A 72,089-nucleotide genomic window follows, 5' to 3' on the forward strand; every position below is an offset into this window, starting at 1 on the left:
AAATAAATCAGCAAGCCGGGCAGGAATTTCGCCAAGAGGGGGCTGAAATTATGTGCTGTATGGATAGATGCAGGCATGCTAACGTGTTTGTATTGTGGCTTGCTCTCTCTGTGTGTGTGTCATTGTCTGTGGATCCCGAGAGGAAACTTCGAAAGCTCATCAGCCGGCGTCGAGATGGATACAGAGTGCATTTGGAAGACAGAAAACACCCACAAGGTGATGCGGAGGCACCTCACAGAAGCGAAGCCCCATCTCCGCCTCCCCCCCCCCCGCCAAAAAAGAGGTGGAGAGAGGGTATCTTCCTACAAGCGAAGGTATCTTCCTGCTGGGCTATATATTTGCTGGAATCAAAGGCGATTACATCCTACGATCGCTGTGGATTTCCCCCGGCCCATATGGTTTTAATCTGCTTTCTCTTCTATCCTTTTATGAGTTTTAAATGGGGCGTGTAGTAAAGATACCTGGCTTATTCTTTTAGATGTTCTGCACAAACCTCTTTCAGCAGACAGGTCTCTCCCATCATACCCCACCCCACTTTTCTCCTTATCAACCCCCCCCCGCGCGCATTTTTCTCCATCCCAAGGAGGCTGATGGCGGGAGGTAAGAAATTGCCCCTATTATCACAACAGTTTTAAAATGCCCACCTTGGATTCTTTGTGCGTATTAAATAAACATAAAAAGGTAAAGGTACCCCTGCCGGTACGGGCCAGTCTTGACAGACTCTGGGGTTGTGCGCCCATCTCACTTAAGAGGCCAGGGGCCAGCGCTGTCCGGAGACACTTCCGGGTCACGTGGCCAGCGTGACATCGCTGCTCTGGCCAGAGCCAGAGCCGCACACGGAAACGCCGTTTACCTTCCCGCTGGTAAGCGGTCCCTATTTATCTACTTGCACCCAGAGGTGCTTTCGAACTGCTAGGTTGGCAGGCGCTGGGACCGAGCAGCGGGAGCGCACCCCGCCGCAGGGATTCGAACCGCCGACCTTTCGATAAACATACACATTTAAATAAACATACACATTTACAAACATTTAAATAAACATACACATTTAAATAAACATAAACATTTAAATAAACATACACATTTACAAACGTCTCCCCAGCATCTGAGGGGGCGTTTGCCCTGTGCCCTTTGGTTCCGCATGTAACAACAGGTATGCTACAATTGCACCAAATAACAGCCCGCTAAGATGACCGGCGAGGGAATGGAGCGACGCGACGTCGATCCCCTGGTTTGGGCACCTTTGAGTTGTTCCATTGGCCTTCATCGACCTTTATGCACGAGCTCGCGGCTGTGCGTTCGCTGCCTATACTTCTCTTATTAATGTCGAGCGGAATGAATCCGTGATACTTATCCACAGTAAACCAGTTGGGACACACAGGGAGAGTGCGGTATTCCTCACAGCAACCCGGCAAGGTAGGTTGGGAGAAATGACTAGGACACGTCCTTCAGCCACCCCACTCCCCCGAAAAGAAATATTTAGTTGAGTTTTCATCCCGCCTCCCGTCCCCAGTTCAGTCCAAAAGCCTGCTTCCAAACGCGCCTTCGGGCTGCCAAAACGCAAAACTAATTGGCAAAATATGGCTCGCTCGTGTATGTTGCCGCGATCCCCAAAGCGCGTGAGCTGGCCTGCCAGTCCGCGCGCCTCCAGGCGTTTGGCGCCGCCCTGAGCCAAGCAGGCCGAACGGTGCGATCCGCGCGGCACCCACGCAGACTTCCCAACCCCCAGCCATCCCCAAAGCGTTTCAAGCCCCAGCGCGCTGCTTTAAGCAGGCTGCGGAGGACTCGTTGAGCCCCCTTGCTAAGTGTCAAGCGGCTGGCCCAATCCGTTTAACCCGCAGTTGCTGCTGTCGAAAGGGGAGGGAGTGGTGCTGAGTGAGCGGTGGGAGGAAAGGAAATCCACAGCTGGATTCCTCGTGAGTAAAGGACCATGTGGCTCACCAACATCCAGTAGTAATATGTGCTACAACAACAACAACAATAATAAGAGCGACAAGAGAAGCACGATCGCGAAGCAACTGTGTGGAACAGAAGTTATCTTCTTGCATCTCTTCTCTGCAGATAGTTTAAGAAACAAAAACAAAACCCTCACATTAACTGCTCTTTTTTCAAATGTTTACTCGGGAAGCATCGATTCATGATTTTATTTCCCCCGTGTGTGTGTGTTTTAATGGCTACTAAATCTTGTTATGAAATCTATTTCATCAACTGAGTGCCTTTTGCATTCCAGAGCAGGGAGCCAGAGAGAGAGAGCGAGAGAGAGAGCGCAAAAGCTCCTCGCTATAAATCAAAAGAGAAATTGCGCTGATGGTGTATTTAGCAAATGAAGAAAGTTGGAGGTGATCTTCGCTAAACAGCTTGGCTGTTGATTGCCAACCAGAGGCCGGCGCAGTTGAGCTTGAGAGAGAGGGAGAGGGAGAGGGAGAGGGAGAGGGAGAGGGGCTGGGAAAAAGAGAGGTTTTCTGGCTGGTTGGCTTTGGTTGTGGCAAGCCCAGCAGGAGCCAACCTCCTCCTCCTCCTCTCTCTCTCTCGTTTCCCTCCCCCTCTTCTTTTCTCTCCCCCCCCCCCACTTTTTTTTTCCTTTTTGCTTTGCCAACACCCGCGGAAGGTGGAGCTTCGGCCGCGCTGCGTCGCAGGCGTCAGAATCCTCGATTTCCAACTTCGCGTCTTGGCCGGACCTTTTGGCGGAGCGCGCAAAGGAAAGTGGGGTGGGAGAGGGAGAGAGAGAGAGAGAGAGAGAGAGAGAGAGAGAGAGAGAGAGAGAGAGAGCCCTTCTCCGTCCAAAGGAGGGAGGCAGAGAGATAAGGCGAAGGAGTAGGAGAAGAGGGGGAGGAGGAAGAGGAGGGGAGAAAAGAAGAAGGGAGCCATTCGCCGGAGTGCGTCGAAGCTCAGCTCGGCTGCACTGGAGAGGCGGCGAAGGAGGGCGCGCGCGTCGAGCCCGCTAGCCCCGGCTTGTAGAAGCACCCTCGGAGGCAGACCTCGACGACGCTCGCCGTAGAGAGAAACGCACAGGGCGCCCGGGAGAGAGGGAGGCAGGGAGGGAGGACGGACGCAGTTCCTGGCGACGGCGGTGGTGGCTGTGTGCTCGCTGCCTGGCGGGTATATGCCTGCCTCTGGCCATGTCGTATCCTCAGGGTTATTTGTACCAGCCGTCGGCTTCCTTGGCGCTCTACTCCTGCCCAGCGTACAGCACCAGCGTGATCTCCGGCCCCAGGACGGATGAGCTGGGCAGATCGTCGTCCGGCTCGGCTTTCTCTCCTTACGCCGGCTCCACCGCCTTCAGCGCGCCCTCGCCGGGTTACAACTCACACCTCCAGTACGGCGCTGATCCGGCGGCCGCGGCCGCAGCCGCTTTCTCCTCTTACGTGGTAAGGGAAGCGCTCGGGTCGCCCTCTTCCTCCTCCTCCACGCCGGCCGCTTGTGGGAAAAGGAGGAGACCGAGAGAGGGATGGAACCAGAGCTCAGGGACGAAGACTTGGCGGGGCGGGTGTTATTGGGGAGTTGAGGAGATAACCCAGGGAGCTGGAGCTTGGAGGGTTTGCAGGCTGTAACCATAGACGAAAGCGGCAGGTAAAGTGGGGAAAGATGAAGTGCAGAGGGAGGGGTGCAGGAAAGAAAAGCTGCCCGTGGATTTTGGCACCTTCCATGGCCGCAGCTCCTCAGTGGATGGTTAGCCTACCGCATTTTCTTAAAAAGAAATCGGTTGCAGTACGAAGGATTCCTGCGCGGAGATCAATGGGACATTTCTCTCGCAAGAAAGCCTGCAGCCGGCCAGCGTCTTTCTCCTCGCTGGTTTAACTCTGGACTATCAGCACCCCCTGCCCCCCCTCCAAATACAGAGTTGAACGGGAGTTGCAGCGCGATCTGGTTTTACTCCGTAGTAAGCTCCACTTTTGCTTCCAAGGAAGCTGGGCAGCGCCACGATCCTCGGCTGCTGTTTTACGCGCAAGTAAAAGCACGCCAGGTCGCCACGCAGTAGCAGAACACGGCGATCCTAAGTGTGTTTGCTCGGAAGTCAACCCCGCAAAGTGACTCCGGGTCAGTTTGTGATTAGGGACGCAGCTTTGATCTTGAAGGGGCTAAGAAGAGCGAGGCTTTCCGTTTGTGCCTTTTCATTTTAATTTAGAAAAGCGTGTGAGAGTTAGAGTCTCAGTGAAGGTGCGTGTCTATACATACATATACACTCTCCAGTACGATTTTCAGATGTTTTAATTCAAGTCAAATCCGGCAGTTTAGATGCCCAAAAGAAAAGCTGGATAAGGGGGTGACCCTTCTGTCCCTTGCCATTTCCCTGCCGTCTTAATCGGGCTCCCCAAATATTGCAGAGCTATAATTTCATCTCAGGATGCCGACTGACAGTCTGATGATGATGATGATGATGATACAAAAAGGTACAAAAAGATTTTATTTTTGAAGTTTCAGTATCTCTCTTTTTTAAAAAAAATGTACGTACCCCTTCCACAATAATCTCAGGCAGTATGGAATACATCTGGAAACATCTGTCCAGAAGTTATGTGAAAGAAACGCTTTCAGTAGCTCAATAAATCTACAAAGAGAAAGCGAATAAAGTGGTTGTTCCCTCCTGAAACTAAACAAAGCCAAAACTGAAGGGCTTCCTCTTCCATGCTTGAACTACTTCTTCTAGTTACATTTCCAATCTAAATAACGCAGCTTCTTTAAAAAGAATGCGAGTTAGGCCTCTTGGAAACACTGGGACTGGAATAGAGTTTAATCCGAAAATTTCGGTTTAAGGCTTATTGTCGGGGAAATTGCCCCTCGGGAGTGGGGGGTGGGTCATGGAGGCAGAGCTTGCTATCTGTCTAGACACTGTCATGCTTCCAAGTGAAGGGGGGGAAGGGTGTGTGTGGGTTTGTGTAAAAGGTTGCGTTCAATTAGAAGGGGAGGAGGCTGAGGTGTAATTTGTTACTGTTTATAGCTTGGTAATTTGGCAGAGATTGAAGTGGGTGGGTGAGATACACTTTCTGGTCGCATTCAGACACCGGTGGGCAACTCGTGTTTAGCTTAGGAAAGACTTATTTTGACTCCCACCCCCAGGTATGGTGACACTCCAACTTTTAGGCCGAGTCTGTTATGGAGATGGGGGTACAACCACGTATTGTGGAGAGGACCCTTTCAAACGGGAGGGAGATGGTTTGATTTCTCAGAGATAAGGATTTGAAGAATGATTTTTTAGGAGGTCTCCTTCTCACCTCAGGCGACGCTTCTGCTTCTCCTTCTCCTTCCTCCAGGGCTCGCCCTACGACCACACCCCCGGCATGGCCGGCTCTTTGGGGTACCACCCTTACGCGGCTCCCTTGGGATCCTACCCCTACGGCGACCCGGCCTACCGGAAAAACGCCACCCGGGACGCCACGGCCACCCTCAAGGCCTGGCTGAACGAGCACCGGAAAAACCCTTACCCCACCAAAGGCGAGAAGATCATGCTGGCCATCATCACCAAGATGACCCTCACGCAGGTCTCCACCTGGTTCGCCAACGCCCGGCGGCGCCTCAAAAAGGAGAATAAAATGACCTGGACTCCCCGGAACCGGAGCGAAGACGAGGAGGAAGAGGAGAACATCGACTTAGAGAAGAACGACGAGGAGGAGCCACAGAAGCTGGAGGAGAAGGGCGATCTGGAGGCGATCGAGATAGGTAAGCGGCCGATGGAGATGAGAGGAGAGGGATTTGGGGAGGTGAACTGGGTTGTACGCTTTTTGGCAAGGGGATCTGTCTGGGGCGAGGGAGGAGCGGGGGATCGCTAGACTTAATGGGGTTGAAACGGCCACGGGGGGGAAATAGGAACTGTCTGGATTCGTCCCCAGAAAACCTTGGTTTACAAGGCCCGTTTTGGGAAGGTGTTTTTTCTTCTTCCTGGGACTCGACGGGGTGGGTGGGAAGGCCGAGGATCGGGCTCCAGAGAGGCCTCAAGGACTGTGTGTCGCCCTCCCTCTGCCCTTGTCCTCAGGTGCTGGAGACCCGAAGGGAGGCGCGGCAGGCAAAGAAGCCGACGGCGCGTTGAGCGACTCGGATTGTAAAGAAGCCCCCGACGAGGCGCTGTCTAAAGGAGGCCCCGGGGCCTCGCCGCCTTTGGCCCATTGTCTGCCGGCGGCAGCGGCTGCTGCTGCAGCGGGCCGCCTCCTTCTCCAAGCGCACCAGCAGCTGCACCCGGCCGGAGGAGAGGACCCGCAGCCGGCCCACCCGCTGCCCGCCCAGTACAGACCCCCTTCGACGGACCTGCACCCCCTCCTGCCTTCCAGCAACGGGACGTCGGTGATCCACTCGCCCCAGGCGGCTCCGCAGGCGGCAGCGGCGGCGGGAGCCGGGGCCCTTTCCAAGCCTAAACTGTGGTCTTTGGCGGAGATCGCCACCTCAGCGGACAAATCGAAGGAGGGCAGCGGCGAGGCGGCCCCGCAGGCTCCGAGTTTAGCTGGAGCCGGCTCGGCGCAATCCCCGACGGCGCGGTCGCCTTCCTCCACGCACTGCCCTTTCCCCAATGGCGCCTCGGTCCTCTCGCGGCCCCTCTATTACACCACCAGCCCCTTTTACCCGGGTTACACGAACTACAGCTCTTTCGGACACCTCTCCGGCAACGCGGCGACGGCGGGGAACCCCAGCCCCCATTTTAACGGATTAAACCAGACTATTTTGAACAGAGCGGAAGCCTTGGCTAAAGAAACTAAAATCCTCAGAAGCCAGTCCCAGTTTGATCTTAGTAAAGACTCGCCTTACGAACTGAAGAAAGGTATGTCGCATATTTAATCTTGAGTTTCTTCCCAGATTAAAAACCCTCTTCGTCATCCACGACCGGACTATCCCCTCTCCCATGATTTTTCTTTTCTTTTTAATTTTTTTTGTTGTCTATTTCTTTCTGCTTTTTTATTGTTGTTGGTTTTAATTTATTTACAACCAATTCAGACTTGATTTTGGCAGAGGTTTCTTTTTTAATTAAAAAAGGAGAGAACTAAGTGCGGAAGGAGGAAAGCAAGAAAACGAGGGGGGGGGGGAGAGAAACCCAGACCACTCCAATTTCCAAAATCAGTGGTATAATTTATTTGAGAAAGCAGAAAGTAAGCAGCTCTTGGGAGGAGAAATAATAATAATAATAATAATGTCTTAAGGTAAAAAGTGCAGGAAGTGCGGGAAGAGGGAACAAATACCCACATGGGGAGGGCGGGGGAAGGCAGAAACAATTTGTATGAAATGTTATTCTGTATATTTAATGTAGCTTTTTTGTATTTAAATCGGTAACACTATCTTTGAAGTAAATTATGAAATCCAACCGCCTGTACAGCCATCAATGTTGGTTTTTTTGGTAATATAAAATATAAATATATATATATAAATATATATATATATACATTTCTGTGTCTTTTCCCAAATTGTTTCATAGTTTTAAAATCTATCTATATATATATATACAAGTTTAAATTAAATTTTTATGCCTATTGAATTACGATTAGTAGTATTATATTATTACTCAATGCGAAGAACTTTTTTTTTTAATTAGGGGAAGCGGGAGAAGCCGGTGAACCCACGGGATTAAGTATAAAAATGCAGATGCCCCTTTGTCAAATATCGGTATTTAATCAAAGCATAGAGGGTTTTTTTTAAAAAAAAATACAAATTATTTTATTTATTTATTTTGATGGCAAAGTGGAGCCGACAGAAGGAAATGTGGGTTGGGGCGGAGACCCATAACAAAAGACATATTTAGAGTACATTCCTTCCACCACCACTCTTAAAAGGGGAAAGGGGGATGGGGAAGCGGAAATCTGCACTCTAAGAATTTAACTGAAAGTAACTTTTCCAAGTGAGGGACGGATGTTTCCTGAACGCAGGCGATTTGGGCAAAGCCTCTACATTTGGCATAACTTCCACCTGATGGATTTGGTGACAGGTGGGACCGGGAAGAAAGGCGAAAGTATACAGGGGTGAGCGGGGGAGGGAGGATGCAGTGAAATATGTACAGGTGATTGACTTGTGAAAAGAAGCGCCGGTGACGTTCCGGATCTAATGAGGGCCTGTCAGGGGAGTTAATTCAGTCTGAAAATCTGTGGGTTTGATCGCCGCGTAGGATGAGTGGCCTTCTAATTCTGCCTCGTTAAGCGCGCAGAAGGTCCCAGGGTCCGGTATCTTTGCATCTCCCCCCCCCCTTTTTTTTAAGGGTTTCGGGCAGAAAAGCTGGGAAAGATCTCTGCCAGAGAGACCTTGGACTCACCCTGAGCTAGCTGGGACCCATGAACTGATTCAGCAAAAGCAGCAACCCCCCCCCTCAAAAAAACACACCCCGCAGCCGAATATGTCAGCTTGCTGTCTTAAGGCTCCCCCCGGTTTCCCTTGCCCCACCGCCCCCCTAAGGACCCTGTCCCGTGGATGCTAGCGGGCGCCTCTGAACGTCTATCGCTTATAGCTTGCTGCTAGTCGAGCGGGGTGGATGGATGGATGGATACAGGGATACAGGAGGAGAGGATGGAGATTTCCTGTGGAAGTGCTCTCAAAAGCGCAGGATGGCAACAGCGGACCGTCTCTTAACCTAATTACTTTTAATCAGTGTCGGGCTTTATGCAAAGCAGTCAGCTCGTGAACTTTGCTAATGAGTTCGATTTTATGCCAGATTTATCCCTTATTACTATTTCAAAGGTCTGCAGAGTTTTTACGGAGAGGGATAGGGGGAATACATATTAAAAAAGAATACACTGGGGAAACAGATGGATAAATAGCTCTGTTTGTGCATATACTGTGTGCATCTCTCTCTCTGTGTGTGTATACGGACAGACATTTCAGTTGTGCGTGTATAATAAACACGCACACACACACACGCACACACACAGAGAGAGATAGAGAGGAGGAGGAGAGAGAGAGAGAGGAAATATCTCCCTGCATTGCTAGCCTCAAGTTTAGCATTAAAATTATTCCCCCTATTGGCGGCTCCATTCTGCAATAGCACTTGATGGTTTGGCGGGGTGTGCGTGCTGCCTGTACGGAGATTAGCACATACAAATGGAAGGTTGAGGAGGGTCGCCTTTGGATTGCTTCCCAAATTCACAGGTAGGTGTCACACTTGTACCGAATTTCAAACATAGCGCTCATCTTTTGAAAGTTGGGCGAGTTTAACGAGGGAGCGACAAGAAGCGCTTTAAAAAAAAATCTAGCACATCCACGGGAAACTTGAGTGGGGTGAAAGGAAGGCTCCGAAGAAAGATGGATTTCCGATTTGCTAAATCATTTTGAGCTCAGGAAACTTAACCACCTAGGGTCCTGATTTGATGTGAGGGTCTCACTCCTACACATACTGCCGGTTCTTTGGGGGACTAAGATTTATTTCCAGGTCTCAGGGTTACGGGCTTTTAAATAGAGGAGAAAGGAAAATTGAAAGTATCCCCCCCCCCTCAAGATCTCTTCCATTAATGGGAAAGGGGCATTGAGTATTTAGAAAAACTCTGCCCTTAAAATATAAAAAGAATTAAAGACAAAAGAAAACTCACAACTCAGAAGTAAAATAAGATAGGTTTCTTTTTCTATTTTTCACCCCTGCTTGGAAATTGATTGGCATCCCAGCCTTGAACCCACGTTATCGAAAGGAAATTAAGTTGGTTCTTACCCGCTTGACTTGATTGTTTCCTTAACACAGGGAGCCTTACATTTTTTTCTCGGGAATAAACGCCATTGATTTGAAAGGGATGGCAATGAATTTTCGTCGATTTTAGAAAAGCGACAACTTGTATTCGTTTGCTTAATCTTTCAACTCGGAGTCCACTTACAGCATTTAAAAATTATTAAATACCTTCCTGCAAAAAGAGAGAGAATACCCCCCCCCTCCACATTACTTTGGATTTTCTACGGATGTCAGTTCCTAGCCACTTATCCGTGACTTTCGTCACTGCCTCGGAAAATAGGAAAAATTGCCTCCCTATATTTGTATAAATCTTTTGCGAGCTTTTCGGAACTTCGACTGGACCCGCATAATTAATTAGCTGCTAATTGGTTTAGCTACATACAGTTAAACGATTTGCGGGTGGGGGTAATCTTTTTTCCTTTCACCCTCACAGCGACCGAGATGTGATTTGATTTCCCCCAAGAAACCACGGGGTATATACAAATACTCTTTTAGCCTGGCCGATAAATCTAAATAAAGAAGTCAAAGCTGTTTAAACGTGTAAACAATCACATATTAGGGCCATAAGAATACTGTAAATAATGATTTCAAAGAAAGCACCGATTCAATACCCAGGTCAAATCGTTCATCTGAGCTGTGATGTGGGGAGGGGGAGTGATGGCGGGGAGGGGGGAATACTCCACATATCAACCTGTTGAACTTACTTCCATCATTTAAGGAAAAAGGAAGTTGCGAATGATTCGTTGACCTCAGTTGAGTTCAGGGGAAACTGTTGGCCTGTTAGAAATGGCCATCCGATCTTTCAATTCTGAAAGGCGCCTTTTAAATATAAATATAATGTTTAGCTTCCCGGCATTCTAAAATAAAATAAAGAAAGTCGTGTTATACTTGGTATGGTTTTTTAAAAAAAATAATTTCGACCATTTTCAGCACGCACTATATGACAACCTCGAGACTGTTGCTGATGTTATTTATAATTTTAATAACCACGATTCTTTCAGTCTTTGAATGGGGGACACACACCACACAAACTCAGAATATAAGGTTAGTAACTTAAACATAAATATTGTCAACCTTGGTTCCTTCTATATAATAATGATCATATTGAATAGGCGCGCCAGCAGTCTCCATAAGGTTTTCTTTTGATGTATTAAATCCCTAAGGGAATTAATCAATTTCCTTTAAGATACAACTAACCGGCCTGCTGTCCTTCTTGATTCTAGTTAAGGCTGAACTAGGATTATGAATAGATAATAAATCCAATAAAAATTAAGTGTACTCTCCTCTCCAGGTGAAATTTTAAATACATGTGTAACTAACATGCATTTGTCTGGTATACCCTTAGCAAAACATGTCTTCGGGTTGTTGGTTTTATAGCAGCAAAAATAATGTTATGGTAATTAGCGTTTACAATTACATCCGAAACAAATTTACATTTTTATTTTAAACGGGGTGGTTTTTGTTTTTGTTTTTATGTCTAAAGATCTAAAAAAATCTGGAGCTTAGAGCTGTGTCCAATGTTTGTCTGCTCAGAGTAAACGCACTGAAATTCTTGGACAAGAGAAACTTAAGTCCATTAATATGAACGTGTCTCCTCTAAGTAAAACTTGGCTGGGTGCAACCGTTGAATAGATTTCCCACCAACTGGATTTTCGGAAGGAAGTTACATACAAAACAGTCATTTCATCCCAAGTAGTGTTTATGTATGCTGTTTTTTTGGGGGGGAGCAAAACAAATTTCCTGAGCATCCAAAATAGGACACCACGTGAATCTGGTAGGAGGCTGATATGCCGCACCAATACTTTAAACTAATACACACCAATACTTTAAAAGAAGGTCTATGCGTTCCAGTGGAATTTCCTTCGTATTAGGAGTAATCAGGCGTATTAGATATCGAAAGGAAAGTCATTCCCATTGATTCCAGTTAAATTTACTTCGGAATCGCAACGTACAAAGTACCTGGAGTCAAACCACTTTCGATCCACTTGCGTTAGTGAAAGGAACCGCTTTTCGTCGTGTAAATATAACAAGTGGTCTCTGCATGGCGTTAGAAGCAAAACATAAGGCGGTTCATAATGGGTAGGTGTGCGCTAGCCAACTTACCCCCCGTGAAGTTTATGGATGTGGGGTGGTGGGAGAACAAGGCTTGTCTGTTTCAGTCCAGAGTTCCAGCTTTCTGAGACGTTTCGAACGTTCGGTGGGGAAGAGAGAGAAAACTCGTGTAAAGGTGTAACGTGTGGATCTCTGACTAATTTATTAAACCTGCAGCGAGTGTGAATCCATCCTGGGTTGTGTGTGGGGGGGGGGCTTGGGGGGGGCAGCCGGGCAGCTATCTTCCTCATTCACACAAAGGGAGAAAACAGCTGGACTTGAAAACAAAGTTTGGGGTAATAGAAGTATTCTCGCAAATGGGGAGGGGGGACAAATCCGAATTAATGGCTGGGACTTGGGATCCAGTATTTTGAAAGCGGGGTGGTACTGGAAGTGTGTGTGGAGGGAGATGGAAAAAGTACTGGCCAGGGAGACAAGTCGCGTCGAAATCCGTGAATTTAGATAGGGCAACAGGCTGGGGGCGCCCAAATGCGTCAATGCCACAAAGTAGACTGGCTTCCAGGTCATAACATTTCTGAAGCCCTCGGTGTGGCGTTAGGCTACGTTCCCCATCCGAAGGGAATCCTACTGAGGACCATGGGGCTTTCAAGCAAACCTGCTTCGGATTAAGTAAGCATGCAGACGTGTTCCTGGAAAAAAAGCGTTCACTGCTTTCGGAGTCCCTTCGCGTAGGATCACAACCCTGATGCCCCGCTTAAGAGTGCAAGACTTCTCCCTCTGCAAGCACACATGCCCTGGATAACGTTTGAAAGGCGCCGAGTTGACGCTCGTTTGGAGATCGAGGTTTCCTTCTAAAGCTCAGGGCTGTGCATGTTGCAGGTTTAGATAGGGGCTGCGAGGACTGATTGGTCTCGTGTTCCAGCCAGATCTCTGTTCTGCAAATCGAAAACCGCGACGCTCAGATCAAACCGCAGCGAGGTGAGATCAACCTTCCCCTCCGTTCACACACACAAACGCCTGCAAACCGTTTGCCAGCGCCCCGGAATGGTCTGGCGGAAAGTAGTTTCTCTGATTTTTTTTTTTTTTAATGAAAACATAATGAAGCAGTAATTTCAAACCCAGAATCCTTCTGTCTCTGATCCCTCTCCAAATATTGCTTCATTCCTCAACGCTCCAGACTTATAACTTGTAGATCTCACTTTCAGGGGGTGGGGAGAAAACGAGGCAACCCCGCTCCCGCGGCCTTAACCTCCAAAAAACAGAAAAAGAAAATCCCTCTTAGGTTACGGTTGGAGTAAACAGCACTTCAGAGAGCAGTCATCAGAGGCTGTTACAAACTCGGTGGTAATTAACCAATGATCGGCTCGTTTGGGTTTCAGAAGCATGCCGATTAAAAGCCGATTATTCACCCCTCCTTTCCCTTTCAGGGGCGCAGCTTTATCTGCAAATCAAAGTGATGGGAGCCGGGAAGTCGTCCTGAGGTACAAGTCCCAGAAAGTTCACACTCCACTTTTGCTTGAGTTTGGAAGCGCTTCCCAGCAAGTGGGTTGCATATACTGTAAATCGAAGTCAAAGGCACTCTGTTTACAAGTCGGGTTTCCTGCTTGGAGCGCAGGGCTTCCAGGGACCTGTAAAATGAGTGCAGGCGTTTTGTCTAGCGCGAAGGTCCGGTTGATCCTCAAACCGGTTGATCTGCGAAGAGCAGTCACTGAAAGGAGCTAAACAGGCGCAGGGGATTCTCTAGGCAGGTCGGCGTCGCACAACCGCGTTAAGTGGGATTTTCTCCCGAGTAAGCGCCCAAAGGATCTGTCTCAACTGGAAAAACAACAGCATGGGAAAACAATCGTTTCGAAATGTGAACGTCTCTTAGGGCGGCTGAAATACCGAAATCACCTCCTTGGGGGTAACAAAGATCCATTAGGGCGTTTAGCATGTTTACTGGGATATAAGTTTTGTTCAGTGGGTCTCACACTTCTGTTGAGAGGGTAATAGTTGCGGGGGAGATACGTGGGTTTGGGAGTGCAATCCTCTAAATGTTTACACGGGAGTAAATCCTATTCTCTTCCACAGGGCTTATTCCTTAGTCTGCGTGTTTAGGATCCTAGTGAACGCCGAGCTGTAAGCTTCATAGGCGAAGTGTGCGTGTGTGGAGGAAAGTCCCATAAAAAGCATGGAAATGACTAGATTCAATTCAAGTTGAGAGAGGAAGAGAAATCACCAGTGTTGCAAAAACCATTTTCCTTTTCACCTCTACTCACTTGGTATTCTGGTCAAAAGACTCTTGGCTTCTATTTGACCGAGGCCTTTAAAAACAGGGCTTGGTCATTTCCAAAGAGAGAGCGATGAAACTCACCATCAAAAGCCTGTTTCCAAACCCCCTCTCCATCTCAGATGCGGGCTTCCCCCCCCCCAGCAGAAGGAAAGAACCCTTTGCACATGCTCAGAGACATCATGCCTCCCAGGACCGAGTCAGTACTGAAAGGAAGGTTCCCACCAGGACTTGATTTCAATGTCTGCATAAACTTCCACAAAGATGAGCTTGGAACAAGGGGTGGTAGACCCATGTGCCCCTTCCTCATACCCCCCCCCCCCTCCAATTCCCATCAGCCTCAGCCAACCGGTCCAAAGGTCAGGGATGACCGGAACTGTAGTCTAACAATATCTAGAGGGTCATACTCCCAGCAAACCAGTTTAACCGAAATATTTCTACGTGTGTCTGACCCCGTGTATGTTTGCATGGACGTGAATCGCAGATTAACTAGTGCTTCCTTCCTGAATGGGAGAAGCGGGAGGCCGGTTGGGCCTAAGAACGTATTCCGAAGCGGTTTCCAAACTGTTAAAAAGAAAAAAGAAAACAACTATTTCAAGGAAACGCGCTGAAGGCAGAGGAGCAAAGTACCATGTAAACACAACTGCTCTGGTTTAGGCGACCTTGTCTGGGACTCCTGAGGGGCTCGTTTAAAGAGGTGCTGCCCAAGAAGAACAGATTTACTCTATAAAGACTAACCTAACCCTCCGGATTCAAAGGGAGTGGAGGCTTAATTGGTGATGAAAAGGTAAAAATAGGAAAGTGGTTCTCTCCCCCACCTGCCGCGCCCCATCTTTTAAAGGGAGGAAGAAACTTCCCCACCAAGAATAGGGCTCTATTGTCTGACATTTCCTCGGAGTTTATGATCATTTAAACCACCTGCAACGAACAGATCCGTAACAAGGAAAACTAATCCAAAGGGATTTTTAAACTCCTCTTGATGTCAGATTCAGTTTGCGCTTTGCAAAACGCCCTTAACAATGCAATCCTATGCGTGTCTGCACAGAAGTAAGTCCCACCAAGTTCAAATGGACCCGTGCCTAGGGAAGTGTGCCCGGGATTGCAGTCCAGACCTTCAGTCCTTTGTGTACTTTACCCTGGAGTAAACCCTATTGGACTCAGTGGGATATATTTCCGAGTAAAATGCAGATATGATTGGGCCGATTTTTTTTAGGGCCCTCGAATACTTATTATTATATATAAAAAATAAGTACCGTAAATAACGCGAATGTTACTATTTTTTAAAGGCTGCGATCCTGTGTACACTTATTCAGGAAGATACCTCCTTTAAAGCGGTTGGAAAACCTGGACAGGATAGAGTTGCTTAAAGATGCAATTCTAGGCAGTATTTATTATTTAATAATAATAATAATAATAATAATAATAATAATAATAATAGAATCCCGCAGAGTCCGTCTCCCTCCCACTCCGCATTTTATCTTCACTACAGCCTTGCAAGGTAAGTTAGAGAAGGAGACTCGAAGCAGGGTCAAGTGAGCTTCACAGGTATGAGCCGAGAATTGACCCTTAGCTAAGTCCCCTTCCACATCCCAAACTTTCTTTGTCCACTTCTCCACACCCTAGTTAGGCACAAGTCCAATTGCTCTCAGTAAGACTTTTTTACGAGTAAACACCCACAGGAACCATCTCCACAGATCTGCGGTGACAGAGTGAGAGCTCTCTACTTCAAGCCCTTAAGCTTTCAAACCTTGCCTAAACCCATTGATTTGCTTCGAATGGTCTGCGAATATGGGGAATTGGATGTTCTGACTGAAGTGGTATTATAAAAGAGATTTGGGGAAAGGGAAAGGGAGCTTGGGCATACACACATGCGCACACGTGTCAGGTGATGAGGGTCCCCCTTTACCCCTTAAATCTTCTCCACTCAGATGCTGACTCCGGCTTGAGTTCCGAAAGGTTAACATCCGAGTTCCCACGCACACCCGGTTCCAGAGCTAGACCCGAATTTAAAATGATCACCAGAGAGTGTTCCCCGCTTTTAGTGATTGCGTATTACTGTCATTCCCGATGTTTTATTGTGACTACATTAATTCGAATTCTACTTCGCTTTATTGTGGAGTGTGTGTGGTGATGAATGTGGGATCTAGTTTTCCTTTGCGTGCAGTCCTTGAAACGCTATGGTGAAAACGAAGGGTCATTCGGGTTCGGAGGATTCGTATTGAAACCGATTTCACGCCAGTTTCTAGGCACACTTTCGTAATGAGGATAAAGGATGCTGCTGGCTTCGAAGATCATCCGCTCTCTGGCTCCAGTGGCCTGACTGCCGGTGGGAATATATTTTCCACTCTTGTTTAAAGGCAGTATGAATAAAAGATGGTTCCGTAGCCTCCAAATTGTTTTATTCACACGCTGCTTTCAGGGTTGAGGGGGAAACAGGGAGAGTTTGTCATGCTCTAGCAAGAAAGGGGGAAAGAGGAGAGAAATCCCTGCTCCAAAAAAGAGAGTATATATTAGCTTTTGTGCAACCAGTTCCCAAAACAGCTGTTTCCCCAATGCCAAAGATATCCACAAAGACTGAGTTGGGGGGGGGGGGAGGATGGAGGGAGATATTCTAGGGGGCTTGGATAACTAAACTCAAATCGGTTTCGTTTGCATTTAAATCACACGGATTGCAACGGGATTTCTTCTGAGTGAAGCTCAGGAGACTTTCTGATTCCCTCCCACGGACTGACACCGGTTTTCATCCAGCAAGGAGCCAGGCACCATACAGGAGTTAGTGGATTTACTTCGGTTTAGCTCCCCCGAAGTTCGATTAACTAATCCGAACTGGTTTCGGGGGAAGACGGCTGCGGTAGGGAAAAAAACTGGGCATCTCCAAAGCAAAAAACCCAAGAGATTTCTCGCTAATAAACTGCAAGGCTTAAGCGTCAAAGGCAAAAAGGAAACTTTACACCTAAGTTGGGCTGTGGTGACCTTGGTCTTGCCTGTTTCTTCCAAACAGGCAACAGGAGTGAGGGTTTCTGGACTTAGCTCTGGGAGCGACATCCTGTGGCCTTGGCCAGTGTGTTGTGCTCTCACATTCATAATCTTCATGAGTGGCCTACCTCACAGGGCTGTTGTGAGGACAAGCACAATAAAGACAGCAAAGTCCTTTGCGAGGTGAACATCTTTTGAGAGTGGCAGATGCCTAGCAAATAAAGTAGGCCTATAGGCTTCAAGTGAGCTGCGGTGTAACTACTGTTCCGTTAGTAGAAGAAACTGCCTCAAGGATTGGGTAGTCTATGCAGGAGTGAAGAAGGGCTGCATAGATTCGTGTATCTTCTCCATCCTGCAACGGTTGTCTACATTTAGCAAAGTAGAAAATTTTGGTCTCTTGCGGTCATGAGGACTAGAAACGCTGGTTTGGGGCGCGGGGAGCAGGAAGGCAGGAATAAAACGCAACGCAGCACTGCATGGATTTTATGGAAAGCCAGGATGCCCATTGGGCAGGGAAATTATTTCAACTGTTTGGTTCTAATGGCGTTTATTGATTTCTCCCAATTTAAAGAAACCAGTGCGCACTCGCTTCTCGCGCAGCAGCAGACAGACGTCCGTCCTGCTAGTTCCGGTCCTGTGCTGTTGGTAGCTTTTTTTGGTAACTAAAAAGGTAACGGGACCCAGTGGCGTAGCGTGGGGGGTGCAGGGGGGGCCGGCCGCACCCGGGCGCAACATCTGGGGGTTAGGGTTGGGGGCGCAAATCCACGGGTTAGGGGGCGCAAATCCACGGGTTAGGAGGCGCAAATTACTTGCCTTGCCCCGGGTGCTGACAACCCACGCTACGCCACTGACGGGACCCCTGACCGTTAGGTCCAGTCGCAGACGGCTCTGGGGTTGTGGCGCTCATCTCACTTTACTGGCCGAGGTAGCGATGTACAGCTTCCACGTCATGTGGCTAGCATGATAAGCCACTTCTGGCGAACCAGAGCAGCGCACAGAAACGCCTTTTACCTTCACCCGGAGCGGTACCTAATTATCTACTTGCATTGGTGTGCTTTCGAACTGCTAGGTGGGCAGGAGCAGTGCCCGAACAACTGGAGTTCACCCCTTCGCAGGGATTCGAACCGCTGACCTTCTGATGAGCAAGCCCTTGCCACCAATTATCTCTTGCCCTCTTTGGCACATCTTATGCTCAAACACTCGTCCGACTTGGTCCTCTCCTGGGGAGAAAAGGAAGAAGCGGGGAGGTGGAATACCACATGTACTAAGGATATATAATACTCATATAATAAATTAAACTAATCAAGTTTACGGGGAAAACTTCTCTCTTCCAGCCTCCAAAAAGGAGGACGATTTTTGTTCACTTATTATTATTAATAATAATAATCATCTTGGTCACAAGAAAACAGCAAACTCGAATAAACTCACACGCACCCCGCCCAGGAATCAACAATGTAAAAGAGCACGATCGAGCCAGCCTGGAACCCTTTTTGTAGCCTAGATCCGATGTGTGTTTACTCAGAACTAACCTAAGGATTGTAAACTAACACTTTGGAGTTTACCACTCCTACCAGGTAAGTGGGTTGAACAACCCTTTCAGTGGGAGCCAGCAGAGATCTGAGAAAAGGGGGGCGGTGGGGAACGTGCCAGGTAATCTTATGCAGGTTTATTCAGAATTAAGTCAGTCTGGGTTCAACGGGCTTGCTCCCAAGGAAGGGTGCCAGTCCAACCTCGACTCCAGTTGGAACAGTTTTCAGATCCATTACTTGGCCTGAGAGATCCTAAAAGAGGAACCGATAGATAGATTAGATAGATAGATAGATAGATAGATAGATGATAGATAGATAGATAGATAGATAGATAGATAGGTAGGTAGATAGAGATAGATAGACAGACCTGGTGCAGAGAGAATTAAGGAGAGTATTAGCTGCTTGGAGTTGAGCGGACCCCGAAATCTGTTTCATCCGCTGAACCGGCCTGGGCTCATTGATTGGAAGGTGCTGAAATTAAAAGCGTCCACTTTGAACCCGATCCACAGACAACTCGACTAATCCAAAGCCCAGGTATTTGGACTCAAACCGGATTCCCCACTCGCCACTTCCCAGACAATCCCGGGAACATTGTAGTTTCTCAGAGAGTAGATAGACGACTCTTAGCAGACCACAGTTCCCAAGATTCTTTGTGGGGGCAGCATATCTCTTAAAGTGGTATATAATTATTCTTTGAGTGTATGGTGTGGATGTGACATGATCTTCTAGATCAGGCTTCCTCAACCTTGGCCCTCCAGATGTTTTGAGACTACAATTCCCATCATCCCTGACCACTGGTCCTGCTAGCTACGGATCTTGGGAGCTGCAGGCCAAAAACATCTGGAGGGCCGAGGTTGAGGAAGCATGTTCTAGATGATTGAAAGAGATATTAAATATCCAATTGCTTCAAAAGAGGGAGATGAGTTTAAGAACTTGTGGTAAGACAGCCATGGGCGTAGCCAGGTTTTTTTTGGTAGGGGGCAGAACCTCAGTTTGCTATGTATTTTTATTGATGGGGGGGGCAGCTGTCTCTCCCTGCCCCTCTTGGCTACACCCATGAAGACAGCCACCCAGAAACGCCACACCCCCTTCAACAGGCAACCCAAAGACTTGAGTCGATGCATATGAAATATGGCTCAGGCGATTTCCGCTGGACAAATGAACCGCACCTATTTTTAAAGGCGTTTTCTTTCTTCAGATCCCCGTGTTTGGCAAAAGGATCCGTTTCCCCATTGCATGACTCGGTGAAAGTACTGTCCTAATGCCTCTCTTGTTAGTAGTGGTCATTCCAGGTGAACATATCCGGAATAAAATGCTCTGGTCTTTATTAGTGGATTATCCTTGCAATCAGCGAGTTAACATGTTAAGATATCTGTAGCGTGAACGCGCGTTAAATACTCTTGCTTCTAGACTGAGCTGAGGTAGGTTCGGATTCACTGAAAGGGGTTCTGACGCTGTCTTTATTTGCACTGAAGTCAAACGTTCCTGGGGGTGAGGAAGGAGAAATTAAATAATCTGGCGCGCAGCTTTCCATTCTCGGAAGTCACTGGGCAACTAAAGCGAGTCCCCTGCCCCCCTTAAAAAAAGTCCTCCTTGGGTTAACGAGGTAGAGTTTCTATTCCATCCTGAGCCTTCTAGGCTGTGAGACGCTTCAAAAACTCGGGAAAGTCCTCTTCTCGCTTGAGACGGGGGCTGCAAACTGAAATCGCTGGGGAGGGAGCAAAGTTTTGTTTGCTTTTAAAGAAATTAACAAAACAAGTGGGCGTTGTTGTTAATTGTGGTTTTTGTTGCACAGGCTGCCGCCAGACATTCTTTTGCTTCGAATTAACTAACCGCGAGAGAAACTCCCCCACCCCCCGCGCAGCCTCACTCTCGCCCGTCAAAACCTGAGGTCCCTAGAGCCGAATCGAATTCGGCTCACGACGTGTAAAGTGATATCCATGACCTCCCTTAACCAACCACTTCTCTCCCCGCTCCTTTTTTTTTACGTGACCTGCTTAGAGTATTAGGCCATCTGGACTTGGCAAGGCGCTAGACCGTCTCACACACAGACCCCTCCGCCTCCCCCCCCAAACCCCCAAACCAGCTGCTTTTCCAAACGACCAATACGTTAATTCTTGACAGCACTGGCAATCCCCCCACCGCCACTTTCTAGTTCCTCATCACGATCATTTTGAAAAGGGAGAGGGAGCGCCCCTCCCTCCCCGAACCTTGCAAACAAGTGGCAATTTTGAATTAGTGTGAGCATTAGAGACAATCTGGAAACACCCTCCCCTCTTCGCTCGTGGGGAGGGGAAGAGGCCGGTCCGTCCTATCTAGGGACATATATCTCCCCCCAGTTAAATAAAAAAAAAAAGAGAGAGAGAGAGAGAGAGAGAGAGAGAGAGAAAGTGAAGTGGATCATTGCAGCCGCAGAGGAGAATATGAGAGTCTGGGTTTTTATTGAATCATCAAATCCCCACGAACGGAGCTCTTAATTAATTTTGGGTGCGAGCAATGCAGCCCAGCTGTTTCCTTTGGAGTGGAGTTGTTCGGAGACAGACCCGCAGGAAGAAGGGAAAGTCTGCGGGCAGGTTGCTGCTTCCCCCTCCTCCATTCTCTCCCCCCAACCCGCCCCCCAGCGCCACGAAAGCGTATCCTAGCGTTGGGCCCTCTCCTCACGACCAAAAAAAGAAAAAGCCACTTGTAACTGACAGATGGCTGATTGTAGACTCGCATTCCTGCAGCCTCCTTACCTCTACAAGATGCGGGGAGGGGGAGATTGGTGAAAACCAAAGAACGATCGGTTTGGAAAGAAAGAAAGAAAGAAAGAAAGAAAGAAAGAAAGAAAGAAAGAAAGAAAGAAAGCTTGTAGCAGTGTAGGGAGACCTCGTATGTTAACCACACATACATTTTCATACAGAGACATATATATGATTAATATGATTTATTTTAGCATGCCTCCCCCCGCGCGTCCGTCTCTCTCTCTCTCTCTCTCTCTCTCTCTCTCTCTGTGTGTGTGTGTGTGTGTGTGTGTGCGCGCGCGCGCGCGCGCGCATATATGGGATGTTAAAATAAGTCACATTAACCAGATAGAATTTCCACTCCTCTCCTGGCCTTAATAATTCTGGGCACCGTGAATATCAAGTAAGTGAAGTGCTATCACAGGTTGATAAAACACAGGTATTTCAGTTGCAGAGTGGTACTTAATCATCTCCCCACGCCCCTCGGGAAAATGAAAGAGATTGAACTGGATCGGGTCCCTGACAAGAAAGCCAGTCTTTCTGATGGGAAAGAAACGGACTTTTAGTGCATAGCTGCTCTTACTTTCTTTCTAAGCTAAGGCATGGACACAAAAGAAGTCGCAAGTTCCCGCCATCTGCAGGAGGTTACTCTTTTGAGACATTTTGTGTAACATCTTGCCTAGCGAAGATACTTGGAGAACGCGGAAGCTTGCCACAATTTTGTGACTTTTTATTGGTCTTAATAAGGTTTTGGCCAACCGTGGATTTGGGAGATTTCTTTTGCTACGGATCTATAAGGTATCTTTGAGTTCTATATGCTTGCTCTAGTAGGCGCTCTGGGTTGGTGGACATAGTTGAAAGAGAGCTGCTATCCACAAAGCAGTTACAGCGATTTACTGAGCCTTAGCGTGCATTTTGATGAGAAAAATAATATTTAGGACACGATCCAGCCAAAGTTTGTAAAGCAGTTTTAAGTCCCATTGTAATCAGCGCATGCTGATTTAAATGTCTTCCTTCTGCGATCAGCGCAGGGAGAACTTTCCTTTAGCTCTCTCTATTTATAGCGACTTGCAAATGAATCCTGTATAGGTCTCGAGAGTAAATGCCGCTGTATTCAATGGGCCCCCCTCCCAAGTAGATGTGTGTTATGTATATAGAGGATTGTAGCTATGGGGTGCTTCAAAACATTCTGCATAGGTGTTCTCCGCAGCCCTTGCGACAACCCTGCAAGGAAGTCCAATCACTGTAAAGCAGAGGCGAGACTGAGAAAATTATAAACTTGCCTAGATGGCACTTCTGTTTTCCAATATAAGCCTGATGTGTCTCTGGCAATATACTGATAGCTAAAAGAGAAAAGGAACCCTAGAAAGGCGTTAGCCACCAGGATGCCAAATTAGGGCTCCTTCTCCTTCTGTCGAGCAACTCCTCTCCCTGGTGCATATCAGTGCACGGGATGCTACGCGACAAATAAGCAGTAGGTCCTTGTCCGCACGGAGCTTACAGTCTATAAGCAGCTGTCGTGAAAAGTGCAGCGAGGGCAGTTTGAGAAATCCAAGTTTGGTTCATTGGGAAGTGAGCCGAGGCCATTCCTCTGGAAACCAGAGGCCACGTTTCCCTATTAAATAAGACCCTCTTGGAGAACAAACTTAAGGCTGAGATCCTGTGCAAACTTTCCTGGAATTAAGTCCCGTTAAACACACTGGGGCGTACGTCTGAGTAAATAAGACTAGGGTCCCCCCCCCCATAGTTCAGATCATAGGGTTGCACTCCTAAGACAAACTTACCCACGTGTCCAAGGGCACGGCATCAAAATGCCCCCTCCTCTCTTTTGACAGCGCCACAGATAGTGAGCGGAGTAAAATAGGTGGTCAATTATAGCCTTTCCTTAAATAACTCCAGTAGCTAAGCTTTTAAATAAACCAAGAAACCCACATGCCCCTCAGGGCAAACTCTTGGGACAGAAGAATCGGCATATGATTCCTGCAGCTGTTGGGCAACTGGAGGCGGGACAGAGAGGTTTGAGGGGGGAGACACACACCGCACCGTGGTGATACAATCGTCACCTCCAGCCAGACACCGTCTATTAATAAGTTTTGCATTTGACCGTCTAACAGGGTTCTGAAAGAGGCGACACACGGTTCTCCCTCCACCCCAACTCCGTGATTTAAAAGTATTTGCAATCAACAAGGTTTCCTTTAAGACTCCTTTAAAATAACAAGCAGCATTTGACTCATCCTTGTGCTTTCGAGCGCCCCAAGATTGTCTCTTTGTTGTTCATGCAGAGAAGCAACAGGAACGCGCGCCTTGAGGGCAGATCCTCCCCATGCTTCTCTGCAACCAGGGACACTGAACACCCCGACCCCAGGCCCTGCAGAGAGACCACAGAAATACCCACCCACTCCGCCCGCTAAAGCGCATTGAAAAGAGGAGAGCGCAGAACAAGGCATCATGAAGTGAAACGGCGGAGAGCCCACTTTCTCAATGGTCTTTTTTCCCCTTTCTATTTATTTCTTTCCCCTGAATGCATTCCCTTGCCTCGGCACAGAACTGGCAAATTAGACAAGCTAACTAATTCAAGATCAGACAAACAATGTTGGTGACCCCCCCCCCCCGTGTGTGTGTCTAAGAAGTCAAGAGCTAGACCTAAGCAGAGGATCCCCAATTTACTTCAATTTCTGAGAGGTTTACCTTCAGTGTAAAGTCTACATTGTGGCAATAAGGAGGGCTGTACACTTTGATTAAATACTTTAAAGATCCTCTATTATTTTGGCTTTTTAAAACAATTTAATTCGACGAATTAACTCATTCCATGTCTAACATGTCCAACATTGCATCACTGCAACACAATTATCATTGAAGCATGCGCGAGGCCAAGGGAGGGGGGCAGGGGGCCGCTGCCCCCCCCATACCAGGTAAATCAATAAAAATGCTTAACCTACTGAGGATCTGCCCCTCAACAGAAAGCCTTTCCCCCTAACATGAAGCCTGCCCCCCACGACATAAATCCTGGCCACGCCCATGCACTGAGGATTGGCGAAAAGTCCTCTCCCCCAGCATAAACCCACAGTTTAGACAACCAGACGCCTCTGTCTGATTTAAAAGCCCTTGTTAAAAATCCAAGTACTGCCATTTCCCCTGGTTTATATAGGACGGATTGTGAAAGCAGCCCTCCTCACAGTGACATCACACCTCCCTACGAATGTTAATTCGGAAGTAGGTCTCACCTAGCTCAATAGGACGGGCTCCCGGGTGCCACTCACGCACGCCATAGCAACAGAAAACATACAGTATTCCATACGATTAAATCACTTTATCGTAAGCCACCCCACGAACTTGTTTAATAGTGAAGGGCGTCGTACGCATCCCTAAAATAAAATCACAAAAGCGAGGATGCCATAATATCCTCTCGGTTTCTGTGAAGACAAGCCCCACCCAACTAGAAACCGCAGGCTTCTTACATACACCCAGGCACCAGCTCCGACGACATCAGTCGACTTCGCTTCAAAGCAAGTGCATTTTGAGGAGGTTAAGTATCAGTCTCGGCGCTCCTGGCAGCCCTCCATAAATACTGAGGAAGGGGAAATGGGTGGAAGAATATGGTGGCTTCCTGATTGTACACCTGTTGCTTATTTCAGATTCTGCTTTTTATTATGACAAAAAACCACACTTTTATTTATTTATATCAAAACTACAATATTTCAGTTCCAGCTCTAATATTAGGCAGAGTGAGGCATCTGCCTCCGGCAGCTGATATTGAGTGTCATGAAAGGGCAAGCAGTTAGTTAATTATTTAATTTAATATTGTTGTTTCATTATATATATATATATATATATATATATACTCCCAAGGAAACGTCGAAAGCCCTGTATGGTTTTCTGCAAGCCTTATTTAAGTTAGTATTGCTTCATTTTCATTGCCAATGAAACGTAGGATCCCCACCCCACCCCTCGCTGGTATTAAGCAGGGTGAATTGTATACAAGCTACGCTCACTGAAATGAATGGACCTAAGTTGGTCGCGACCATTATTTTCAATGGGTATGCGCTGAGTATCATTTTGTTGGATATAATGCTCAGTACCTTGGTGCGTGGTGCATGTGCATGTGTGTGTGCGCGCGCGCGCATGCTTGGAGAGGGGTCATTCGTTGTTCCGCGTCAGCCCGGCCCTGAATCCAATACCCACTTTCGTGAAAGTAAGCCTCTCTCACCTCCATGGAACTTGAAGCCGAGTCTGAAGTGCCTGGCCGCCCTAGCTATGCGGGTTTATCACGCCAACTATTACAGTATTTAAGAATAGGATCGCGCTGCTGCGCTCTTCTTCTTTACTGCTGAGATCCCGCCTGAATCCACGGAAGAACGCCTCCCCCCAACCCCGCCCCCCACATGCCACTCAATATACTCAAACCCTAAATTTATTCAATGTGGGTTGAATAAAGGCCCACAGTTGTTGTTCCTACATTATGGAATGTGGCGACTTTCTGGTTCTGGGACGATGGTTGAAACCTCTTTTTACAGTCTATGGGACCGCAATGATTCTGAGCAAGGGATCTGAAGAACCTGAACAATGATTAAACTCAAGTTAAGGAAGGGGAAGCCGAGCAGTGCCCTCCAAGAACACCCCAAAAGAACGATGCGTGTATTTTTCTGCTGTTTGCAAAGCTGTTCTTGAACTGTGACTAACCCCGATGCTAAAGCGCAACCCTCCTCTAATAAAAGTGGTACTTGTAACAGAAACGCCTCCCCATTCCAGCCACCCACTTACTCAACTGTTACAATTAGTTTCGTGTTCCAGCTTGTATTCAGAAGCTGGGATCCGGGACTCAGACTGCTAAGGAAGGCATTCTCGGCTGTTGATTTATTCGCTTGCAAAGAGTTTTGATGTTTTGTGCCCCATAACATCTCTCCCCCCACCCCCAAAGAAAAACACACACACACACACACACACGGCAAACAAAAAACTTTTTGGATAGCTCTTTTGTCCCCCAACCGCCCTGACTTTCTTGGTGGATTCACCGAGTAAAAGAGAAGCAGAACCAAGCAGGTTATTAGAAGTTATGGGGCTTTTTTTTTCTTCTTTTTTTGGCAAGGGACATTTGTTTGTACAAACACCCTAGCGCCGCCGCCGCCGCCTTTCCCCCTCTTCGCTCTTATCTTGGTGGATACAAATTTAAATGTGCACTTATTTAATTGGATCAGGTCCCGTGATAAAATAAACGGCTCTCCGTTTGCCAAGTTATTTCCAGAAGCACGCCGTCATGCGAGGAAGGAAAATTAATCGAGAGAAGAGGAGGCGCACCGTACTTAAGTTACACCTCGGGTCTAGACTGCTGCAGAGAAAGCAGTCCCCTAGCCTATTTTAATCTCTCTGTCTCTCGTCCCTGTTTATTAGAACAAGCGGATTTCAGAGATAGAGAACTGGAGAACCCCATTTCTAAAGCTGCCATCCTAAACAGAGTAAGGGAGTCCGTCTGGCTGAGCACAGCGGGCCTTTCTTTCCAGTAAACCTGCACGTAAAGCGATTTTACTTTCTCTCCCCGAACGTTCCACTTAGACGTTCCGCCGAGCGTTCCATCCGACGCTTCCGTGTTCCTATCCAAATTCTTGGGTTAATCTTCCTTGAATGCCCCATTGGAGGCGGGGGGGGGGGGAGAGAAATCGCAGAAGCTCTTGAAGCATGCATTGGCTAGCTCCCTACCTAAATACATTTTCTCATAAATCCCCTTTGACATCAGCCGGTGGGACTGTCTAAGAAGCGAAAATGAGCACACTGCAGCTTTATTTCGTAGAGAATTCAAGCTCTGGGCACTTAATGTATACCTTTTTAGAGGTTTCCACCCCCCTAAAACAGGTAATTAATACACTCTCTCTCTTCTCTCCCCCTTCCCAGTTCTCTCCCTTTCCGTCTTTTTGCCTTGTTCCTTTCTGTGTTGTACATACTTATGCAGGAAAAGCTAACAGATGGTTATTGATACAAACATGGTTTCTGTTGCTAAAGGCCTCTCCAAAACAAATTTTGCCGGCTGAATGCCAATGTATGCATGTTGGCTGGTGACAGCTGATTAGTACAGTGATTTACGGCCAAGTTTCTTCTATTCCACCCCCCCACCCCCCCAAAAGGGATGATACTGTCAAAGGCAGCAATTTAGGGGGGAAAAGATAAGACAGCACACCCCAGAGGCTTTCTGTAAAACCACCCAACAAATCTAAACCTACACTACAAATACCTGAAACACTGGAGCAATCAATTGGTCACAGATTAAATACAGTCTCTATTACGACTTTCCCTGGCAATCCGTTACTTCTGACAATAGCAGCCTCTAGATTTATGTAACTGCCCCTCACCTGTCCACCCGGCTAACAGTGTGTATATTTCAAAGTGCTGCGGCAAAGAGAGATTGGTTGCATTGCCATCCCTTCCTCCTTCGCTGCTGAGCCCCTGGAATGAGATGAAGGCTGCAATTCAGAAAGCACAGATCACTGATGAGTAGTTCCCAGTGATTTCAAGTGGTGGGGGTGGGGGGTGGGGGGAGGCAAGGAAGTGGCACAAGCCTAAGTGTGTAGGCCTAGCAAAGAGCCAGAGTGGAAGGGCAGAACATCAGCAGTGCCATCCTGGGACAGAGCACTGGCCTATGGATTCCTGGCATTGACCAGCTGGTAGAGACAAGGTGCTTTTTTCACAGACAGAGCATCTTTTTAAAGAGGACATAGGAAAAGCTCATCCTCCTGTATTTCTGGTTACATGTGACCCATCCCTCCCAACAGTCATTATGCAGCATGTAAAATTAATTGCAATGAACGTTCTTAAAAGACACAGCTTTGGGGCAATTTAATACTAGGCTAATACAGATCAACCTTATGCAACCTAGAAACAAACTGTGGTTAGGTACACATTGGCAGCTTGAAACATTGTGAGGCCTCTCTTTCTCTCCCCACCCCCTGCCCGCCTGTTTTCAAGTCACATTTTTACATGGCTGTTCTCCCATCCCTGCAACATTCCCTCCAAACTCCTCTTCAATGCAGCTCTCATCTGCACATGCTCAATGGATGTTTCAGACATGCACACCTCAACTTGCATTTTCAAACTGAATGGTAACTGCTTTGAGGGGACGCACATCCAAAAGTAAGCTTTCTCAAGAAACTGCAGGATACTTACGGATTGTGGTTAGTGTTGGCAGCTTCAGATATCAGCAGAGGAGTGCACTGGAGCAGCCCTGCAAACACATAGGATAAAACGAAGGTGTGCCATGTCCACTGCAAATGAACCCGGTCGCAGACTACATGCTAAGGTACATGCACACAGGCTTTACATGTAGCAGGTCCAAGCTTTTTATAACCTGCAATCTCCAGTTAGGAGAATCAGATGGGAGGCAGTAAGAAAGATCTCTGTCTGAGTTTGTGTACACACAGCACATTTGAAACACATTTAAAGCATATTGCCTACTAAAGAATCCTGGGAACTGTAGTTTGTTAAGGGTGCTGATAATTGTAGCTCTGTGAAGGGGAAACTTCAGTTCCCATGATTATTATTTTTTTGGGTGGGGGTGTGCTTTAAATGTATAGTGCTTACCTAGACTCAGAAAAAGATCTGAGACTCTGAACTGTTCTTTACTAAGCTGGATGGACTAATGGCAGTCTGACCTGGAATAAGGTAGCTCTCTGTGTTTCTGTTCCTGGAACTGGTCCTTATTATATATGGTCCAGTGTCATCATTACCACTTGAAATGTCTCTCTCTTCCATCAGTGACGCTCAATAAAAAAATAAAAATGAATTCTCCTGTTCCTCCTTAACCCTCAGCCCCCCTTTTCATTTTTACCCCTTTTCTTCACAAATAAAGCTTTTGCTTGGCAATAAAGCCCAATGTCTCTGGTCTTCAGATCATCCTCTTTGGCTCTTTCCAGCCAAAAACCAGCGGCAAAAACTATGTGAAGTCATTGTTTGCAGGAAGGTTCCAAAAGGCCTGATTTATTAGCTTGTCAAGGGGAGCATTGTTGAGGAAGGCAATCAGAAAGCACTTACCTAGCAAAACTAAAATTACTGCCTTTTCACCCGCTAATTTGTATAACTCCCATGGAGGAACTTGGGAAGTGTTTGATGAGGCATAAAATGATGATTAATGAATTTATTGGCCCGTTGCTCATCAAATAGGGGTAGTATATCTTCCCTCTATTGGGCAGTTGGTTCCAGCAGCGATGTGGCTGCAGAGAGCTAGGCCGAAGTGGATCTCCTTTCCTGGAGTCTCTCCCCCCCCCCTTTTTAACCTGCCTGACCTGAAGAATACCTTGCATGTAACAGAGGCAACGACAGGGAATGGCAATCCACAAAAGGCCCGTTTGATTGGGTGGTAAATGAGAAATGTGAAGACAAGTGGCTGCGGGGAAGGGTGGTCTGCTCAGTTTTCAGTCACTCTGACTACTGAAGAAGCGAAGAATGCAGAAACCAGATAAGGTGTGAGAAGCAAGAGGGGAAGGGGGGTGGAGAAAAAGAGAGAGGAATGGACAAACCAATTTTAAACTTTCATAAAGGAACTGGCCAAAGCGCTCGATTGTTGCTATAATGAAAGAGGCAAAGGCAGAAATGGAATTCTTTTGGCAAGACCGCCATTTTCACAAAGCGGTCTTCTTAGATGTCACAAAATCCTGGGACCTCTGCCCTAAATATTGGGTTGATGAGGGCTGGGCCCTAGACGGGAAGGCGCCCTTGGATGAGGCCCTGGCTGCATGCCTCCCCTCTGGGTTCACCCCCCTGGCATGGATCAGTGCCCCTCCCTCCCTCTTCCTCCTCCACTCTTTGATGCAGGCCTGAAGGCAGATGTAACAAAGCACCAAGGGATAGGAGTATGTGACCAAAGTCCTGTTTTCCCAATGAGTATTTCATATCAGCCAACAAGGCTACACTAGGTTGCAGCCCCAACTCTTGCTTTTCGTGTGCTACCTATTCACTTAGCCACACCACACCGCACCCTGTCACTTACCCAATTCACACCATTGCCTGGAAGTAGAGGGAGCAGTGCTGTGGTGCCTGATGTCTGTTGGAATTGGAAGGGCATAAGGCAGGAGGCCAACAGTAGGTGGAGCCAGAGTCAAGACCAGCAGAGCCAACTAATTCTAATTTTGTCCTTGTTCTCCTCTCTGTGGAGTTCTGCAAGGACAACACAGAGACTCAGGAGCAGGAAGCTGACAACCAGAGCCACCCTCTGGACTGGTTGTATATAAGAAGAGAGACAGGTGAGGGCTGGATGAGGGCAGACTGAGATTACTGCAGAGCAGTGTCCCATCCCTTCTAGGGAACCAGCCTTCCCTGGGATGGTGAGCAGAAATCGCTGCTCCATTCTTCTTTTTCCTGAAACTGTTTATTCTTTTGTTGAGGAAGAAGGAATCAGGGATGACAGCAAGGAAGAAGAGTTGCAACTCAGGGTGGGGTGAGGTTGGGCACGGTGCTCCCTTTAGGGTTTGGCAGCTACCTGGCAACATTGACCCCTGATGTTGACCCTGGCATATACGAGTACAATGGGTTTGGAAGCCTGCTGCCCAGGGGCAGGAAGCCTCTAAGGACATGGGAGAATGGCTGGAGATGATTGGTAGATCCAATCTTTCTGAGGTCCATTGTCATAATGCCTCAGGCGATACTGTCATGGGATGCCCTTTCCATTATCTCCAGGAAACTTTGCTTCATTAATTTGTCAAAGAATGTCCCTTTTTTAGGTGGACACCCAGCTGCACAAGGCACTGAGCACTGAACCAGCAAGTGGTTGGCCGGAATCCCTCACTCCCAAGTCATCTTTTTAAAGGTAGTGTGACCAACCGGAGACAGAGTCAGTCTCCTCTCTTCTCATACACTCCTCTCATACACTGATCTGGAGAAGAAGAAGAAGTGAGCCCTTCTGTGGTTGTAAGTATTTTAATCCTGGCATTGAACCATTGCAAAACTTGGAGGAAGAGCTTGGTCTGTCAAGTTGGCATGTCTGAAAGTTTTGAAAGGTCTTCATTCCAGTACAGCAAAAAATGCTGACAATAAACTCCAAGGTGATGCTTGCAAAACAAAAACAAGAAAACACACACACACACCACCCTCCTCCTTTGACTAGATGAATCAGCTGCCCACCTTATGCTGAAGACTAGAAAACCTCCAGAAACCTCTGGCAAGAATTGGTGGTGAATTCAGGAGTGTATAGCCGAACAGAGACGCTCACCATAAACCATATGCTTTAAAAGTACAATAAAATATATAACCTATTGAGTTGGTCTGTGCTTTCTCTTTGGTTTTGGAATATTACATACTATTAAAATTAAACTGCCTGCATCAGTAAACAAGAGACTGTTTTGAATTTGCAGTACTGGCTGAAGCAATGATGAGGAACCTGTGGCCCTCCAGATGTTGTTGGACTCCAGCTCCCATCAGCCTCAGCCAGCATGGCCAGTGTTCATGGATGATGGGTGATAGTCCAGCAAGATCTGGAGGACCACAGACTCCCCATCTTGGGGCTAAAACAACCTAATGTGTTTTACCGACACATTGATATGAGTGCTTATCCATTTGCAGTAATCATAAATCACTCTTGTTTTGGGCTGCCTTAACCAACACATTTCCTTCAGTGGCCAAATCCTTGAGTTAGTTACATATGTTCCTTAAGAATTTGCCCTGCTTCTCATGAGGTTGTCAATCCATGGGGCCTACCACTTCAGACTGCAACAATATTATCCACATAGAAAACCAGAGAATGTTTTAGATCAAGTGTGGCAAAACGTTTGGCCCTCCAGATGTTGCTGAACTACAACTCCCATCACCTGTGGTTATTGGTGATGCTTGTTGAGGCTGATGGGTGTTGTAGTGCACCAACACCTGGAGGGCCGAAGGTCCCTCACATCTGTTTCAGACCACCCTTTATTTGGTTCCAGGTGATTTCCTCCATTTCACCAGGACATTGTTCCACATCACGTCTACATGTGTTATGCTCAGAACAAACAGGCAAAGATTGTTTATAGGCTGTATATTCATCTGTATTGTGTACATGCCTCAAACATTTTCCAGCCACAAACATTACATACAACCTGAATAAGATCTGCAGACTAACTGAAGCAACTGATGAAATAAAAGAAGAACTTAGACTACAAGCTACTTACCTCTCTCCCCCACCAAAATTACGGTAGCTTCCGCTAATGAAGAAAAGCCCAAACTACACAGTTATTCTGAATATGTTGGGAGTGGCAATATTTTAGACCTGATCTGAACTACCAAATGAGGTATTTGTTTCAGGATGTATTTACATCCCCAATGTATCTATGTCCCTACCTGCTCTTTCATGCCTCCTCCCTTCCCGTGATCAGTGTTTTTAAATGCTCACTTTCCATGTGAAAGAAGTCACGGTCCAATTTGCATAGTCCCAGCAATATTTTAGGCATTTAGTGCTACAACCTTGGTGGGCTGACTTACGATTCTATCTGCATTGCTAAGAAGTTAGCAAGATGTATTAAAGTGTGTGGTGTGCACAGCATTAGACAATGACAGTTTTGGGGTATAATTGCTTTAATGTGGGCAATTAAGACTAAGTGCATGCGGTTTTACTGTCTGCCCTACATTCCTCTGAATGATTGCAATGATCGATACACATGATTTGTAAGTCGCTTCCTATTGATCGAATGGTAAAATGTTTGACCTTCCTCTGAGGAAGTAATTTGCTAAATTATGACGCTGCGTAAAGTCTTTCTCCGTTCAGAGGTGAGGGGTAATGGCTCATAGGACCAGGACAGGGAGAGCAGCATGTATGCATGCGAGAAACTTTTTTGCCTTTTGCCTGAAAGTAGATCTATGGCTGTAGAGACATTAGTGGCTTAAAACACAGTGAGGTCATTCCCCGCCCCATCATGTTTTAAGTTGCATTTGCACTTGTTGTGTACACCTAATGACAGGGTGTCTTCACTTCATTTGTCCTCCTGTGCCTGAAATCCCCAGCAAAAAAACTTGTTCAACGAAGCTGCAATCTGCAAATGTGCTGTCTACTGTGCATGCGCTATGGCCGTCTCAAATGTACACACCTCAGCTTACATTTTCAAATCGGATGGAAGCTGGTTTGAGGGGAAACACATCAAGCAGCAGCATTTCTCAAGAAACTACAGGATACATGTCAATTACGGCTAACTTCATGTGTAGCGGGCTTCAAACAGCAGTGGTGGAAGCGGCCTGGAGTCAGAGCGAATGGTAATGCGCATACAGCTTATGTGTGGTGGTTCTGCTGCCAGTCTATTAACCTTTTCAATGTTGGTGGCTGGCCATTTGATGCAGCAACACACAGTTTGAACTTGTACGCCTCATTTTTCTTCTTTGCATTCAATAAAAAGAGGTTTGCTCATCTCATTTATGCTCAATTCTGCATCTGATGAACGCATCGGAAGGGCAATACTTCATGGAAATTTCTTGCTGTCAACACCTATCCCCTGTACAGCAACCTCCCCACAGCTTGTTTTGGACTACATGTCCCATCAGCCCTTGTCAGCACAGCTGTGATGGCTGGGGCTGCTGAGGTTCATAGTCCAAAACATCTAGAGAACACTATCTTGCAGAAGGATTATTCCTTATACATAAAGCTTCTCAAAGCCAAGCTCATGACTGGGCTTGGAAAACCAAACTATTTACCTCCCACCACCCTAAAAAATAGGAAAATAGCTTGGTTTATAGTGAACTCAGTTCTGAGTCAAGTCTCCCCTTTAGTGCTCCTGGTGATATCATCAGGGGGGAAAACCCATGGAAGTTAAGAAAATATGGCTGCTGCCATGGTTCCATAAGAAAAACCAATTTTTTCATACAATGTCCTTGAAAGGGACAGGACGTCATCACATATTGCCATTTCCAGGGACATTTGCAGTCCTGTTTACACCCCAAGTGGCAACGACCATGCTTCTTAGCCACTCCAAGGAGCTAGTCCCTGTTAAGGAAAGGGGAAGAAAGGTTTTAAATCCTCAGGCCACCTCTTAAGTGCCTATTTTTCATTATATCTGTGGCTTGTTGGAGAAACCATCAGTACATTAACTGTTGAAATGGGACAGGATGGATCCCTTTGCATCCAAAATAGGAAATGGACACAGACCAGGCTTCGAGTTGTCCATCCATCTCTAATAATTACCAGCTGCTGAGATTTGCATTTCCAAAACAGGAAATATGAAATTAGGTGACATCATGGATTTCTTATCCTCTAATACAGGCATGTCCAACTCCCAAGAGACTGTGATCTTCTCCCATTATTAAAAAACTGGCAATGATCTACCCATTGTCATTGGAGGGAAGAGGAGCGTGCATGGGGTGGGGGGGGTGTGGATTGCCCAGGGTGGTTGAGCTTTTTTTTTGGGGGGGGAGGATTGCACAGAGTTTTTTACTTCCTCCCGCCCTGTAACTTTTTGTACATGATAAGGATCCTGCAATCTACCTGGATCAGCCAGGGATCTACCGGTAGATCACAGTCTACTGGTTGGACATCCCTGCTCTAATATTTAATGCTTGAGCAATTCAGCCGATTATTTGAGTATTCTCTGTGTCATCACTTATGACACTTTTCTTAGAGGGGGAATAATTTAAGATTCCAAAATGGCAGGATGCTGATGACAGCGAGTAAAGAGAGAGATGGAAAGAAAAGAGTGTTCTCTTTGGGCAAAAAGAGACTACAAAATTAACAATCAAGTTGTTCTGCATTAGCTTTTACATAGTTAAAAACTTATAATCCACCAGTTTCTTTGTTGCTATTCACTTTGTCTTTTACCAGCTTGTTAACTGCATCACTTTGATGAATATACACATGCATGACTACATATATAAATGGCTATCACTCATTTGCAAGGCTTTGAAACATTGCTGAAAGTTTAAATGACGGGTAGCATTTATTCATGCTGCAGTATGCTGCTCAAAGTTTTGATACGGGATTAAAAATAATAATAAGAATGACATTTGGAGTTAAAAGAAGACATCTTGATTAAAGCCAGAACAAATTGCTTGGCATAGGTTCAAGACTCTTTTTTTGCATGCCCTTCAAGTCTTTGATGCTCCCCTGTTGTCTCCCAGGCTTGCAGTGGGAGGAGTCAAATCCTGTGGCAATGATGTAATTTCATGGAATCATAGAATCGGAAGGTGCCCCAAGGGTCATCTAGTCCAACCCTCTGCAACATACTTCTGCAAGTCAAGTGGGATTGGGGAGAAATTCAGTTTGCATCCAAAGGGAAACCTGGCTAATTTGCACCAACTGAAACACTTCTTTGAAGTTTGGACAACTCCGAATTTTGAAGTGCAGTTTTACAGTAATGTAAAGTGTACAAAAATGCCTGTACTAGGGTAAAGTATGCAGAAAAATGCATATACTAGTGAACATAAGATACAAAATGCATTATTTTAGGAAAAACAGCTTGTAAAAATGTGCATATTGTGAGAAATCTGCCCTAAAATGCTGATGAATTTTCACGAAGACTTTGAAATAGCCACCCCAAATTGATGTTGTGATGTAGAGAACTGAATTTAAGATAGGGAAAAAAATAGAAACTGAGCAAAACCAAAGTCAACAGGTTCACCTATTCCTATCCCTCTGCCATGCAGTTGTGTTTTCAGGATCCACATGACTCAGTCATCAAAACACTAATCCATATTCAACCTCGCCCAATTTAATTCAGGTTGACTCTTTCTTTCTGCCAATAACCCAGCCTCCATTCCAGCACTGATGAGACCCCTATCTGCCTAGCAAGACTGACACATTCTGTACCTTCAGACTATGCCCTGAGAATGATGCAGTCCTTTTAAAACCGACATTGAACTACACTAGCGCTTGGCACCAACTGCACTATACATTTGAAACACGCCCCTTGAAACTGTCAGGGCTTCCCAAAAGATTCCTGAGAAATGAAGTCAGTTGAGAGAGGTGAGAGTTGTTTGGAGACCTGCATTCCCATTCACAGAGCTACAATTCTCAGAGTTCCATGGGAAGTGATTGCTAAACCATTCTGAGAATTGTAGCTCTGCAAGGGGAATGGAAGTCTCCTAACAACTCTTAGCACTCTTAACAAACTACAGCTCTCAGGATTCTTTGGGGGAAGCCAAGAGTGCTTAAAGTAGCATGATACTTCTTTAAATGTATAGTGTGGATGAGGCCTATGTGTATGTGGGGGTGATCACTGCTCATGCATCTGAATGAGACTCATGCCTATAACAAGTCTTGCCACAATAAATCTGTTGGGTTTTCACACATGCCTATTTTGTGTTTGCTGTTGCCTCTCGTGCTGCTGCAGCAACACTTGTGAAGGATACACAGCTGCCACCCAAAATGGCAGCCCTACGCTGTCTCCTCTTCTCCTGTTCCCTGCAGTGTGTGCTATCCATGCAGTGACATCACTGCTTGGCAACACTCTTTGCCAGTGCAAAGGGCAGCTAATAAATTGACTGAGGGCAGGGAAACTTGGGATGTAACAACATTGTGACTCTGGGGAAGTGAGGAGGAGAAAGGGATGTGGGTCTGCTGCTTCCAGCAGTAGCCATGAGACCCCCATAATGTCAAGCTCTGGTCTGACACAACTGCTTTTTTAAAAGCTTGCTTCTCCTGCTAACAGTCAACTCAATAATGACCGACACATATCACCCGAAGATATGTCATTTCATCTCTGCAGGTGACATCTCAGTTGATCAAACAGTTGTCAAGTTGTTCGCCGTTTTGATGGCTATTAAACATCCCTTCCACAGCTAAATGAGTACACTTGCTAGCAACCCTCCAGCTATTCATAAAGAGATATTATGTTGGTGAAACAAGACCTGGCTGAACATTGCCTGTTCCTGAGGGCTAAAAGGGACTTAAAAGAAAACCCTTCTATAATATTTTGCAAGGGATTCCCCCACTCTCTTTCTCCCCCTGCTCACTCCCCACATACAGACTTTGAGCCCAAAGGCAAAATAACTTTGCCATTATCTCCCTTGGAACATGCACTAACTCACCACTATTTCTGCAGGGCTGAGCTGTTCGTGTCAGTGGAGTTGTCTGGGCGAGCTGGAGAATATCAGAGAGGGTAGCCACTCCTGTTTGCCTGCAACAGAGCCATGTCAAAAGCTTCTCAGTAATCAACAGAGCTTAAAGAAAGTCTCCGATTAGGCTTCCCTTTCATCTTTCTCTCTCCCCTTCCCCTCCCCACTGGTGTTAGCAATCAGCCCTCCAACTCTTCCGCTCTCTTAACAAATTTTGATTTATCTTTTAATCAGGGGATAGGCTGTGCCATTTTTTATTTTTTTTTTACTGCAGCAGAAGTTATTCTTGGATGCAAGAGTTTCAGTATTGCCATAGTGGTCGATTAGCCCAGGAGTGAGTGCTACAGAAGGGATTGCTTCTGAACACGTGTAAAATAATGCCACACCAAAACTTGTCCTCCTATTTCTCAGCAGTTTCCTTCCCCCGCAAAAGAGCTTTATATAATTTGCCTCATTTGCAGGGCATTGAAAATTGATTCAGAATGAGGTTAAGCATCCCTTCTCATTGCAAGGTGGTCAAGATTGGTGCCTGTGTTTCTCTTTCCATTAAACATTTCTCCAGCACTAGGCCCTCTCCCCATCTGTCCTTGCTTCCTGATCAGAAGAAGCCCCTTGGGAGACACCACCTCCCCTGCGATTTAATCAAAGTTCAGAAAACTGGAAAGTTATCTACCCAATGCCTGAGACTGGTAAGCCCACTTATTTTGTTTTTAAGGAAAGTCCTCCCTTTTACCTTAAAAACAAAATCTTTCCACTCTTGCTTCTGGAAGAGAAATAAAGAGTTCACATGCATGCACAAACCCATGCAGAGGCCAAGGAACAGCTATCAACATCATGGTGGGCAGCCTCCTTGCCTTTCTGTGCACACAGGAACACCCAGTCAAGGATGTCATGGTTACTGTTTTGAAGGAAGCTAGGACACCTGGAAAAGCTGCATATTGCTGATCACCAGATGATGATGTGTGGAATGAAAGGAAGGGAAGGACACTCACAAACATCCCTCAGCTTTCTCAAAGGTAAGACAAGTGGAAGAACACTCCCACATCCCACACATGAGAATTTCACTTAATTTTTCTCTTTTCTTGGATATTTTGCATATCCCCCCAAAAATATTTCTTGGATATATTGAATAATTGATACCAGTCACCACAAAGCTAGGATTAGGAGGAAGGGCTTCCAGGCCTAAGTGCCAAAGCACTTCCCCCCACATTATCAAGCAAAGAAATCTGTGCTCATCCAGCTCAGCCCTAAAATCCATGATCACTGAAATATGAAACTTCTGTCCAATGCCATTCTAGTTCAGACTCAGGTCTCTTGGCAAAGCTGTGTTTGGAAACCTACAAGACCCACTCCAGAAGAATGCTCAGGGCATCTCCGCACATTCAAAAGAGCCAGTAGTGACTACAGTGTTGGACTGAGTCTATTGGACTAAGTCTATACTTAGAGTAATCCAGGTTCAAATTCCTTCTCAGCCATGATGCTCACTAAGCAACGTTGGGCCAGTCCACAGAAAAATTCACAGTTCTCATTATAAAAGGGCTCAATAACAAGAAGTTATGGAACAGTTATTTATCTGCCTACCACCTTCCACAGACATGTATCAAGGTGATGTACAAAATCCATTAAAAAGTGACTAACCGCCCCCCCCCCCAGTTAAAAACAACACATCCATCCACCCACCCTTCCACATCATCAGATAAAAATTTTAAAAATACAAAAGAGACACCCATGTTAGAGATTTATCCATCCAGCTTGGAAAACAAAACAAAATGCTTTCAGTTGTTTCCGGAAGGTAAAGATAGTAGACAACTGTTATATCTCAAGAGAAATGAAGTTCCACAGAACAGGGGCAGTCACACAAAAAGCCCTGCTCTGAGTTCCTGTGGAGTCTGTTTCTGATGTATTTGGAACTTGATGGAGAAGTGCTCCCACAGACCACAATGGCCTACCGGGTATTTATGTAACCTGGGCCTGAGCTGCATAAGGTCTTTTATGTTAGTACCAGTCACCATACCCTCCAATATTTCTCCAGTGAAAATGGGAACATCCCAAGGAAAACTGGGACATTCCAGGATCAAATCAGAAACCGGGACGGCTTCTCTAAATTGGGGGGATGTCCTTGGAAAATAGGGGCACTTGGAGGGTCTGCAGTTACATGCATGATTGTGTAGCCATCCCCACTGACACAATGAATAATAATAATAATAATTTATTATTTGTACCCCGCCCATCTGGCTGGGTTTTCCCAACCACTCTGGGCGGCTTCCATAGAAACCAAAAATACACTAAAATATCACACATTAAAAACTTCCCTGAACAGGGCTGCCTTAAGATGTCTTCTGAATGTCAGGTAGTTGTTTATCGCTTTGACATCTGGTGGGAGGGTGTTCCACAGGGCAGGCGCCACTACCGAGAAGGCCCTCTCCCTGGTTCCCTGTAGCTTTGCTTCTCACAATGAGGGAACCGCCAGAAGGCCCTCGGCGCTGGACCTCGGCTTTATTAGTAAAAATATATGCAATGAATTGGGCTGAAAAGACAACAGGGAATCAGCACAGGCTCAGATACATTGGTATAATGCGCTCCTGGAGATTCACACCTGTAAGGAGAAGAATTGTGTCCTTAGAAGATTCCAAATGGTCTTGAAAGGTGGCCATGTGTAGCACACATTGCAACAAGTCAGCATGAGGCAGAGAAAGCATAAATTAGTGCTGTGTGTCCCTTGGTCACTGCAAAAGTAAGGTAAGCTCAACAGAAACGCTGCACCCCACCCAAGTGAATCTTCATCAACATTTTCTCTCTTATTTCCCAATGTTTAAATCAGTTTCTTTTCTCATTAACTGATGGAGAATGGTTAAAAAATAAAATAAAATGCAGGATGATTTTTTTTTTTTGGTAGAGCACTAGCATGAATGGCAGTTGCAAGGTCATCATGACAGCTAATAATTTTCCAATCTCTGACACTAGCTTCCTGTTTGGCTTTGAGACATCTCCTTAATCCTTCTTTATCACAGTTGTCCTGATAACAACTTTCTTGCCTCTTGAGAGTGCTTTGAAGATTTATTGGGTACTGGTCTGATAGTGCTTTGAAGGCAAGAGCTCTATACACAAACTCTGGGGCTGGATCTGTAATCTGAAGGAACGCTTCTAAAAGGAAAACCTATTTTCCCCAGCAATGCAACTGGTAAAAAAAATAATCAATAAATATATTAACATTCAAATGCTGCTTTGTTCTATTTCCATTAAACTTAAAGCTCAGCTCAATAACTGAATTCACACCATATAATTAAAAGGTGGTGCAGTGGTCTAAACCACTGAGCCTGGGGCTTGGTGATCAGAAGGTCGGCGGTTCGAATCCCCGCGATGGGGTGAACTCCCATTGCTCGGTCCCAGCTCCTGCCAATCTAGCAGTTTGAAAGCACACCAGTGCAAGTAGATAAATAGGTAACACTGTGGCAGGAAGGTAAACGGCATTTCCGTGTGCTGCTCTGGTTTCATGCTGGCCACATGACCCGGAAAAACTGTCTGCAGACAAACATCAGCTCCCTCGGCCAGTAAAGCGAGATGAGCGCCACAACCCCAGAGTTGTTCGTGACTGGACTCAACTGTCCCTTTACCTTTTATTAAAGCACTATGATATCACTTCAAACCATCATGGCTTTCCCCAAAGAATTCTGGGAGCTGTAGTTTGTTAAGGGTGTTGACAGCTGTTAGGGGACCCCTATTTCCCTCCCAGAGCTATAGTTCACTGGGAAGTGGGATTGAATGTCAAACTACTCCTAGGAACTGTAACTCTAGAAGGGAAATATGGGGTCTCCTAAGAATCTTCAGCAACTATAGCTCCCAGAATTCCTTGGTGTATAGGAATGCAGCCTTAATAACTGAGAACCTTAGGACCAGTTTTAGAATGTATGCAAGTAATGACTGCAGCGTGGGGGGAACTTGAAGGTGATTCATCATAGATCAAAACATCATAGGGAGCACTCTTGTATCTTCTCATATCACCTCAAGTACCAGTCATCAAGGATTGTGAAATCAAGTGATCCAGTTGTACTTGTTAACTGATCCTTGATAAGTCTTCAGTACATGTTTGAAAAGTAGTGTGCTTGGGTTGGCATAAAATCAGTGATTACTTTAGTAGGGCTCTCCCACCTCCAGCAATGAAACTGTTTGACAGGAGATTCAGGACAGACAAGCACTTCCTCTCACATCATTTAACTGATTTGTGGAACATATTTCCACAACAGGTGATAGCCTTTAGTTCAGACAAGGGCTGGGGAACCTGTACTTCTCCAGAGGTAACTGGACTATCAGCCACAGCTACCATGCGGGTGATGGGAGTTGTAGTTCAACAACCCTGGCTTAAATGACTTTAAGGAAGACAGTTAAATTCATGAAAGCCAACTGAGGACTACAAGTCATGATGGTACTATGCAACCACCACAGTCATCATCCCACTGCAACATTTGTGTGAGCAAGGCCTGGTGTCCAGGCTGATTGCACATTCAGCCTCAATTATGAAGTAGTGATGAGAGGATTTCCTTCATTTTATTATTCTGTTCTTCCTATGGTTCATTATGAGCTATGTTCTACACTTCCTGAATTCCTGAATATGTAAAACCAGTTTAAGAGTTGGAGCATATGTATGGTGCTGCAGCGTCTAGTTGCTTCTCTGCATCTCTGTCGGGTACCTTGTCAGCTCTGTATGCTTATATTTGGACATCGTTGAACTCTAACTACTGTTTTGAGAACAGAAGAAGATCCAAAGAAAGGTGGTTTTAAAACCTGTATACATAGACATCAGCACTGACGTTGAAATTACATGCTATATTCTTAGGTGTTATTTACTTCCCTTTTGGGAAAACTACATGCAAAACTTCTTTCATGTTCCTGAAATAAAAGCTTGTTAAATCTATACTTAACCTGTCCAAAATGGAATGGTGACTTCTACAAAGGCTGGGGAAGGTTCTAATCTATAATTTGCAGGAAATAAGGCTGGTTCCGTGTTGTGCTTTGCAAGAAACTTCATTACTCCACTGCATTCTGAAGCTGCCCTTTATGTCAGAAATACTTCTGTTGGAACATAAATAAATTGGATCTACATTTTAAAAACATTTTTTTAAAAAGGTCTTCCATGGTATATGAAAAAGATATTTCCCACCTTCCTCTTCTACAGTGCCTTAAATATTGAAGAGTAATTGGTAACCAAGACTGCAGTCCTAATGCCTACTTAGTTGAGAGTAAGTGTCATTAAACTCAAAGGGGCTTACTTCTGAGTAAACACTTGTAGGACTACCTGATTAAGCTGGTTCCCAAATGTGATGTTCACTTGCAGTGGTGGCTAGTGTCCATTGGGACTGGTGGAAAGGAAGGCAAAGAAGTCCACAATATATGCAGCCTGAGCCATTCATGGGCAGAGCCAACTAATTTTAGCTTTGTCCCTATCCTTCTCCTTGCTGAGGACTACAAGAGCAACATTCAAATTAGGAGGAAGCTAACAGCCAGGGCCATTGCCTGAACTGGATGTAAGTAAGAAGGAAGTCAGGTGGGGGCTGGCTGGGAGCAGACTGTGGTTGTTGGGGATGCAGAGCTCCATTTGCCTTTATGGACCAAGCTCCAGCTTATATTTACCTATTGTACTATATATGATGGCTGCCTACTGAATACTTTATCTTGGAAAGCATTGCCTTTGTGGTGACATCATATGACAGAAAAGCCCTAGCTGCAGTGGTAGATCTGTAATGGCTCAGTCATGCAGATGCAATTAATAAGAGCATAAGAAAGGCCCTGCTGGACTAGACCAGTAGGTCTGTCTAGTCCACCATGTTGTTCCCAGATGCCTCTTGGAAGCCCATGAGCAGAACACATCATGACGCTATTGTGACCAGATGTTAAGAGCTACTGGGGATAGAGCAGGTGTTGGGAACCTTTGGACCTCCAGATGTTGCTGAACTACAGCTCCCATCATCCCTGGGGATGCTTATTGGAGATGATGCAGCAACATCTAGTTCTGCAATATCTAGAGGACCAAAGGCTCCCAACACCTGCTCTATCCCCAGCTCAAGGGACCCTTAGTACATGACTGCTTCATGCAAACTGAACTGAGCCACCCGAACTTCCATTTGGAATGTCTTCCGGCATGGTAAATTGTCCTCAGATCCATACTAGCCCAGATCCATACTTACTCTATACAATGGGTCCTCCTAGATAGGAGACACTATCAAAAGACCTCATGTTTAGACTGAGACTTGGCTTATGTAGCAGTGATCTTTTGGGCTCTGATGCCTTTCTGTATTCTTCTGGATCCTGGTATGACCACTGGACTCTTAGAAGCTCTATGGTGATTCACAAAGGCATACATGATTCTAATGAAAGCTTGCTTAGGGAACCCCAGGTTTCATTTTAAAAGAGATGATACTTCTAAGTTTCAAGGGACAATGTTTGCTTATATGAAAGGACATCCTGATGAACCCATTTCACAAACAATACATTCTTAATACTTTACAGCGGAATGGTTTCCAACCTGCTCAACAGAGTTTCCTCGGCTAGAGGGCTGCACACAGCTGAAGGACATTACTGACCTTCCAAAGTGCATTTTAAGGGCATAGTTTAATTGCACAGAGTGATGGCTTGGACCAGGCACACCATATGGACTGGAAAAATGCTCTTTTAGAACATGTCCCAGAAACTACTGCTGCACATTGTAGAGATAACTCAAAATTGCACTCTCCAGATACTCTTGAATTCCAGCTCTCACTAACCCTGACCACGGACCATGCAGACTGACGGAAGTTGAATTCTAATACATGGAGGGCACCATTACGGTTACCCCTGTTGTAGAGTATTCTGGAGCACACACTTAATTTGTATGCGGTATTTATATTATAGAGGGACGCAGGTGGCGCTGTGGATAAAAGCCTCAGCGCCTAGGACTTGCCGATCATATGGTCGGCGGTTCGAATCCCCGCGGCGGGGTGTGCTCCCGTCGTTCGGTCCCAGCGCCTGCCAACCTAGCAGTTCGAAAGCACCTCTGGGTGCAAGTAGATAAATAGGGATCGCTTACCAGCGGGAAGGTAAACGGCGTTCCGTGTGCTGCGCTGGCTCGCCAGATGCAGCTTGTCACGCTGGCCACGTGACCCGGAAGTGTCTGCGGACAGCGCTGGCTCCCGGCCTATAGAGTGAGATGAGCGCACAACCCTAGAGTCTGGCAAGACTGGCCCGTACGGGCAGGGGTACCTTTACCTTTACTTTTTTATTTATATTATAACTATTTGGTCACCACCTAGAGTTGGGATGGGTAACTTGTAACCTTGTAGGGTTTGTTGGACTACAACTTCCATCATTCTAGTTGGCCATTCTGGCTGAGGCTGATGGAAGCTGGAGTTCAAAAAGATTGGGAAGCTACAGTTTCCGCAGCCCTGATCTAGATTATGCAACACACAGGGCAATGCACAGTCGACAGCAGTTTTGCAGACAACAAAGCAATGCATAAAGGGTTCCTCCAGAGTGAAGCAGTTGAAAACTATTGCTTCATGTTCAGGGCATTTCTTTCTTTTGTTTTGGGATCTGCAATAGGGAGCCAAACAGTTTAATTAGGGGAGAAAAGCACATTTTTTGTCAAGCAACCAGAGCCATTTTCAGATAGTTTTGCACTTGAACATGGCGACCTTTTGCTCCATAAGGCTGTTGTGTAAATGCAACATTTGTTGCCTATTATAAACAGGGATGCTCAAGTGGTGAAGTAGGCACTCTGGAACATTTCACAGATAACACTCTTTTTTCTGAAGAAAAAAAAAATCTCTCTCTGATCTGTTAATCATGCATCACAAATTGGTCTGGAAATTGTCTACCTAGATATTGGCTGAAGGCATCCAGTACTCTTTTTCCCCCTCTTTTTAATGGCAAACACATTTCAGGAGAGCTTTGGCAGGGGCTTTAAAAAGCAAACACTATTTTACTTGGAAAATATTAATAACCTTTATGACACCTGCCTTTTGATCTTAAGAGAATCATTAGACAGCTTCCACGGCTGAAGCCTTTGCGGTGCCTTCTGAGCAACAAAAGAGATTAATAGATGATCAGAGAGTTTCTTCAGCTCAGCTAGCTGAGCAGTGGATAAGGATGGAAAGAGGCTACAGGTGTTTCTCAGGGCTTTTGAATGCACCAATGGAAAAGCTTCCTCCGGCCTTCCACACACTTGCTTTCGGCACATGTCAAGACTTGCACCTGCAGCACCTCTTGAATTTTGACCTAAAAGGCAGCAGATTCAGCTCATGTACTGTAAGAACCCTGCTGGTTCAGATAAAAGGCCTAGCTAATGTACTTGCTTAGTTCTTTTCTTGTATTTGTATTCTATCTTTCTTCCATCATAAAACCCAAGACTGCATACAAGTGGTTCCTAGAGATGCACCCACCCTGGCACTGATCAGATCCAGACTTGATCAGCATTAGGAAGGTAGTGGCCTCATGTGCCTTGAAACCATGTCCTGGGACCTATTCTGTTTTCCACAATAGGCAATCAGATGCCTATCAAAAGCCCTAAGCAAAACATGAATATGAACGTATGAACATAAGAGGAGCCCTGCTGGATCAGCTCAAAGACCCATCTAGTCCAGCATCCTGTTCTCACAGTAGCAAAGCCTGCAACCAGGACCTTATAGCCACAGCATGCCACCCTCCTGCAAATGCAGGAGCTTCAGCTTTTTGCCCCCAGCACCTGACATTCAGTGGTATACCACCTCTGATCCATGACTAATAGCCACCATTGACCTTGTCCTCCAAAGCAACTGACCAACCAATGGAATGAGCTGTAGGAAAGACTCTGGCCAAAGGAAGGAAGGGAGACAACTCAATGTAGCCTCTGTCTTTTCCCCAGTAGGTTAAAACAGGTAAGATGATACACTTTGGCCTCTGCAAAAGCTTCCATGACAGACTTGCTTCCTGGTCTTGACTTGTAAGGAAACTTGGGTCACATCTACACCATACATTAAAATATGTCTTCTCAAATCTCCCATGAACTTTAGCTTAATCCGCACAGAGCTACAGTTGCCAGCACCCTTATTAAACCAAAGTTCCCAGAATTATTTGGGGGAAGCCATGTGCTTTATTGTATGGCGTAGATGTGGCCTTGGTCCCACTTGCATTCCTTCTTGGCTTGGGCAGGGGCTGGGTCAGCCAGAACCCAATTTCCAAGTCTTTTGCACTCCCCTCCAAAGTCCAATGGTGGATGCATCATTCTATCATTCTGTTCCTCTTCTTTCTCAACCTGTGGGTCCCCAGATGTTGTTGAACTATAACTCCCATCACCCCTAGCTAGCAAGGCCAGAGCTCAGGGATGATGGGAGTTGTAGTCCAACAACATCTGGGGACCCACAGGTTGAGAACCTCTGATGTAGACAACCCTGAGCTAGATGGACCAATGGTCTGATTCAATGTAAAACACCTTCCTATGTTTCTATACTCACCTAGATCGGGATTGACTACAACATGAATGTGGGTACTGATTCTGGTTATTGAGTCAGATCCTTATCTCCCTTACCCACCTGTGGATAAATTTGACTGGTGGGTGGGGCAAAATAACCTCAGCCAATGAGACATTTTGAAGTCACTGCAACCAGTTGATTGCTGGGACTTCAAAGAAGGGCTCCCCTCATAGAGAGCTCTGCACTGTGCTTTGAAGTGCTACCAATTGTTGGTGCTTCAAGAAGTCTCTTTTTTTCGCCCAGTCATCTTTTTACCTGCCCACATCTGATGTCATTAGCAGTCTACACTGACTAGTAGTGGTTCCCCAGGGTTTCAGACGGGGGCATTCCAAGCCCTGCTTAGAGATGCTGGGGATTGAACCTGGACCCTTCAGAATGCAAAGCTGATGTGCTGCCACTGAGATATGTCCCTTCCCATTGCTTAAGGATAACACAGATTCCCTTTAATACTCTCCATGTTCTTAAAACTTGGCAGAACGCCATTTAACACCCCTCTCTAGCCAAACGGAAACACCAAGCAATAAATACAGAATTCTTAAATGGGGGGGGGGGGGATGGTGGGATTAGATTTGGTTCTGCAGACTCCAAGCCCAATGATCTGCTACTAAGCTACAGACGAGTTGTTCCAGCTGCTCAGACCGGTGCGTCTCCTTATTCCCTCCTGCGATTCTACACATGCAACACTTTGTCTTGTTGTCACACACAAAGAGGGGGAATCGCTCAGGGAATTGGATTGAAGCCACATGTTAAATTGCTTGTGCAGCTTCTGTTATTGGGGCATCAGGCCTTGCCTGCTTCCCGTGATGGGGACATCTCAATCCAATCAGACATGTTCTTCATGATAGCGGTTTCAATCCAATTCAAAGGAAGAAGAAGGTGGTGGGGTGGGGAGTGGGGGAAGAGAAGAGAATGAATGAGAAGACAGATTTCATATATTTTCTCCATTTGCCTTTGTCACAGGTTCAACTGTTTCCCTTAAACACTCCCATCCCCTTCAAGACATTTCCTGCAGAAGAACATTGTGTTATTCAGACACAGGAGCATGGGAAGTTGTCTTCTACTTAGTCAGACCACTGGCCTATCTGTTCAGTATTGTCTACACCAGGCATGTCCAAAGTCCATTTCAGGGGCCTAATCTGGCCCATTGGTCAGTTTAATTCGGCCCCTGTGGCAGTTCATTTCCTTGGGCAAAATCCTGAAAAACCCTCAACAACTTCAATCCTAAAAAAAGGCTAACAACTTTGGTTAGTCCTTTGGTCGGCCCTCACAGCCCTTTACTTCATCAAATCTGGCACTCTTTGAAAAAAGTTTGGACATCACTGGTCTACACAATGAGTAGAGTGTCTGTTTCAGACAAAGGGACACATTTCTTCATAGGCAACCTTCCAGGGGCCACATGCCAGTGGAAGGTGGAGAAAGAAGCAATATCAAAAGTGGGTGGAACAATTATTATTATTCATTTCATTTCTATACCACTTTAAGTTTTAAAGGGAAAAAAATCTCAGATCAGTTTACAATATATTAAAAGATAAAATGAAACAAAGAAGAATGAGGAAAAACAAAGAATGAAGAAATTCAACTATAAAGTATATATTCAAAGCAAAATAATTAACATAAAAGAAAAACATTACCTTCAAGATCTCAAAACAGAACATTACAAAGGAGGTCAACTACAGAATGCACATTTAATGCAGCAAAGTTGACTAAAGCAATACCTTAAACATTTCAAAAGAAAACATGACTAAAGGAAGTCAAATATAAAGTGCACTTTTATAACAGCATAATCAACAAGAGAATAAACATTATCTTAAGCATAGAGCATATCTGCTACTGTTGCTGCCAATCCTGCCAATGGTGGTTCATGGTGATTGGCAGCTGTGGCAGCTCAGGCTCGATGACCTGGGTCTGCACTAAAAGACAGCCAGGATGGTCTGTGGCCTCAGCTGTGGCTTCAGCAGCCTCAGCTTTGGGTAACTAGAGTCAGACAGGGCCCTCTCCTCCCAGGGAAGGTGGAAAAAGCCCTCCAAGGCAGGGAGCAGGTCTTCTAGGACTTTTCTTAATGGATGCATTTATTCATTTAGCACATTATTATCTTTCCTCAAAGGAGCTCTAGGTGATAAATATGTCTCCTTCTCATTTTTGTCCTCACAACAATCCTGTGAGGTAGGTTAGGCTGTGAGGAAGTGTCTGGTCCAAGGGGATTTGAACCCTGGTCTCAGAAGTTCTAGTCAGCAACTCTAACCACTTTATCACTATACTGGCTCTCTTGTTGATGTTGGTTCTTCACCCTCACTAAAATATAAGACGGAACCCTTAATTTTAGGTTTCCCCCCATGACTTTGGTTTCAGGGCACATTCGGCTGTATCCAGTGGGGGTTTCTACTCTGAGAAGACCCATTGAAATTTATGGATATGAACTAACTTGTATCTCTTCATTTCAATGGGTTTACTCCAAGCAGAACTTAGTTGGTTGCAACTCCTTGCCCTTCCTCTTTTAAGACACATCACACAACTTCTTACATTAATATAGGTTTTTATATGGTGATGATCAGAACTTTGTTAAAGAAAAGAAAGTGTGAGGAAGGTATGCAACAAACACCTGCCCCTGTAGATTTTTTTTTAAAAATGATTATTTTTACCTTGGAATGAGGTCCGTTTGGTGGATTTCAATTCAGGAAGAACAAGAGCCTCAGCTGGATCTATGGACTGTTTCATGTAAGAGTCCATCAATATTTCATACTATTATTGTCTCTGCCTCCTCTTAGTTTCCTTGTTATCTTGCACAATGAGGAGGGCAGGGAGCTGCAATAAGATACATCAGTGGGAGAGTGTGAAGCGATGCTTCAGTAGCAGGGCGTTAGGCTTCTGATGCCAACAAGCCTCTCGACCTTGACCTCCTTTAAGTGTGTCCTCCCTTGGAGCCGTATAATTAGAATATAGATCTTTCTTCTTGCTGTACTGTGAATGAGGAAGGGGGACAGCTTGAAAATGAAACTGGCATAAGAATGAACAGGGAGGGGTGAAATTGCAATTTCAGTTTCTCTCTGCTTCTCAGTTTTTCCAGTCTTGAGTTCAGCCAGCATAATTCTGCACAAATTTGCATATATTTTTTTAAAAAAGGAACTGTACACTCACAAGAATCTAGTAACAATTTAGTGTACATTTATTTTAATATACACCTCTAATAAACATATTTTTGCAAGCAGTTTTCCTTATATTTCACACATTTTGTATGTTATTTGCACTTTTAGCCACTTTCCCACGTGCTCCTTTCATTTTTCTCTCCATTGCTAAATTAGACCAGTGACCCATCCAATCCAGTATCCTGTATGTATGTGTCCAAAAAGATGCCCACAAAAAAGAACATCAGTGCAACAGCAATATTTCCACTTGCGATCCTCAGGAAATGGTCTTCAAAGGCAAATACTCTCAAACACTGGAGGCAGTATATACAGCCATCATGGTTAGTAGTTGCTTATTTGAATAAAGAGGATATCATTCTTAAATAAGATTCAGGAGAATCTCAAGTTCATCCTCACAGATTCCAGGGAGGTGTGCAACAACAACAAAACACAATGTAATAAAACATCACATCAACACCACACATTCTTCATAGTAAGATAACTGAGAAGCAACATAGCTACAAAGTTGTAAAGCAGGCAGAGACAGTAAAGTAAGTCTATTTTAGATTCCTGGACAGAGAGATATGTTTTGAGCTGGTGCTGAAAAATAGTAAAGTTGGTGCCTGTCAAACTGCCTTAGGGAGGATGTTCCAAAATTGGGGTGCCACCACAGAAGAGGCCCAACAAAAAAAAAATCAGATCTTTTATTACCAAAATATCAGAATATTTTCCAATCCCGACAATCTCACACTGACCTATTTAAGGTTCACCCTAGTTAAAATTTACCACTTTAGCATTAAAAACACATTAAAAGCTTCTAATAACACTCACTATATCAGTAGAGTAATAAGCCTTCCCAAACTGGCCACAGCCATGAGATGATTGACCCAGCCAGTAAATCGGTGCCCTTGGCTTTACCTCTGCACGTCAATCAATTACAGTCGTCAATCATGCCCAAGTACTGCCTGCCTCAGCAGGTCTTACTGCTTAATCATATAACTGTTGAGCTAATACCATTCATATTTCTGGCCTTAAAAAACTCCTCTAGGAATTCTCATCCATTATGGCATCAAAATTAACGAGATCTTAAAGTGTGCACTATATCACTTGCAACTTAATACTCTGCTAAATGGAAAACATCAAAATTGAGCATAATTTATCACTATTTACATTTGCTTGTTAATTAGCAGTTCTCATGAATGATCAAGTAATTGAGAATAAAGAATTTTCTTCTTTTCCCAGAGAAGTTTATGGATGGGAGTGGATGTTCCCTCCTAAGTGTTTACCTGAGAGCAAGTTTACGTGTCAAACTTAAGGGAGCACTGAGCCCCAATCATTTGCAAAAATGTGTATATTAATCAGAACTACATATGAAACCACATGATGGGAGAAATTTGCACTAAATTGCTGCAGGAATGTGGAGAACTGAATTTGTGACTGGGAAAAAAAGGAGAAACACAGAGAAGCTAAGATTGACAGATTCATCCATCCCTAAATCCTATATTTACTTCTCAGTAGACACAGATTGGATTGCCCCATAAAAGACATAAATGATCCCCTCCCCAGTAAAGTGTGATGTATCTATGCACCTCAACAAAAGCAGAAGATAGGAAACAAACTGCATTAGCTCTAGAGACGACTTTATGAAAATACCAGAGAAGTGTGGTTTTGGAAGCAAATCTATATTGTTAGTCACTCAGTGAGAACGATGTAGACAAAACATTATTAATGCTAACTATGTCTGGATTGCACATTCAACCAAGATAGGAGTCAACATGTTTGGTAACATCAAAGGGAACCTGATACCTGAAAGTATAAGAAGATTAATGTTTACAGTGATCTGTAGGTTTGGCTGTTCCAGGGAGACTAACAGACACAGCCAGGAGGGACACTTAGTTATAAATTGGCATGGGAATCCTCTCATGTGCTTAACAAAATCTGGCACTGTATATAAACTCATATTTGAGGCCTTTTCTTTTAAAACCCCCTACTACAAACCGCGGAGAAACGTGGTCTATAATGCTAACAGACAAAACAGTGAAACGTGAGCTGTTAAGGCTTGCCTAAGTTAGACGGGTACACCCCACGGCATGAAAATGTGTCAGGGTTTCTGAAAGAGGGAAGGGGTGAGTGAGTGAAGGAAGCATATAGCCAGTGTTTGCCATTCCTTCAAAAAATAAAGTTTTTTGTGGGGGACTTTGAATAAGGAAACCACTTCAAGACTTCAGCTCCTGCAATGTGGCTTTCAAGGATTTTCCCGGAGATTCTGCTATTGAGTGATTTAGGGCCCTTTTACGATGCATTCAGGAACATTTTGCACTCCTGATGGTATTGGGGTGGTTATGCACAATCCTGCTTTCAAAACCATTTGTGGCTGCAAAAGTTTTGTAGTGGACATACCACTTCGGGGCATATCCTATACCATCCTACTGTAATTCTGTCACTTTTTATACCAACAAATGTTCCAGGTTTTTCAATGTGTCCTGCTTTCACTGTGCCATAGTTGCCCTCCAAATGGCAATAAGGCAGTAACACCAGAGAAGCATCTCAGAACAGCTAATAATGTGTGGACAGTCCAGTATAAATCCATCACTCATGCACTATCATTGCATCAATGATATGTTGCAGAAAATATATGCAAAAATCCCCCAGTCTGTAGCAGCCCTTACACAGCAATTCTGTAGACACTTTACACTGGAGTAAGCCCCACTGAATGGAATGGGGCTTTCTTCACAGTAAGATAGTGCCGTTATGACCTACCTAGCTGCAGCCCACAGCTAGTTACTTGATCAGTAGATTTCAGAATGCTTTGCCATAGATTAGCAAGTATTTCTGATGCTAAATGGTCAAACAGTAGCAGCAACTATGGCTGTGCAAACACTATACCTTTAAAGCATATTTGAAGCACAATCTTTCCCCTTAATGAATTCTGTAGTTTGTTAAGAGTTGCTGGGCAAACTACAGCGCCCACAACACTTTGAGATAAAGGCTATGTTTTAACTGCATTTTAAAGGTACAGCACATCCAGAGCTTAAATTATACTGCTGAAATTAAAAGCACTTGAGGCAAGGAGTGTGGGAGGAGGACCATGAACTTCATTCCAATCTGTTACTCTTGAACAGTGTTTGGCTTCAGGGCCTGGCTGCTGGATCCTATGATTCTAGTAAAAAACACCAAAACAACACACCAAAACATGAAATCTGCCCACCCCTTTGATCAGACTTATCTCTAAGTAAACATAAATAGAATCAGGCATTAACATCTAAGGTGATTCAATAAAACCAAAATGCCTTTGGGATGTGCCCTGCACTCAGTAACTCCAAATAAATGGAAAAACACAGTGCCAAGTTTCCTCTCCCATCCCCCACTCACCTCCTTCTTGAGGAATGATATATAGATCTTTTTAAAAAAACTATAAAGATAGAGCCAATCTGCTCCCACATGTTGCTACCTACCCAATTTGGCAACACCAAAGTATAAATTGACTATAACCTTGCTTTATGAACAGCTGCTGGAAATTACCACTCTGCTCAAAGATAATTGGCAATTAGTTAAACAACACTCATTAAACTCTTTTCTCCTGGCTCCGGCTGGTGCGAGTCAATCTTCCAAAATTTAAATTAAATAAAATGTTGTGCAAACTTGTTCCCGTATCTCTCTTGCTACCTGAAGCAACTCACTAGGAAAAGTATAATTTGCATTATCCTTTGAGGCAACAATGATGGAAGACTGCTAATATCTGGGTTCTTGGCCAAAGCTGGAAGACTTGCTAGTCACAAATGCAGCCATGTTAATGAGAGATAAGAAACAGTTTCACATGTTGAATAAGATGTCAAAGTTAATTGATCCTCTAAGAATCCCGTTGAGATAAGCTAGTATTGTATCTATTTAACACAGTGTTTTGCAAGGTTCCTATCCTCAAGGAACATTCCATATAAATTTATATGTCATATCTGAAAGGCCTGGTTATCAGCCCACTTGAACTAAGAGCATAGAGCAGGGATAGCAAAAACATGGCCCTCCAGGTGTGGCTGGACTACAACTCCCATCATCCCTGTCCATTGACAATACTGGCTGGGACTGATGAGAGTTGTAGTCCAACAGCAGATGGCAGACCACATTTTTCTCATCCCAATCTTACAGCTCATCCAACACTTTTAGCCCTTTCCCCACAGGTGTAGGGAACCTTTGGCTTGCCATATGTCACTGAATTACAGTTCCCCATCAGCCCTGGCAAGCATGGCCAATGTCCAGGGATGATGGGAGTTGTAGTTCAGCAACTTCTGAAGGGCCAAAGGTTCCCTATACCTGGTTTATCGCAATGTTATACAACCATTCTGCAAACAAATCGGAAGGGAATCACTCATAAAAATAGCTGACATTGTCTATCCTCCTCACAAACTTTGTGTGAAGAAATCAGGGATGAATGCTTAATACAGCTTGTCTAGAAATCCTGTAACATCAGTGAATTTGTGTGTATGTGAAAATACCTGGAAGATTTCCACTGAACAGAGTGAAACCTTTTTGACCATTGCATTGAGATCTGCCTTGTAAGGAGACTGTAGCCTTCTTCATATGTCGTGCCTGAAAAGGAAGCATCAAGCCATATATATGGTGCCTTCCTAACTTCCTTCATTGAATGGGGTAATTTCTACGATTTCATGAATGCAAGTAGAAGCCTCTGCATGGTTAGGAACCTTGCTTTATGAAGCAAACACAGGTAAATAGCTCCCCCACCCAAACCTCCGTAACTTAATGTGGGATGATCAGGAACAGGAAAACTGGAGTAGGTATGTATGTATTTTCAACAAGGGATGAAATTTCCTGATCTGATCTGATCTGATCTGATCTTCCCTTGAACTTTAACCAAAGCACGGGAAGTCCGGAAGACTACTTATCCATTGCCTAAGATTAAGATGGGTTTGCTAATTTTGTATGAAGGAAAGTCCTTCCTATTGCACTTCTTAAAAAAATAAAATAAAAAATTCCCACATTGATTTCTTTTAAAAGTTTTTTTTTAAGTTTTCAAAATTTCTTTATTTCTTTATTTTGGCAATGTATATAACACTTAATCACATTGATCTCTATCTGCTGTTTGTGAAGGTCAGTAAAATGCAATTACAGGTCAACTATAAAATCAGAATTAATTTAATATTCCTTCTGGAATAATGAAAAAAATGTTTTTTAGTAGCTTCTGGAAGTTCAACAGGGAGGGGCTGCTGATCAGACATCAGCTGAAATTGGGCCCACAATACTCAATGCACAGCTCCTGATGGATATGAGCTTTGCTTCTGAGGCATGGGAGACCATCAAGGAAAATGACAAACAGCTGTCAGGTACACAGTAGACAGTCTCCCCAGCTTCCTGTGCTTAGAGAAAAGCCCAGCCAAGGATAGCATTGTGTTTTCTGAAAAGGGAGATACCCTGCAAGGCACTAGAGTTCAGATCACCAGAGAGATGCTTTGCAGAGTGAAAGAAAAGACCCTTCACAAACATTCTGTGACCACCTCGGTCAGAAGGTAAGCACAACAAAACTCTGCATCCCACCTGTGAGAACATCCCCACTTTTTTCTCCCCTTTGATAACTTTTGGATGCATTCCTTTTCTCATTAGTTGATGGGTGGTAAAAAAGAACAGTAAGACAAGTTTTCACCACCACATTATCTCTCACACTTGTACCAACATACATTTGAGGCTGCATGGTTGTATGGGGAAGGTGTGTCTCTCCAGATGTGGCTGGGATACAACTCCCACCCTCCCTGACTGTTTCACATACTGGAGGGGTCTGATGTGACTTGTAAGTGCAACAACATCTGGAGGGCCACACAGTCTCCATCCCTGCTGTATCACCTGATTAGGGTTTCAAGTCATATCCCACAACTAGCAACTGAACTCTTTCCTAGCCCTAGAAAGCTTTCATAGCCCTTCCTCCCTTTTTATCAGTCCTGCCTGCCAAAGGCCTCATGCAACATGATGCTTCTGTAAGTCCCTTGCATTTTTATAGGTCAGCTGACCACAACCCATACTGCAAAGAGGGGCATAATAGCCCATCATTGGAATGACTGTTGAGGAATGCTGTGGAGCTGCAGCAAGAACAGTGAATGCAGAGTAATGAGCTACCACACCACAACATTGTTTAAGAATACCTTTCAACTTTTAACAACTAGCTAATAATGTAAGCAGTGTTTTATTTGAAACAGGATAAATCCATTTGATGTAACTTCAGCTTAAGCATCCTGAACTGTCTGAAGTCTCCCCCTACTGGTTAACCAACACCATTTCCAGCATGGTTAACTATCTAGTTTACCTTGGAACATAGGGAGCTGCCTTATACTGAGCCATTGGTCTTTCTAGCAAAGTATTGTCAGCAATGACTAGAAGCAGTTCTCCAGGGTTTCCAAGCAGTGTTCTTCCACAACCCTACTTGGAGATTCTGGTGATTGAACCTGAGTCTTTCTGCATGCAAGCAGATGGCCTGTTGCGGAGCGGTGACCCTAACTACAGCCATGACAACAACAACAACAACAACAACAACAACAACAATTAATATGTTGTCCATCTTACTGGGCTGCCCCAGCCACTCTGGGCAGCTTCCAACAATTTATAAAACCACAGGAAAACATCAAACATCCCTAGACAGGGCTGCCTTCAGGTGTCTTCTAAAAGTAAAATAGTTGTTTATTTTCTTGACCTCTGATGGAATGACATTCCACAGGGCGGGTGCGGCTACTGAGAAGGCCCTCTCCCTGGTTCCCTGTAACCTCACTTCTCACCATGAGGGAACTGCCAGAAGACCCTCAGAATTAGATCTCACTGTCTGGGCTGAACAACAGTAGTGAAGACACTAATTTAGGTATACAGGACTGAAGCAGTTTAGGACTTTAAAGGCCAGCACTTTGAATTCCCCTTGAAAATAAAAATAAAAATAGAGGGTTTAGTCTCTGTAGGGACTAGAGGAGATGCCATGTAAATATATATGAAAAAGTCAAATATCTAGCACCAAACTATTTGTAAGAATTGCAGATAAAAAGGCAGTGCTAGGACTCCAGAATTCCATGCTTCCATGACTGGCTGTAGCAAAAAAGGACAAAGTTCTGCATGCAGGACATTTGATGCAAATCAGAGATCAATTACAGTTAAGGGGTATTCTGTAGGTGGTCCTGCGGTGTGGGGGATTGTGCTCAACTCCACAAATTCAGTTACTCAACCAGTTCTCTGAACAGGACTCATGTCATTATGAAGGATCAGCCACAGATACTTCGAGAGTTTGCTATTCAGTGCACCAGCCAAATCAGTTGTAAACTGTTGGGCTTTTGGAGGATGTTGATGAGACGTGTTGATAAGTTAGAATGGTAGGAATGCAAACAATGTGACTCCGGTGTGTGTCACCAAATGCCAAGCCACCAAGGCTAGTTTTTGGAATGGTGCCTAGTTGTTACATACCCCTTGGTTGGCCTTAATGGACTTTCATTTTAAGCCATCTGTCTGCCCATTTTCATGAGTTAGAAAACAAGCACAGTGACAATCTTACAGGATGCCTCAGTTGACACATTTGCAGCATCAATATTCCAGATCTAACTATCAGTCATGGTTCACAAGGCCAGATTTCTGATACAGCCCTTTCTCTTGTGAGGATGAGGATGATTTGCACCCTGCCTTTCCCCCCCAAACAAGATGGCTCATAAATATTAAATACTGATAAAACAAATATAGCTAAAAACCTATCAAAGGTTGTTGTTAAAAAGTAGACTATATATGGAATTAAAATAATGTAAAAAAGAACTACTGAACTACAGATACTGCTACTACCACCAGTGCTAATAATAATAATAATAATAATAATAATAATAATAATAATAACAACAATACAGCACAGCATTAAGAGCCCTTTCCTTACAAGAAATCGGTTCCCCAAACTCTGCTGGAATAAAAATGTCTCCACCTGCTGGTAGAAGGGCAACGAGGAGGGAGCCAATCGACCTTCTCTAAGAAGCGAGTTCCAAACCCAGGGAGCAGCCACCGAGAAGGCCCTCTCCCTTGTCACCACCAGGCATGCCTGTGAATGTGGACTGAGAAAAGGATCTCCCCTGATGATCTCAGAACCTGTGTAGGTTCATATGGGAGAAGCAGACTCCTTTTATGCTTTTTTATTCTCCTTGCTTTTACTTGTTAAATTGCATTTGTATGTGTCTGATTCTGTTTTTGTTACACATTAATTATTCCACAGGAAGCTGCATTTTACCAAGTCAGACCACTGGTCCATCTAGTTCAGAACTGTGTACGTTGGATGGCAGTTCTATGGGGTTTCAGACAGGGAGTCTTTCCTAGTCTACCTGGAGATGCTGGGGACTAAACCCAGGACCTTCTGCATGCAAAGCAGATGCTCTACCACTAAGCTAAAGGTAGCTCTCTGGATGTTTTTTGGACTACAACTCTCATCATGCCTTGCTATTGGTCATCCTAGCTGAGAATCATGGGAGCTGGAGTCCAACAATACCCAGTTTCCCACCCCAGCACTAAGCTGTAGTCTTTCCCTCCTGCTTTTAGCATTTTTATTTCAAGATCCCTTGTAAGAGCTTGTCTAAAGGGAGGGGTAGCAATAAAAAACCATAAAATAATATAATACAATAATGCAACATCGAAGGACCTAATTCACGATTTAATTTGTGCTGAGGCTTATTAGAATCTGGCCCTGTGACCTTTCCTCAAACTGCAGAGATTGGAGAAGAGAGAGAAGAAGATTGCAATACCGAACTATGTGAGAAGCAAGGATTCAGCACTATTACCGCCCTGCATTGTGCATGAGAGCTATCCCTTGGGATATGATATTCTGCAGCCTCACACCAGTGGAGAGGGGGCACAGCTCTTCTCACACATCTCTTAACATGCACACAATTGCTCCAGTCACTGAATGGGGCAGCTCATTCCTGCAGGAGCTCTTCATGCACAGGGGAGTATACATAGGGCTCTGGATCCAGGTGCAAATATTTAGACATTCCTTCCTCTGTGGCCTGAAGTAAGCTGTTTGACTTATGACCTCAGGTCCTCAAGGAAAAGGAAGATATATTAATCCTATTATTATTATCATCATCATCATCATCATTATTACTAGTAGACGACAAAATCTTTAGAGCATCACAGTGCTGAGGTATGGGGACAAAAGCATTCAGCTCCAACTCACCCACGACTGTTCTCTTTTCAAGGCAAGCAGAGCAAGACAGTCTCTCTGGAAACACAGTCAAAGCCCTGTTAACAGAAACTTGAATTGTCCTTTGGAAGTGTCAAAACAGTTGACATCTATTGAGACATGACTTTCCGGCTCTGCTCTTGAACAACTCTTACAAACACACACTTGTAGTGATGGCAAAGCCTTTACACGCCCTGCACATTGCTTTTTAACTTCCTTGATTTGGAAGCAAACAATGCCATTCCCCACTTGATAGCTCAAGATGTTGACGCAGACCGATTCCCTGACACCTTGCAACAGGGAAGAGATAAACACCCTGCTGTGGAGTTGCATGACTTTACAAGTGTCTGTGATTTTGCTAAGGGATATATTTTGCCCATCTCCCATAGCAGAACAGTACCCCTCACTCACTTCTTTTAAGGGCTTTTGTGTTTTGACTCATGACATGTGCTCTGGGCCACTCTGTCTCTTCCAGAAGTTCTTTCACCTGACATGGGAGATGAGAAGGGGAGGGGGAAGAAGAAGAAGAAGAAGAGAAGGTCAGATTGAGAGAGAGAAAAGAAATACAACCCCCACACCAAACAGCTATATGTGAAAACATTTCACTTACTTCTACTCTCTTCGGCCCAGCCATGTGTAAGGAAGGAGAGAACAATGGTGAAGTTCCAACTCAATTCTCCTGGCAAATCAGAGCCCCCTCTAGAGGAAGGCAAAGCAGTCAAGGAGGCATGTAAATGATCTCTAACCAATAACTCCAGTCTACTTGTGGTCTCCAAGTAGGGTCTGTGCAATCCCTTGTTCTGAACAGTAATGAATGTATGTAGTGCTATGTGCTCCACAAGCAGAGCACTGAAAGATTAGAGAGGGGAGGTTGGCCTGGGACATGTCAATATGGATCTGAGATGATCAAAGGAAGTTGTCCCTCGTGGGTTGGAGATTGGGATGAGTTGGAGGCGGGGGGAAGGGGAGGAAGAATGTGAAGTGCTTCTTAATGTGGTTTCCCTGTATTCTCTCTTTTAAAAGGAACAGCTTCATCCTCCCTCATAATCTGTTTCCTCCATATGGCTACCCCAATAAATATTTCAAGATTTTGTTTGAAGGATACAATTTTTAAAAAATGGAGGGGTCAGGAGGGAACTGCCATTATTTGTGCAAAGTTGTAATATTTATATCATAATGCACTGTAGGCAAAATATGTAAATACATCTTAAGGAATACAAGTAGGGTTTTTTAATTATTTGTATGTATGCCTGTATTTGTTATTCCGTTTTCTCATTTATCAAATCCTGAGAATTATATTTTAAAACATCTTGCTTTGTCTCTCTCACTCTCACACATGTGCAAATGTGTGTACACAAATGCACAATCCGGCTCACTGAAGAACACAGAGCAATGCTACAGACCTAACACACCTTAACACTCCTTACCTGGACAAATCTGTCAATTTCAGAATAATATAGACCAAGGCTACAATCCTAACCGTGCTTATCTGGAAGCAGGAATGGATTCATCTCTCAATTTCATTTCTCTTCATTTCTCATTTCTTTCCAGTCTTAAATTCAGTTCATGATAAAATCCTCATGAAAATTCATGAACATTTTATTGCAAATTTCTTCTAATAAACCCATTTTTTTTGTATGCAGATTTGACTAATATACACATTTGTACAAATCAATTCCCCTAATATAATTCATTTTTACATGTTATTTTCACTAATACATGCATTTCTATGCATACCCCCCCCAATATAGGCATCTATGTACATATTGTTTGGTTGTAGAACTGCATGACAAAATTCAGAGAAGTGTGAAAAGTGTGAATTTGAAGGATGGCTCCATTCCAGTTCATGCATTGGTTCGAAAAGTGTGAATTTGGTAATTTCCTATTAAAATGGAAACAAGATTGAATTTCTCCTCTACCCCTGAGTCAGCCCATGGAATTCAATAGGACTTCATGCAGCCATGGTTAGGATCATGCTGTTAAATTCCCACATCCTTAAAAGCTTAACCATAACTGACAAAATCTGGTTAGTTAAAAACCAGCCCACCAGTGTCAAAACAAGGTTCAACTGCCAATCCAACTGGCTTTTGTCTGTCAAGCAGGAGTGCCACCTTCTCCTTCACCTCAAGCATCAAATTGCCTTGGACTGGCCCTGCCTTTCACCAAGTCACACTATTTGCCGACTACTCCAGTGTTGTCTACTTTGATGGCCAGTAGGCATCCAGGATCTCAGGCAGAGGCTTTCTTTCACATCTAACTGAAATTGCTAGAGATTAGACCTTGGATCCAATTTCTTACTATTGAATTGTATCCCTCCTCCATGTAATACCATTGATCTTGTATAGCAGAACTATTTTAAAGGAGAACATGTAATTTCTCCAGGGCTGAAGTTCACTGGCCGAGTGAATCAATCCCTGACACCTCCAGGTAGGACTGGGAATGTCCTATCTGAAACTCTTGAGATCTGCTGCATGCCAGTGCAGACAATAAGAGCTAGAGGGACCAATGATCTGACTCTGTATAAGATAGCTTCCTATACCCCAATGTTCTCTTTCTTTCCTCACTTCCACCCATGTGTAAATGTGGCAATGTAGTTTGCATGTAACTCTCTCTCTCTCTCTCTCTGTTTTAGCTCTGTGATCCTATAATAGGACCAGTGCATAATAAACCTGTGATGATTTCTAGGCATATGATAGAACATGCAAAAGCCAGGAATGGTCTCCCAATTTTTTCACCCATGGGGCCCACATGGATCTAGAATGAAATGCTTGCAGTATTTCCACACCCCCATCACTTCTTCAGCTGTCTATCCACAATTCACAAGGAGGCACTGTGGTTAGAAGTTCACTACAATTAGTCATTTAATGGCTGCTGTGCAAATAGGGGGGGAAATGAACAAGGGAAGGAATCAGAGCCAAAAGGCACAGAGCTGGTGGGTCAGCAGTTGGCTAATCACCTCTCAGTGCAGATGACCTATGCTGTGGACCTCAGCTGGTATAAATCAGAGTAGTTTGGCTGATTTATAGAGGCTGAAAGTTTGGCTGTTTGACTCCTATGGAACTATGCCAAGTTATAATGATCTGTAAATGTGGATACAAATGGAACTCACCAGAGGCATTGCTTCCTTTGATGTGCATCCATGGCCCTCCTATTTAAACCAGGAATAACAGTCATCAGCCTAAAGCTCGGCTGAGGGAGACCTTCAGCCTTGGTCTTGCAGTTCTGCCTGTGCTTCTGGGACAACATGTCCTTTCCAAAACCAATCATGCTGCTCTTCAGTACACCTACTGTAGGGCTCATCAGGCCATCCAAGACTCTGGTCCTGTCTCTCCCATTGGCACTGTTCAGTTGACCAAGCAAGGGCAGAAGGCCAAAGTCCTATTAGGCTCAGCCAATCTGAGGCATCCACACTGTCTACCAAGCGAACCCCTTATAAGGAAAGCTTGGAACATTTGGAGCTTTTTAGTTTAGAACAAGTTGAGTAAGGTGGACATGACAGAAGTTCATAAAATTATGCATAGTGTGGAGAATGTGGAAAAGACACTTTTCTTCTCTCTAGAGCTCAAGGAGCTACTGATCTTCAGAGGTCTACTACCTCTGAAAGTGGAGTTATAACATAGCCATTGTGGTCAGTCAGTAATCATCTATAATCTTATCCTTCATGAATTTGTCTAATCCTTTTCAAAAGCAATGCAAGTTGGAGGCCACCACTGATTCCTGTGAGAGTGAGTTCATAGTTTAACTGTGTACCACGTGAGAAAGCATTTTCTCTTCATCAGTCCTGACTCTTCCAGCAATCAGCTCCACTGGATGTCCTTAAATTCTTGTATTTGGAGGGAGGGAGAAAAGCTACCTATTCACTTTCTCTACACCATGCATAATCTCACACACCTCTACCATGCCCCCCACTCATCTTCCCCCTAAACTGCCCCCCCACGTTGTTATGTTTCCTCATAGGAAAACTGGGATTTGAAACATCTGACGTGAGGAGTCAGAGTCTCCTTCCTTGAGTCTCAGATCAGCTTGCAGCCAAACTGCAAGCATCCTAGATTCCTGAACAGCTTTATAACAAACTTTCCAGCTGCCTCTCTGTAGAATTCTTGAAGCCAGTCTTCACTGGCTGAGGATGGCCACTGCATGGAAATCCAGAGCTGCCAAGAGGTGGGTTAAATTAATCTTTGCCAGCTTGTCCATTGGAAGGAATGTGAGCCTTTTAGCAGCTAATAGACCTTTGAGATGTTCAGTGGTCATGCTGCCATAAAGGGAGCACATTGTGAGTAAAACTCTTTCATGTGCCACTCATGGGACCAGTAGAGCTCTGGGCTGGAGTGCCTTATGGACCCCAGCTGCCATGGCACTCCTCTGTTACCACAATCCCTGATTATATTGCACTGCCATCGGTACGGTAAAACTGGAAGAGAGAACTTGGCCGAACAGCTGCGTACTTAATCCTTGGTGGTGTGAGGTCCTTAATTACAGTTTCATGCTCTAGTGAGGGAGAGAGAGAGAAATGCAAACAGTAGTTTAAAGTTGCCACTTCCCCCAAGAGAAATAGCAACCTCATAACCACTTATTAGCAGATACTAATTAATGCAAAGACCTAGTTGCAAGCCTGTTGCCTAGTTTGGGGATTGATGCTCCTATTAATTGGTGCATATTAATTCATGCATATTTGACTGCCTGTTACATACTACAGTGGTACCTCGGGTTACATACGCTTCAGGTTACACACTCCACTAACCCAGAAATAATGCTTCAGGTTAAGAACAGAAATCAGGCTCTGGCGGTGCTGCGGCAGCAGGAGGCCCCATTAGCTAAAGTGGTGCTTCAGGTTAAGAACAGTTTCAGGTTAAGAACAGACCTCCGGAACGAATTAAGTACTAACCCGAGGTACCACTGTATTGGGATAGTTGGGTCAATAAAATGTGTGTGATATATATGGTCTTATATTGACCACATAACAATGCCAAAATGGGCTTTGATTGTTATTAAGCACTAATATAGTACTTTTAATGAATGAAGGTTTTCATGTGGATTACCACCTCTGTCCTGCTTAGCAAACTGTGTTAGGAAGGTTGCACATGTTCTCATTTTACAGATGCAAACTGAGGCATATAGATGATAGATAGATAGATGATCATGGGTAGGCAAACTAAGGCCCAGGGGCTGGATCTGGCCCAATCGCCTTCTAAATCCAGCCTGCAGACGGTCTGGGAATCAGCATGTTTTTACATGAGTAGAATGTGTGCTTTTATTTAAAATGCATCTCTGGGTTATTTGTGGGACATAGGAATTCGTTCACCCCCCCCAAAAAAAATAGTCTGGCCCCCCACAAGGTCTGAGGGACAGTGGACCAGCCCCCTGCTGAAAAGGTTTGTGGACCCCTGTAGATGATAGATAGAGATAGATAGATAGAGAGTGCCATGACAACCCAACACTCTCATCTGAGAGGGACTTAAACCTGTGTCTGAAGTTCAGCTTGGCATCCATTGGGCTATGAGATTTGGAGAGAAAGCCAACTTTATCAAAATTATATTTTGTTTTGAAGAACTCTGAGGATCTCTCAGCTAGCTCCACAGAACACTTATTGTGCTCCAGAAGTGACAGGAGGTGTTATAAGTGCCACTTTTCCAATGCTCAAAGTGACTTGCAAGGACAGGACACTGGATAGGGTGGAATAAAAGAACAATTGAAAACGTTTTGAAGCAACCAACACATTCATAGGAAGACAGGAAGTTGCCTTATTCCAGGGCAGACCATTGAAACATTTAGCTCAGCAGTGGTGCTCCTGGGTTTCAAGAAGGAAGTCTCCCCAAGCCTACCTGGGGATGTCAGGCACAGTACCTGTAATATTCTGCATGCATGACAGATGCTCTACCACTCAGCATGGATGAATTTGTCAATTTCAGTTTCACTCAGTTACTCACTTTTCTAATCTTAAATTCAGTTCTTCATATTTCCACATCAGTTTATGACTTGGAGGAAAGGTGGAATATAAAAGCTTAAAGAATATATCCAAAATAGAACAGTGAAAAGTTTTTGTTTGTTTATTTTTTGTTTGCAAAGGGGGGGGGGAGTTTATGAAATGTGAGGACAGCTTTTGTCACAGCACTAATGGATTTCACCCAAAGAAGAACAGAAAGACAAGACCCTCATCAAGCCTGCAACATTCTTGGGATTTAGCAAGATTATGACTTGCACAACCACGTCCCTCCTCTTTGCCAGTCGAGTTGTTATCATTCTGGAAGAACCAAAACCTCCCCTTTAACCCACTGAGATCAGCAGCTTCTTAAAACTAAAACATTTATGGGAGCCACCAAACTACAACAGCAAATGATTGGAGTTTTGATGTTTACCTTGTTGGAATGACGGCGGGGAAGCTTTTCTTGTTTCCAGCTCTTTCATCCCCCCATTTTTGCCCTAAAGCAAGAAAGAATTCAAGCTGCCTCACTCTGCCAGGACCCTTTCCTTGGCTAAGTTGACGCTGCTTTGCACAATTTTTTAAAAAGCTAGCGCTGAAGCTGAAGTTGCTGCAGGGGTAGGTGGCTTAGTTCATACCGTCAGTAATGCTGCTACTTTTTCTTTTTTCAAATCTATACTTTGGATATAAAAGGCATTATTTTGTTCCTTTTTTGTTCTACAACCCTTTTTCAAAGCTGGCAGAAAGCAGAAGATAGCCACCCAATTGATTGAGACTTCAACGCAACGTGCCTTAGTGGTATTATTTTCAACCAAGAATGTCAATACAACTCCTTAAAGAGACGTCAACGGTATTAGCTTTAGTGACTGCCTTTGCAGAGATTTCTTTCAGGTTGACTTAAATGTCAGATGTCATTAATGCTGGATGTTCAGACAGTCCTCCGGTGTAAGCATCTTCTGCAGCGGAGGGTGAAAGGGTCACAGGTAAGCACAGCCACAAAGAGAAATAAAGCACATTCTGCCATACGTTATGTAGGCGGCAAATGGTACCAGAGGAAAAAGCTGGATGCAATACGTGTCGAGATACAGGAATTCGCCTTAGTGACATATCAAGATACAACAGTGGATCTTGAAACTTGTAGCTAACACAGTCTGCTTCCTGTTAAAATGTCTTTCTTTCATATATATATATATATATATATATATATATATATATATATATATATAGAGTCAAAGAAGAAGAAGAGAGGAAGTCAGACTTCCCAGTTCAAAACCCTGTGTGCGTCTTTGAGGATGAGAAAAATGAACTATTGATCAGGCAATTGACAAATGCAATAGAAATTTTATATGGCTCAAGAGAGACCCCTGAATAATTTAGAAGTGTGCCAAATATGAGTGACGGCCAGCAGTGGGGGGGTATTGATTACTTAAAAAAAACCCTGAGAAAGGCCCCGTGCTGTGGGCTGGGAGGATAAAGCAGAATGCCAGCAAATAGAAAGGAGAAAACAGGAGCAAAGCCATTAAGGACGTTGTGCTACCAGACACTGCCAGACGTGGAAGTTGGAGAGACAGTCAGGTGGGGCGTCCCTGCTCTCTCTCCCTTCCCAATCAATAACAGCATGTCAAAACATAAAATGCAGGCTTTTGCTCTTAACTAAAATGTGTCTTAAGATTTTTTAAAAGCATTGATTCAAGATGGATCAATGAAGATCCAGGGATGGATATATATATATATATATATATGTATATGCACAAAAAGGGGGTAATATGACTTGGTACATCATTGTGCCGCCAAAGAGCCTTCCAAGACCTCATTATGAATGTCCTGTTTATATTAAGAATCTTTTTGGCAGGGGAGGTTAAAAAGAGTCAGGTCAAGGAGCTTGGCATTGTTTCAGATGGGAAGTCAGAAAGATCAGTGGTGACCAGGGGGCAGAATTGGTTTAAAAGATGATGAGAAAAGGGCTAGATCTTGGACCTTTCTGTGATTTCATTATAATATGCATTTGAGCATCTTAGAATATCAGGAGACGCCTGTACTGAGTTGAACAATTGCCTCCATCTGTCCCAGGTTAAGAACATAAGAAGAGCCGTGCTGGATCAGGCCAATGGCCCATTCCAGTGCAGAATTCTGTTTTCACAGTGGCCAAGCAGCTGTTTGTCAATAAGCCTGCATGTGGGAGCAATTTCTATAATTTAACTATGCATTACCCAGACTGACTCTTCTCCCTGTCCTTGTTTATATCACATCCTTCCTTATACAGGTTGCTGTCTTGCTGTTATATACTGGGCAAATGGCTGTACAGATATATTTTGGTGAACCATTTCATCTTTTGGGGAGATGTATAGGAGGTCACACTACCGTGGAGCAACCCACAACACAACTAGTTTTCTGTGCTGTCCTGTGTGATGGACAGAAACCAAAACAAGCTGATTCACCCACCCCTACCTACCATGTTGCAGATTCAGTATTTTGGGTACTATTTGACCCACATTAAAATTTTAATTTCAAGTGTTATGTGTGTTGGTCAGTCAAGAATATACCCTTTTATGATTGGAAATGTCACAGTTGAAGTTGTTGTCAGAGAATAACAATTATTATAACAGCAATAGTAGTAATAATCTTTTGTTGTTGTTTTAAAATAATCATCTTAGAATTTGGGGGGGGGGGACCTACCAGTTCTTCACAGGACAAGTTGCAAAATTACAAAATTCATCATAAAGACAATTTTCGGAACTCATTTTTAAAGTCTTTCCTTTGCTCCAGTTTTTAAGTACCTTTTCTTAAGAACAATACAATATTTTACCAGCGTAAGGATTTGCATGGCCTTGAAACTCCCATACAAAGAGGCACTAAATCTTTGCCATCAATAAAAGATATTCCCATTTGCAAACTCCTGCTGTTCTCCTCGTTGTTTGGTGAAAACCTGAAAAGGCTCGTGGAAAATAATTATTTTGCTGCACACGGGTTTTCATTGTTGATAGGAATCTGAACAGCAGACTCTCCCGAAGAGACATCTAAGAGAAACCTTGTCATTACATCCTTTGACCTGGGTAATTAGGCATAAAACCAGGGACACCTGCTTCTTGATTGGTGAAATGTGAAGCATAAAAGTGGAGTCCTAGGAGGTCCCTCTTCCCCCCATCTTCCCTCCATGAGGAAGTGAAATGGCTCAAATGCTAGAGTTGCAAGAACAAAAGAGAAGCTCTTGTGAAGTGGGGTAGCCCATGGAAGAACAAGATTCATTGGATTATTTTTTATATCTATCGGAGAGCCAAGTTTAGCTATTTCATTATGCAGAATGTTCTTTTCATCCTGCCTGGGGTGGGAATTGGCTTTCTGCCAGTGATGACCTCAGTACAATCTCTCTCTCTCTCCCCCCCTCCCCCCCCCTCTCTCTCTCTCTCGTGTGTGAGAGGTTCTTTCATGTACAATGTAGAAATCTGCCCTATGTAGAATCAGACCACTGGCTCACCTAGCTCAGCATTGTCAGCACCAGAGACCACCACCGTGATGTCATCTCTGTGTTGCTGGGCTACAACTCCCATCACCCCATATCATTGGCAATGTTGGTTCAGGTTCATGGGATCTACAGTTCAAATAACATTGAGTAGAATGTAAGAAGACCCTGCTGGATCAGGCCAATGACCTATATAGTTCAGCATCCTGTTCTCACAGTGGTCACCTAGATGGCCAAAGGAAGCCCACAAGCAGGACCTGAGTACAAGAGCACTATCCCTCCTGTGATTTCCAGAAACTGGTTTTCAGAAGCATTACTCTCTCCAGCCATGGAGGCGTAGCATAGCCACAACAAAGTCATCACTATACCCACACCCCCTTGCTCAGACGACAAGACCCCCTTTTTGGTGTACTGATGTGGTCTAAAGGAAAGCAGAGCAATACATTTGGCACCAGCTTGGCTGCAGGAGTTGCCAGGGGGAAGCATCAAGGAGTTATCCAACCATTTTAGGGACTCCACTCCAGATTATTGTAGGGTTTACTCCTGAGCCTTTTCTTCTCTCAAAGATATCCTGCACCAGAGTTTTCCTTCTCTTTGATGGGCTATGTTCCCAAGTTGACAAGCCCCATCTGCCCCTCACTTTCCTCTATAGCATGTGGAGAAACTACCTTCTTCACTATTGGTCTTGTCCACACAATCCACCATAATCCACTGGAGCCTCAAACCCTAACTTACTGAGCACTTGAGACCCATTGGCTACTCTCACCTGGTTTAGCCGACCAGTCAAAGCCAGTTCTGGGGTGTGGGTGCTGTCACATGCTGACAGCTGCAGGTGAGAGCTGAGTGCAGGTTGGGGTCCAAAGGTGGACAAAGTATCCAGAAGGAGAACAATGTGTCCCCACCAGACATACTACCCCTCCCCAACACCTTATTTGCCCATGTACATGCACGGAAAATAGATCTAAATGAAAGGCAACACATGGGGATCTGCATTGATCATTGTGATGCACTTGCAATTATTATTATTGTATAACCTTAAAAGGTTATATAAACTTAGATGGGGCATGGCTGTGAGGGAGCATGGCTGTGTTGCTCATAAAGGCACTTTTGAATGTGCCACTCCACTACTGACAACAAATGAATGACAAAACCAATGCAGACATTCGGCATTTCGATTATTTCAATGTGACTCTTCTGAGTAGAACTTAAATAGCTACAACCCGATGAAAATGAATGCAGAAACAAAAGTAGACACAGATCCTTGCATTTCCCTCATGGCCAGCTTCACAGGACAGTACATGATCAAGCAGGGGTGGGGGAATAAATTAAACTCCATGGAACACAAACCCCACAAAATTCCATGCCATCTCTGTGGCATTCACAATTCTATACTAGTCCCAGCGCAGACTGGAGCTCTTAACACCTTCTTTGTTACAATTGCTGGGCTGGATCATCTGTTTAGTGCTGTCATCGGCAGGCTTCCTGTGTTATACATTTTTTATATTTAATTACGTTTTTAAACACATAATCTCCCCAGTGGCTTGAACAATGGGCATCTGCTTTTCTAAGTACTCACATTAATGACTGGGGTTTGTAGCTGTTAGGTAATTTGAAATGCCTTTGGTTTTCCAGAATAGTCGTACACTCATTTCAGTAATAATACATGATGTTTAGAAAGCTTCGTTCCCAGAGCACTTAAACTAATTACGACTCATAATATCCCTGGGAGACAGGTACAATATTCTTATGTTCTAGAGGTGAGGAAAACTGAGACTGAGAGGTAAAACAGCTTGACCAGGTCAACCTGGCTAGGGAGGGGGCAGGAATCCTATAAGTAAAGTCATTGTCTCAGTGTCAGCCCTTATGGAGTCAAAATGGCACCACACATGCACAGAGACCACCAAATTCAATTACCACTTTAAGGCAAGATCCTACATACATTAATCTATAGCCACATTAGATATGAGCCTCTTTTCAGAGGCTGTCTGAAATACGACAAGTGTCTATGGGGTCAGAGTCTATGAAATAAGCCTTGGCAGGGTCAAATTGGGGAGGTGGGAGTAGATGAAGGACAGAAACATATGAATGCAAGTAGGGGTGTCTGTCTGGGGGCCGCATTTCCTTGTGAGAAACTTTCCAGGGGCTACACAAGCCAGTGGTAAGTGGGGCTTATGTAAAAGTGAGCAGAGCAATGGATGTAACTCTTACCTTTGTATGATAGGTGACATTCTAGCTACACAACACTCTCCCTTTCACACACACCTACATCTCCCTCCATCCTACTTTCAGGCAAACAAGAGGCAATATGACAGTGGAAGGTCAGATACTAGCCAGAAGAAAGCGTTCAGGGAAGGTGTGGTCAATGTACCTTAGGTGTGTGGCCTGTGGACAGCCCTGAGGTCCAAACAGATAGTCCTGAGGGGATGTGCTTGGTTCCCGGGCTGCATGGCAGTTAAGATAGGGGTCAGTGTTGATCAAAATGTGCCATGAAAGGCTCACAATGGTCTAACAGTCTAATATAATGTACCAGAGGAAAATGCATTAATCCAAAATCTTCAATCCAGATACAATATGATTCTATACACTACACACAGTGCTGTCGAATTCTGCACCAGCTGAAGTTTCGAAACCATGTTCAGAGGCAGCCCCACATATAATGCATTGCAGTAATCTAACCTAGAGGTTACCATAGCACAGACAACAGAAGTTGGGCTATCCTTGTCCAGATAGGGGTGCAGATGGATTAGTGACATTGTCCAACATTATTCGCTGTTGTGTCACACCACACCCACTGGTGTGAATGGACTTCAGTGCATTATGCTGTCATCTTGGTCAAAGAGCCACAGTTGCATAACACAACAGGCACTGCACTGTGAAAGAAGCACTGGAAAACGGGACAGAAGCACTAGCATTATAATCAGGAAAACTAATACAAATATTCCCCACATTTGAATGCACCCCAATACTATGGTAGATTGTGGCCATTGGTGCTGTTCCCGTGACTTTCTATCATTCTCATCATGAGGATTTATCTTTTTGAAGCACCATTCCATGAGTCGTCCGTAAAGTGTATTCAAAATTATACTGCCCATTATGTGCCAAAGGTTACTGAGTGCACAGAAGGCCATCGAGGGAGGCAAAGTAATATGTGAAGATCATTCTCTCTCTCTCTCTCAACCCCTCCCACATTGCCACTTTCTCATTAAAGTTTAATGTATCCTTGCTACTGACAGTGGCACTATATTTCTGGAAAATAGAGGAGGGCGGGAAAGAACGACAAAAGAAGGGAATTTGCGTGAAACTAAATCCTCTCATCTTGGGACTCTGTATGCTTTATATATGTCCATTTAACCATTTTTCTGAAGCATGGGCTGACTGCTCTATCAGATTCACAGTGGACAAGCTTAGGTCTAAATTTATTTCCTCTTACATCAATTAATGGCTGCATTTTTGATTTTCCATTTGCTAGACATAAAGATTGTCGGCTTTCAGCACATTTATTACAACTTTGTCTGCCTTCTATGACTCTTAACATTCTTAGTAACTAGCTCTGCCATAATGGGGGTAATCATGCATTTTATTCTACAATTTTTCATCATTGGTATTACTCTTATTCTCTTGGATTTTGCATTTAATTTTTTTAATTTTTTTTTGGTAGCAATGTAACCTTTGCAATGTACTGTGATTCCAATTCAAGAGAGTCCATGAAGTGTCATTTTCTAAATGCTACAACAGTACCAAGCATTTGTTCATCTGGGAAATAGAAGAATGAAGG

At 44.6% G+C, this 72,089-nt stretch overlaps 1 protein-coding gene and 1 long non-coding RNA gene across 7 annotated transcripts; one reads left to right on the forward strand and one right to left on the reverse strand.

Moving 5' to 3' along the window:
- The first annotated feature begins 2,134 nt into the window (after positions 1-2,134).
- Positions 2,135-31,396, forward strand: IRX5 (iroquois homeobox 5). 5 transcript variants are annotated; one of them, XM_079989242.1, is made up of 4 exons: positions 2,135-3,365; positions 5,247-5,652; positions 5,966-6,742; positions 15,866-16,321. In XM_079989242.1, exons 1-4 carry the CDS (start codon positions 3,117-3,119, stop codon positions 16,066-16,068), a joined length of 1,635 nt encoding a protein of 544 aa, XP_079845368.1. In that variant the 5' UTR covers positions 2,135-3,116; the 3' UTR covers positions 16,069-16,321. The 5 variants fall into 5 exon arrangements, with proteins under 5 accessions (XP_079845368.1, XP_079845370.1, XP_079845371.1 ...); XM_079989244.1 differs by lacking the exon at positions 15,866-16,321 and adding an exon at positions 30,867-31,396 and having other exon boundaries at positions 2,136-3,365; XM_079989245.1 differs by lacking the exon at positions 15,866-16,321 and adding an exon at positions 23,448-24,396 and having other exon boundaries at positions 2,384-3,365.
- A 3,413-nt stretch (positions 31,397-34,809) lies between these two features.
- Positions 34,810-59,386, reverse strand: LOC307222672. Of its 2 annotated transcripts, none has more exons than XR_013841835.1 (3): positions 58,929-59,386; positions 37,120-37,208; positions 34,810-35,319 (listed from the first exon to the last, which is right to left on the reverse strand). It is a non-coding gene; the product is annotated as an uncharacterized lncRNA (long non-coding RNA). The 2 variants fall into 2 exon arrangements; XR_013841836.1 differs by lacking the exon at positions 58,929-59,386 and adding an exon at positions 49,265-49,576.
- Between the last annotated feature and the right edge of the window lie 12,703 nt (positions 59,387-72,089).

The sequence above is a fragment of the Podarcis cretensis genome, assembly GCF_951804945.1.
Source record: "Podarcis cretensis genome assembly, chromosome: 8".
Lineage (NCBI taxonomy): Eukaryota > Metazoa > Chordata > Lepidosauria > Squamata > Lacertidae > Podarcis > Podarcis cretensis.

Bases quoted from the DNA above. Each gene is read 5' to 3' on its own strand.
- IRX5 (XM_079989242.1), top strand. From the start codon at position 3,117: ATGTCGTATCCTCAGGGTTATTTGTACCAGCCGTCGGCTTCCTTGGCG. The intron at 5,653-5,965 runs GTAAGCGGCCGA...CCTTGTCCTCAG, and splicing joins TCTGGAGGCGATCGAGATAG to GTGCTGGAGACCCGAAGGGA. The intron at 6,743-15,865 runs GTATGTCGCATA...TTCTCCACTCAG, and splicing joins GCCTTACGAACTGAAGAAAG to ATGCTGACTCCGGCTTGAGT.